General features: G+C 36.4%; 2 protein-coding genes across 2 annotated transcripts; both read left to right on the forward strand.

Moving 5' to 3' along the window:
• Positions 1 to 10,776: 10,776 nt before the first annotated feature.
• On the forward strand, positions 10,777 to 41,698 carry LOC140162393 (hematopoietically-expressed homeobox protein HHEX homolog). The gene is made up of 4 exons (XM_072185599.1): positions 10,777 to 11,497; positions 29,696 to 29,877; positions 33,712 to 33,762; positions 36,732 to 41,698. Exons 1-4 carry the CDS (start codon positions 11,032 to 11,034, stop codon positions 36,912 to 36,914), a joined length of 882 nt encoding a protein of 293 aa, XP_072041700.1. The 5' UTR covers positions 10,777 to 11,031; the 3' UTR covers positions 36,915 to 41,698.
• Positions 41,699 to 53,589: 11,891 nt separating this feature from the next.
• LOC140163307 (uncharacterized) lies at positions 53,590 to 54,744 on the forward strand. Its single transcript, XM_072186706.1, has one exon. The coding sequence runs from the start codon at positions 53,590 to 53,592 to the stop codon at positions 54,742 to 54,744; it is 1,155 nt and encodes a 384-aa protein (XP_072042807.1).
• Positions 54,745 to 72,089: the final 17,345 nt, after the last annotated feature.

Below are 72,089 nucleotides of genomic sequence, written 5' to 3' on the forward strand. Positions count from 1 at the left end.
GGAATTCTTTATGCAATAATTCTTTATGCAACAATTATATCAACATCAACGAACAAATACATTTTACAAGTACCGAGCATCATCTTACATGCAAGCTTTCATTTTCAATATCGTGCAGGTTTTCAAATTAAAACAAAACCTAATGAAATATTTTGCAAGAAACAGATTGTTTAAAAAGAACGAAAAGGATTTCACATAACAAAACATGAAGCCCATTGACAGTTAACCACTAGTGTGCATTGTGTTGAATAATCTTTCTTTCAAACTTGGAATGAAGTGAATTGACGCTTGTGTTATGTTATCGCTCATTTCTTCGCGATCGGTCAACCGATTCCAGTAAAATTAGCGTATAAGATGCAAAATAAGATGGGCTACACGCTGATGTTTAGATGTTTGGATTCTGATGTCTATTTCTCGACTTACGTCCAAATTCATTCGCCCGGTAATTTTTTCTGGGACACCCTGTATATGTCTTTAAAGATAAAATGATGGAAAATATGTTAAGTTTGGTTTCGTTGATACCGTGTGAACCCTCTACCTCCAAAGGGAGGGGGGAGCTGGTTGAAGGTACGGGGATGTGCCAAGGTTTAGGGGTAACTTTTCTAAGCGATTTTGGTATTTCGATGGGCAAAAGTGCTCTTAAAAGCACCAGATTTGGGCAAATTTGGGTGCTTTTTGGGTGTTTTGTTTGTGAAAAATTGGTATACTGATGGGTTGCAAAAACAGCAGAAAGTAGGTCAGAGAAGGTCAGCATCTGAAAAATTTTGATTTAAATATGGAGAAACATAATTATAGGAGAAATTAACATCAAACGTAATTTGTACATGAGCAAACACATAAGAGTTTCTCATGATTGTGTTTTTAATTTAATGCCTACCATAAAAGAAAAGAGCAAGCTTTATTATAACTACTTCCAAAAATTGACCAAATATTAAAATTTTACTTTCATTGCCAGTTAGGACTAACTTAAGAATTAGGATTTAGCTATGTTGCATTTGGCAAAACAGGATAATATTTTTTTTAATCCCAAAAAATCAGTTCTGTATTTTTCTGGAATGGGGAAAAAACCACAACCCCCTCCCCCCTTCGATAGACCTAAGTTTATTTTGCCGAACCCGGACGCTGCATGCATGTGTACGACATTTGGCACGAAACCAGATAAACTCATGCAGTATTCGATCGAAATTGGATTTTCTATGACATATGAAGAAAAGAACATGTTTTTCGCCAGCCCATTCGGGGCTGGTACCTGTTTCAGGTTTGAGGTCAGTTTACTCAAGAGATTATATTTTAGTGGTATTGGAATGATTTTTTTTTTACTTTTTGTGGTTAAATTTTTTTTAAATATTTTAATTCGATTTGTTAGGAAAAGTAAGTATGTTTTGCCGTTTCAACGAACGAAAACGAGTGAGTATTACCAAAGTTATGTTTGAACTAATTAATTATGACTTTAAAAGTTTAAAGGCCTAAATGTAACAATAATAGTTAATATATATAGCATCATATGGTCAGCAGAAGTAACTCTGACATCACCTATGATGTCATATCAGTGTCCTTGCCCGGGGGTCCTTAAGCTAGCTTCAGACTCCGTGTATTGTACGTACAATATTGTATGCAACATATCTACGTTATTTAATCTATTGCCATTCTATTTCCAGTAATGTTTAAGTTCTAACGAATGTTTGATGACGAAAAATCGATAATATGTTACATGTAATATCTAGTAGAAATATATTATCGATTTTACGTCATCAAACATTCGTTAGAACTTAAACATTACTGGAAATAGAATGGCAATAGATTAAACAACGTAGATATGTTGCATACAATATTGTACGTACAATAAAAAGTCTGATTACTCCTTGACCACTGAACAGCGTGATATCATGTTGATAACAGATCTATAGAATCAAAATCTTCATCATATCCCCGGATCATATCACAGATTCTCAACAATCTGTGATCATATGGACCATATTGATGTGAAAGTAGTTATCTATCATATCCTGTGTCGTTTTATGGATAAAAATGACTCCAAATGTTATTGATGAAATGGTTGCTATCATAAACATCAGTTTTGTCTTTTCAACGGGAAAAATCCGATGCAAAATAAAGTTTTTAGGGCCTAGCTATAATATGGGCATAATTTATGCATATAGTATTGAACAATGTACCCCATTTGACATGCACTTATAGATAAATAAATTGTCTTACTTTATTAATTTAATAACTTCTTTATTATAAATAAAATGACACATAACTATTTGATTCATAAAATTACATTCAACAAAATGATTGAAGAGAAAACACACAAGGCACTAGGCAGACTGTTATAGAACGGAGTATGTAAGATGCCATGTCCATAGCTTCGCAGGAGTTTCCGACTAGCAATCAACATGATCAGCACATTCAGAAAAACACAGTTTAAGAGTGAAGATTGTAGTGAGTAACCAGTCCTTTATAAATGTGCTGGCCACTATCTATTATAATATAGTAGGCTTAAACTATACATTGCGAATTAATTAAGTTATTTTAAAATAAAATGTACATGTAAGTTAACTCAAACCGGCAGTGTATATATCGAAAGCAGTGAAATCGGACATTCCTAAGCGAAGATATTGAGTTCGTAAGTTCTGGTATTACAAAATTGGAAATTGAGATATCGTGGGTAAAAATCTGAAAAGACAAAAAACCCAACGACAACAACAACAACAACAACAACAAAACAAACAGACCAGAACAATTTGGAGTACATGTAATGAATTAAAAGAGTTGACATGAGATTAGGAATTAATGTTTTCTGCTGTTTCAGTGTGCATGTTCTTATCGTTGATGGTTTGGTGGACTGTCATGTAGATGTAAGCGTGATCCTAAAAATGCCTTTCACATTGACCAAAATTAATTACAAGACCTCTTCTACATTGAGGCTGGCTTTCCCTTTAAAGGGAATTTTTATTTATGTACAAGAAGTTTTGGTAATTGTGCAATCCACGTACCATGATGGCTCAAATATTATAGTTTTAAATTGGCCCTACGTCAATGTTGAAAGATTACTCAAAAAGTGACAAAATTATTAAATCAAATCAAAAGTTTACCATGCTTGGTTCATTTCCCTGGAAATGTTGATTTAATTATATTTTTAAAACGAAAATGGAATATGTAGACATACTTATAGATCGATGATTCCCATATTTTGTGGGGAATTCAATCAGTCATTTTACCCGACATAGGTCTGTGTCGAAAAGTTTTAATTTAGTGACTTCTTTATTTTTATTCAAATTAATAATCCATGAATAGATATGGATTCAATTTCATGATTTCAAAGTTTATTATCATGATTATTTAAATGAAAAATTAATGTATAAACTATTGAGGTTTTGTTTATAGAGGGACAACTTTTGCACAGTCTAAATTTGAAAAAATCGTTGGATAGAGGATATTTCTGTATTAATTGTCTTTGTATAAATTTTTGATCAATTCCAAATAAATTCATCCCCAGAGTACACGGCTAATATGTGTAATATCCGCCATGTTGATATAGTGGCAATATTATGCCTTTATTAATATCAACTTCATGGTCTTGATACTGATGATTCAATTTATGAAACTGATCTTACTTAATTTGATGTGAATAGGCCTGAACCAATTAATTAACCCCATGAGAACTACCTGCCGATTGGCCAAAAAGAAATTTTCGTTATCAATTGGACCAATCAGCAACATTGTTAGAATAATTTCACCGCACAAAAAAATTGGGGTGAATTATTTGCAAAGCTCCAATCTGATTGGTGATTAAAGTGAAGATATCATGTAATTGACCAATCAGGGGCAATGTTAGATCGGCAGGTTGTAGTCAGGGGGTTAACCTGTCCATCATAATTATTATTTTTTAAATTCAAACACTTTATAACCACGAGTGCTGTATAGTGTATACTGTAAATTCGTAACACTTTTTAAACACGCTGGGTGTTTAGCCAAATTTTTAGTATTATCTACATCAAAAAATGATTTCATATTTTGAAACCCATTCTCCACATCGCAAATCCAAAATAAAATCAACTCCATCCCTTTGGTTTACACGTTATCACACTTTGCATTTAATCTAAACGCATCCTAAACACGTATATACCCTCATCCTAAACACCATGTTTATATTATATATGTTTAAATATTAAACATTAACCTGTATTTAATATAAACACAAGCTAAACGCCACTGTTAAGCCTGTGTTTAGATTATATACACGTTGATGTTTAACATATCGCTTTATAGCTTAACACTATAAATCGAGGACAGTTTGGTGTTTAGCTTTGGTGCTAAACATTTAAACACTTTAATGTTTACATCTTAAACATCTAAACACATAATCATATGAAATGTGTTTAGGATCTAAACATTTAAATGTTTACATGATAGACATTTAACTTTTTAAACACCATACAATCTTTCCTCGATTTCTAAACACTGTTTTGCAGTGTGGTGTTTAGGATGGGATATAAGTGTTTTGGATGTGTATAGATACAAATTAAAAGTGTGATGACTTGAAAACCATTTATGTTTCCTGGGGTGCGGCCAATATTACATACTGCAGTTACTGTCCGTTTTCCTATACACAATACACAGTGCTCTTTCCCATTGACGCGTGACCTCTACAAATAGCCTACGTTAAAAGTATGGGGACATGCCTAGTTAACGTCGCTGTGTGAAAAATAACCGGCCAATATTAAAAGTACTCTTCTAAAGTTCTAGAAAATATAGTTTTGTAACATGTCCTAAATTTTTAGCTAATTTAGATTTTTGGAAATATGCGTACTTTGGTGTTTTAGTTAATGTTATAGGTAATAGTACATTGCCTAGTTAACGACGCTGTGTGAAAAATAACCGGCCAATATTAAAAGTACTCTTCTAAAATTCTAGACAATATAGTTTTGTAACATGTCCTAAATTTTTAGCTAATTTAGATGTTTGGAAATATGCGTACTTTGGTGTTTTAGGAAGGATATGTAAACGACAGATAACACCAAAAAATATGAAGAAAGTATTTCCAAACCGTGTTAAGTGATTAAGTCTGCAAACCACCATGTTTCTCATTTTCAAGAACGCTGTTTTCAATGAGTGTTATCTTGGTTTAATAGCTTTTAATGGGGTTTAAGTCCTGCAAAGGTCGAGTTGAATTCTACTGTAGACATGACTGCATCATGAGATGCGTGAGGCCCTTGCCCCAGCTTTATCCATATCTGTTTCGGTATAATTTGTGGTGCAAGTAGCCTTAGTAGCTGCCGCACCAGGATTTTGTTTTTGTCGGGGCACGGGGGGATAATAAAGTGTGTATGGGGGGGGGGAAGGACAAGAAACAAATTGTGTGGGTGGGGTGGGGGACGTACGTTTTTAGTGCCGCCACTAGACGCAAATTTAAGAAGCTGGGTACAAACTAACTACTTTGGCCTATATTTCAATTCTGATTTGTCTTCATTTAGAATTTGGGCATGATATCCCATTTTCGCCGCTCGATTAGGAATTCTTATCTTATGGTTTGAAGTACACTAAGTCTTAAACTAGTAATTGTATCGTAATGAATTGCTTCATATAACGGATATTTACGTCTACATATAATATCTATGACAAGTATTATATGACTATATATCAAGTGCAATCGCCATATTCATTATGAGAAATCATCCGGTAGGTTGATTGCTCGATGGCTCGACCTATAATATGACCGTGTACGCTCTAAGAAATAAAGGTTCTAAATAGAACCTTTTTAGTCCTCTCAGGAGAACCACCCCTTTTGAACCTTTCAAAAAGGTTTTTTAATTTTGGAAAACTTGAAGAACCGAAAACTGTTCTATATCACATTTTTGGGGCCATTTTCGACGGTTTTAGAACCCATTTTTGATTTGATTTTCAGTGTATTAGCATATGTATCACAGACGTTATACATTTATAAAAAAATTAACGTTTTCTTTTGATCAACATAGGCGTAGATCCCGGGTCGGGGGATAACACCCCCCCCCACAATATTTTGCCGGGGGGAACTTACTTATTTGTGTCTTCTATAGGGCCCTACTATCCATCATATAGGGCCTACCCCTGCATAACGAAATTCAACAATATTCAATATCCTCACTACAATAGGCCCCAAAAACAGAACTCCCCCACCCACATATAAATCGCAAATTGACACGAAAGCTGCATTCCCATATTTTCATCCAACACGGTCATGTCATACACCTTCCCCAATCAAACACATTTCTCTTGCAATTGATCATCTTCTACTCTATAATAATACCAAATCTAAACACCATGGAATTCACCATATCACGTCCAAGCTCACATTGGGCGCCCCATTCCTTTTTTAAAGGAATTTTTATTCATATAGTATTCATTCATCTGTCTAAATGATTTAGATACAGAATCAAAGTGTGATAACTTGTAAACCAAAGGGACGGTGTATAGATTTTATTTTGGATTTGTGATGTGTGACGTAGGAGATTAGGTCTCTAAATATGAAACCTTTTTCTGAAAAGGTACAAATGTATACATAATATAATAATGAAAATTTGGCTAAACGCCTAACGTGTTTAATAAAAAGTGTTACAGTTATAGAGATTTATTCAGTGTACATAGCGTAAGTGCCATCCGACCCCCCGGGGGGGGGTCACTCCCATTGTGGCCTGTACACCATCCGCGATAATCAACTTTTGAAAAGCACCTAAACAAGGATTTAACCCTTGGCTAAAACCATACCCTAAACAGGGATCTTATTCCTTGCATCAAATTTCATACCCTAAATTTCATTCCGCGTATTAGTAATTGCAATTTTGCTACCCTTTTTTCCAATATTTCATGTTTTTGACACCCTAAACGCGTTACGCGCGTATCGTGCCTACCCATGAAAAACTACCCTTTTTACGCGTTTGCATTATCGCGGATGGTGTACAGGCCCCAATGGGAGTGACCCCCCGGTCATCCGACGTAATAATCCACATGGAAGTTCACCCCAGACCCTTGTGTGGTTTTGAGACCCTTTTGGCACATACATCTACCCATACGCGTGGATCACCTACATGCACCTGTACAAGTATATTTAGAGATCATCTTGACTTGGATTGATTTTTTCACGCCTATTTAGTCTCTATTAGACGTGCTATTAATTACTGATCAATCCACTAATTATCGGATGTTAATGAGCTTGAAGTAGGTGTTATTACGCGGCGGTTTGGCTTTGAATATTAGAATTAGACGAGTAGGTGGGTTTGGTGCAGAGAAGATTATATGCTACAGTCTACCCACAATGCATTTTTCAACTTCAGTTTTCTGTGCTTGTAAGCTGTGGGTAACAAAAATACCCTAGCAGTATGCAGACTCCGAGTAGGCCTACTATTACTATAATTAGACGTACAATATTGTATGTAACATATCTACGTTATTTAATCTATTGCCATTCTATTTCCAGTAATGTTTAAGTTCTAACGAATGTTTGATGACGTAAAATCGATAATATGCTACGTATAATATCTGGTAGAAATATATTATCGATTTTACGTCATCAAACATTCGTTAGAACTTAAACATTACTAGAAATAGAATGGCAATAGATTAAATAACGTAGATACGTTACATACAATATTGTACGTCTAATAAAAAGTCTGCATACTGCTTTATGAACATGATGAACAGAGCACAACATAATCTTACAAATTATGGCACTTCTCTCTTAAGGGCTGGGGTATGAACGTTTGGACAGTATTTATTTTGGGACATTAGAGCACATCAGACATAACGGATTGCATTCTGAATACGAAGAATGTCATTATAATATCAAATAATTTTGATTTTTTGAAATTCGCAATTTAATACACATTTTATGGAAAATCATTAAAATTGATATTTTTGATATTTAACAGTACTTGAAGTAAACTTTATAAATCTGATGATTTATACTTAAAGTGTATGTAGGTGGGATGAAAAGCCGACGATCAATTGAAAATGTTGACCTTTCGTATTGAAGATATGGATTTTTTCCCAAAACACCAAAATAAATTAGGTCTTTTTTGGGAAAAAAATACATATCTTCAATATGAAAGGTCAAAATTTTCAATTGACCGTCGGCTTTTCCTCCCTGCTACATACAGTTTAAGAATATATCATTAGATTTATATAATTTACTTCGAGGACTGTTATATATCAAAAATTTGAAAAATATCAAATTTTTATAATTTGTCATAAAATTTGTATTATATTGTGATTAAAAAAGAAAGAAAATTATTTGATATCAGAAAGACATGCTTCGTATTCAGAATACAATTCGATAGGTCTGAGGTGCTCTCATGTCCCACAAAAAATACTGTCGAAACGCAATAAACGCTCATTTTGGATCCCTTAAATTGCCCGATTGAATATTCAATCAAAAAGATTGAATTTTCATTCTCGCCGTCCCGAATTAGGGACAAATCGTTTTCGACTGTAGGCCTATATTCAGTCGGGTGATTTGAATTCAAACTTTTTTTCAATCAAAAGGAGTGATTCTCAATCTTTTACAATCTTTTAGCGATTAAAGTTAGGGGCAAATCTTTTTTGATTGAAAGGACTGATTTGCATTGTTTTTCAATCTTTTGCCGTCCCAAATTAGGGACAAGTCCTTTCCAGTTGAAAACAGATTGAAAATGTTCACTCTATATCTAAAACAGTTTGAAATCTCATTCCAAACATATGCAACACATGTCATTTGGCAGTATACATTAGGAATATACACTTGAATCAGTCTACAAAGAGAGTCAGAGTGAAAAAAACCAAAAACATTTTAATCTATTTTTCAATCTATTTAGATTGATTCCTATCATCAATCGTTAAAAGATTGACATATTTCAATTGGTCAACTAACACCCCCATGTTTAGCCAGTATTCTTAGCATGAAGGATGCATGTTTTATAGAGACCCTGTGCAAAGAAGTATAGGAGTTTCACAGGGGGGGCCGGCCAAGATTGGCTCAATTTTGACGTTGTCATTGGTTTTACACGTAAACACAAAAATGTCTCAAATTATTCCAAAACTGTACGTATGTTATTAAGCACTATTTTATCAGTCTAAATCCGTTGAGGTTCGCCAGTGAACCTCATTGTAAGTACTGTTTTTTTTTGTTTTTTTGTATGAATAACGCACGATATGTTACGATATATACTGAAAATTTCCCCACGTGTATCAATGAGTTTATGTGGTGTAGTGGTTACGGATCTCGCCCCCACGCAAAGGGTCCCGAGATCGATTCCCATCCCCGGCGATGAACAAAATTTTTTCTTCTTCTTTTTTCTTTGAATTTAAAATTATTTATTTTGATGTGAAAATGTATATATTGCACTGGGAAATATATTTTGTGCATTTTTTTTCTGTAATGGGGCCACCCAGCCAATAGAGGTAAAAACGGATCTTGGCTCCGAGAAAAAATAATTGCGTCCATCGTGCAGGCAGCGTTGCCGTCATATTGTCTGTTTTGTTTACGCTTTTGGCTGTTGCCACATTGAATAATGTAGTCCACCATCGTCTGGAGTTTCAGGCGGTGGCGCAACATGATGCAAAGGATTCTGGGAAGGATGCGATATCTCCTCTGGGTTTGATGATAAACGTGAGAAAAAGGTTCAAACTGAAAAGGTTCTTGAGTGTCGATTGTATGTCGGTAACATAAACATGATCGTGTGAAACAGGATAGCCCGGGGGGTACTCAAGTTTGGTTTTGGTAGGGACGTGCCGCTGAGAATTTGAAAGTGGACCCATAAATATACCAATGTTTCAAGAAATTTGGACCTATTGATATACCAAAAGTCAACATTTTCGGCCGAATTTAACCAAAATTGTCTTAGTTTTTACAAATTTTCCCAAAATTGCGGCACGTCCCCGTATGGTCATTTGTACTGAGAACACCCCCCCCCCCCCCGGCAGGATAGTATACACGTGATTGTTCTACTGATTATCCTATACTTATTTTGTAAATTTTAATTTACTAAATAAGTATAGGATAATCATCAAAAGTAACTAATTATTAAACATAAATAGGCCTATAGAAGAACGCACATGCACCTGAATTGGCACATGCATGATCACGAATATGTTGAAAATGTAGAAGTTCATCATCTGTCATCTTTCAACAAAAACTTAATTACCGTGCTACATTACGTTAATTAATTTTCTCTTAATAAGATATAGGATGAGCTATATATATATTTCGTCATATAAAATTATTGCAATGACTATAGTAAAGCTGTCAGTGTCAATATCAGCATTAGCAACAAAAGTTCCCAATATTGGAATAATAATTGAATTCAATCTGAATGCGGCTAATTTCTAGTCCATATTCCTCAAATAGAGTAGTGTTTAGTTAAATATAAACAAAAAAACCTAAAATTTATAAAGAGCCTTTATATCATATTAAAAGTGAAAATACCAGCGACATTGTTGAATCATGTCTTTGACGTTTTCTCCTTAAGGGGTAGGGTACGAAACCCATGCATGCAATCATAATCGATATCGGCGAGTATCGTAAAGAAGCAAGCCTACCGCGAATCCGGGCTGCGAGTAATATCTGCAAATCACAGCAAATCATTTCCGAATTGGCCAATCAGTGAACTCCAATAGTCATAAAAAAGTCAATTCTCCGGATCCAGTCAAGTTGAGGAATTTTGAGTGCCGCGCGCTAAGTGACTAAATTGATATCGGTAGCTCATTGACACACTGTACACACGATATTTGGCATATAACCACGCCCCCTTGTTTTCCTTTGTCAAGTGGGCAGTTCGTCCCTCTACCGTTCTTCCTGGGTAAGATCACTATAAGCAAAGCCTCTGGATCAACAAGTCGTGTAACTTTTAAGCTTACCTGATGACGCCGGTATTTAAGGCTTTATTTTCAACTTGAAGATCTAATTTGGATCTTTTTATGAATAGTGATTTAGCCGGTGTGGAACTATACTGTGATTTTTATATTGAGTGGAAACGTGTGTAGCGCAGTAAGCGCTCAAATCAAGCAGAAATATCAACCATGTCTATGTCATTGCAGTACCCAGCGGTAACCCCGCAAGCAGGACTCAATCCGTACGGTACGAACATGATGTGTCCACCGTCAACTACGGGGCCGATGCAATCCCTCCCTCCCTTCTCAGCAGCACTCACAATGGGGAGCAATATGCAAAATCACAACACACCTTTCTATATAGACAATATCCTCGGAGGAGCCAGGCAAAACATGAACATTCCCGCAAGACCGACGCCGACCCTGGCGGCACCACAATTTTCTACCGCTCCTACCGGTGGAATTGCAGGACCTACACCTCAATTGAATAACCCATACCATAATTCGTACTATGAAACATCAGTTCCCGCGGGTCTGACCAGCCCCACACAGATGACTTACGGGGCTGGTGCATTCGCAAGTCCGGGACTCTATGGGTATCCTAGAACAGATTATCCAGGTGCGTTATTGGATAGGCATGATCCATATGGAAAAGGTAAGTGAAATGATCTTCCAAAGTTTTTGAAATTTGTTTGTTTTAACGGTCGCGGTCTCGCCGTGCGGAGACACATTTGGATCCTGATGGGACCAGTTGTTATCTTGTGTCGCTTGTAAGAATTACCATTACTTAAGATTAAGAGCCCGTAATTGAATATACAGGACACTTTTTCAGGCATGCATGATGGTATAAGCAATATAACAAGCAGGAGGACCAGAAACGTTTTTTGCGACAGAAGTGTAGACATCATTGATCATGTTATGAAACGAAACATCCCCGTTTTTCGACAGAGGCTAGAGGCTAGTGCAGGCATTTTAAGAAACGTGAAAACGTCCCCCTTTTTTGACAGAAGGTGTTGCAGGCATTAAGAAACGTATATGGAATTATGCTCACATGTTTTAGTAAGTTAAGATAATGTACGCAAATCAAGGGTTTAAAACAATATCCAAACTTTATTTACTTTTGCTATATAACACGAACAGTAGAACACATTTACATAACAGGTCCATGAATAAAACATGTAAAACAGGTGTTAAACTCCGGGTTAAACTGCTTTTTCGAATCGCAAATATTCCGCAACAGTTGGTTTAAGAAACTTCTCTTTGGCGAATCTCCCTAAATCATCCCGGGCTTGATCATGTAACATAATACTTGCAAATAGCCTCGAAATATAATATCAAATAGTTCCAGCACAAGAAATGCAACTTACCTGTATAACTTATGTAATTATCAAGCTCAATTAGTCATTCAAAATACACTCGGTTGGTGTTACTTGGTATTAATACTGGTATACATAATCATGATACGGTAGCCATAAACCAACCGAGTGAAATAACTCGTGGTCGATTCGTGAACTATTGAACGCAATATTTACATTGTAACAAACTACTAGAATTTGATTTTGGTTGAGAAAAAATAATAATATTAGACCGAAGAATTTACCTCAACACATAAAAAAAAGGCGAGTACTTTTGTGATTATTCATCAGAGACACTCATTTTTACATTTTTATGATATATTGTCATTTCAAATTATGATACTTAAAAAGGTTTACATGTAGTCGAACTACACTCTAACTTAAAATAGTACACTAGATTACTCAATGTTGAGTAAAAAGGAAACAAAGCAACACATTGAGTCAAATGGAACTCAATATTGAATAACTTTTTACTTAACATGCTTAACTCTCTCCACGCGGGTGTCGACTGCAGACGACAAGTTTTTAAAATTTAAAAATTTAAAAATTTCAGAATTGTAATTTTTCATGACCATATTTGAAATCAGCATAACAAATGCATTAAAATGAGTACAAACAAGCCTAGTATTGGTTCAGCAGTTCTGAAGACTGCATGTTATATATTGAGTATTAATGTGAGTACAATTTTGTTGCTCTCTTAATGTTCCCTTTTTACTCAGCAGTTGAGTAATAATTATTTACAGTGTAGATTTTTAGTTAACTTTGACTATATTAGACAAGTTGGTCTCAATCCGTGTCCAAAAGTTTGATACTATTCGGGTAATTTTGACATGATCATTGCTGGTAAAATTTGACTAGAAAATGTATCCAAAAGTATGAGATCTTAGGAATCTAGTCAAATGCAACCATGACAACTATACCTTTTATTTATCTATTAATAATACACAAAATCACGTAATATTGTTCTTACATTCTGTTGTATAAGAACAACCCTACTTGTATTTTGTATTGTACAATGTATACATGCTATAGTCTTATACTATTGAATAATATCGAGCACTATTTCAGCTGTTTTGGATTGACTCTAAATTGCAAATTATGTGTCACTACAAAAAAAAAAATTGTCCCACATTCATGTGTTACTTCAACGCAATTTAATACAGAAACCCTATGATTAATCCAACCTTCTGTAGTGAATCAATACCTAAACATTGCAGAAGACAAAGCAGCTACAAGCCAACTTATTTAGACTGTGATTAACAGTAATTACTTTCTAAATAGTCATGACATTGTCATGAGAACTTGACATATGTTTGTCACCATTGCGAAATGTTACATGATAATCATGATAATGGGGGCATGATAATACATGCACAAGCAATATCAAGTAATGTTACAGTTTTTTAAAACATGTTTAAGTGCAAGTGTTTGTTTGATTTGTTCGGGTTGGACAACACCGGAAAACTCAAAAAAGCCTCTCTTAAGAAGATAATTTCCATTGGGGTCTATTTGAATATGTTGAACACGACTGTCATGCACACCAAAGTGCAAAATTTGATTCAACCCAGGATCTGTGATTCAACTGAAGTCCTGAAAAATATACATCGAGTGCTTACAACCAGAACCATCTATGTCCACAATTACATGTTACTCACTTTGGCAACAAATGGACGGTTAATTCTGCCCTACATGATAAATGTGGGGTATATGCATGGTCACCTAGTTAGTTAGACGCAAGTGACATGCATATACCCCAAAGACACTTACATTTATTATGGAGGACAGAATTAACCGTCCATTTGTTGCCGAAATGAGTAACATGTAATTGTGGATGGTTATGGTTTTAAGTCCTGGTTATTTCGAGATGATCAATCCAATTATGTTCTGGAAGATGCAATCTTTTATTTATACAACATCAAAAACGTACCAATTGTTTTAACTCAGATTATATAACACGACACACATTTACTTAGGAATACTCTTAGAACAACCAGGAAAGTTACATCTTCTCTGGAACAACTTAACCAGCAAGGTAATTACAATGAAATTAAAATGGCAATCGGAAGGTTATAACATTTCAAACTGTGAAGGCTACATGTCATTTAGATTTAGCACTCTTTCTAGGGTCTGTGGATTGAGCTACAACTTTTCTCCGCGTGGTCCAAGAAGAACGTTGATTTTATTGAATACATTACCCACATGAAGGTATTGGATTGGTCAAAAAGAGTAAATAATTGAATTATAATCAAACACATAACATTTTATTTAAATGTGTCAAACTCCTGCGTATAAAAATGCTTACATTAGTCGAATTTCTAGCAGGATAGAGTCTTGAAATTCAAGTTGCAATCTGCATGAACGTCACCACGGTCAATGGAACTTTTAGCGCGCAGAATTTCCCGCGTGGCAAGCATTTTGCCAGATATACAGGAAGTAGTGTATGAAGATGCAGAGCTTGCTAAGTGAATCAGGTCTTCCGTATATTGTCAAGACTATTTCCTGTATACACCAAGTATTAGCTTAAGAAAACTTTAATGTTCAACTTTAGAATGTTTGTCCTGCTATGTACAAAAGGCGGTATCTGCTTTGCTTACTATTGGGCAGATTCTGTCTTTAATATTGGAAGCAGGTACATATTTCTTAAATTGACCGTTTGAAATATTTCAATCTTTTAACTGTTGTGAGACGAATCAATCTAAATAGATTGAAAAATAGATTGAAATAGATTTTTTGATTGCGCCTTACTCTTTTTGTAGACTCATGTCACCTTTCAATCAAGTGTTATAGCCCTCATGTACTTCCAAATGGCATGTGATTGGTTAAAAAGGTTGAAAATTCAAATAATTCGACTGAATATTCAGTCAAAAAGATTTAAGTTAAGACATTTTATATTTTGCGTATACATTGTATACTATAATTGCTCGCCAGTACTAATTTAACAAACCAACATTTTAACTATGAATATTGTAAAACAGAACAGAAATAATATTATTTAACAGCTATTATGCTATAAATATTGCTGTAGGATAGTTTATGTAAAAGGCTATAAGTATTGCTCTCTATCACTTGAAACTGTAAGCGATGTCCGGTTTTCAACAGGAAGAAGGAAGCTATATAGCCTATCATTATAGCCCACTAGTTGAGGTAAAGAATACCGTGAGAATTAGCAAAGATTGCTTTCAAATCTTTAGCCATTTTTGCGTGAATTTTACTTTTAATGAAAGCCAGCATTTTGCCTGACACTTAGAAGTGTCTTTTAACCATATCATAATATTGTATAACATAACCATGGCATTTTTCGTTTTAGTATATGTTGACAATTTTCAAGATGGCGTCTTTTATACTTTCATTAGTTTTTGTGTGAAAAATTAAACCAAGCTCGTGGTTTGCACGCTTAAATATATATAGTTATAATAACAACAGGATCTTGAAAGTTTCTTAAGTATTTCCGACCACAAGTCGTTGAAGACTTGCAATAGCTCTTATTAAAAGCATGTTAAAAGTCATTAACAACAGTAATAGCCATTGCAATGAACGCTTTACTATTTATTTTTGGTGCTTTATGATTATGATAAGCATGATAAGATTGACTGAAGTTAAGAGGTCGCTGCTGTATGAGTACCTTTGGTGTTATAAGTTAAGGGTGTAAACAATAGGCATGTAATTGACGGGTGTTTGTAGTGTTATTGTAGCTTTGTTGCAGATTGCATGTTTGGCACCTTTGTTAATAATGGTTAAGTACCGTGTTTATTGTGCTTCAAGTTAGAGTTCAAACAACACATTTTACCAAGCTATTATGTTCACTTCACAGTTGTTTCAGCTGAGTATTTGTGGCTTTTATAGCCTATAAAAGTAAACCACGTGCCTATTTTGGCCTGTAAAGGTTAGCAACTATTTTAAACTGTTGTGATTTGGTAGTTCACAGCATCTTGCGAATGGTAGTGAGCTTTGGCAAAAATTGCATTGATCATTTCATAGCGAGTGTATAGAAAAATTCAAATATCACAGATCATACTTTTGTAGGTCCCGTGGTTCTTGAGTTATGTTGTAAAAGAGGGCTGAAACAACAATACTTTTGTAAAGCGTACATAACTCATTAACAGCAATAAATCAAACAAGTTTTCAAAGTATTTGATTTGTAGAATGAACTTTTGCGAAGCATTTAAGTGTTATTTTTCAATAATATATTGATTTACACAATGAAAAGTTGCTTTTATGCACCGTTTTGATTCGGTAATCAGTCACATTTATTTTTATTAATGGAATAATTATAAGAATAATATTTTATGTCTCAAATCATACAGATAGGCATATAATTCGCATCTTCTCTGATTTTATCACATTCTTTTTTTCGTCAGTTTCGTAATTTGTTGCAGGTTGCATTATGCATGGCAAACTATCTTAGGAATAATATATCACTTACAAATAAATCATTATGCCAATGTTTATCCTTGTTATCTTATACGATATTAAAGGCAACATGAAACAACTATACGTGGAACAAAATACCCGTTTCCAAAACAAAGGTTTGTTCCCATTGTAAAACATTCGCACTTGCGCATGGTGCCAGTAAAAATGTTAAAATCCCGCCGCACAAATTTATATTATTTGTCACAATATTCACCAAGTATAGCATTATAATTATACTTCAGGTATTGAATGTTTATCCTTTAACGAGCTTAATATGAAAAAATCTTATCTTAATGCACGTTACACTTTTTTGGCGGGAACATTTATAAGAATATCCGGCAATCACTAAAATTAATACTTTGTTATGATCGTCTGTCAACAACTATTACCGTGATTGTACCTTAACTCAATTATTATTGCTGTCTATTGTTACTGTTTTGCATACGCCATATCTTTATTTGAATTTGAAGATACACTTTTAGAAAAAGGGTTCTACATGTTCTAAGGATATATATAACATGTATGATTATGGTTCTACGGGTTAGGGAACTGAGAACACAACAAATAATGTTTTTTTTCTGGCCTTTGCATAAACCTTTTTAGTTCTTTGTATAACATTTAAGGGGGTACTACACCCCTGCGAAATTTTGTGCCTATTTTTGCATTTTTCTCAAAAATTATACGGCATTGGTGACAAGTAAGATATGTATATTATAGGGGCAAGGACTACAACTACTGCACTGGAAATTTTATTTCAGCACAGACAACAGTTGTGGAGTTACAGTCAAAAATGAGGGAAAACCAATATTTGATCAATAACTACTTGCCTTGAGTTGATGAATTTTCGGTGCAGTAGTTGTGGTCCTTGCCCCTATAATATACATATCTTACTTGTCACCAATATGCTATAATTTTTGAGAAAAATGCAAAAATAGGCACAAAATTGGCCAGGGGTGTACATACAGGACAGCTAATGAACCTTTCATGGACATTTTTTTCGAAGAGTGTATTTTTATTTTGTAAAAACATTTTCATGCATACTCGTGTAACACCAGTTTCATAATTGACGCTATTCCAAAAGTTTACGCAACTTCGTCGTTTTTAAAATTACCCCAATCATGCCAATGACTCCCCTATCGATCTCGCATTCCATAGGCTACACTTTTTCAAAACTTTACTCGCCTTATTTTGCAAATTATTGGGCAAAATAATTATTAAAAGGTTTATAAAATTGTCAATCTTCTTCACTCACTACCTACTTAACTGCGCCTGCGTAACGTAAGTTTCCTAAACGGCTGTCGGAAATATTTGGTACATATGGGTTATATAATATTCTGCTTTTAATAGTAAAGGCTGTGTTGCCAATTTTCTCCTTATTTTGACGAATTGACATGTTGTTGAAAATCAATCGCTTTTCATGGCAATTTTGCTAAAATTTATCGTTTCTGGTGATAATTGACAAGTACTCATTCTTTGAGTATAAAACCGTTACAAATTGTCCTCACTCCGTGCTAATTAAGTCAATTGGCTTTCCTTGTACAAATTGTCCTCACTCCGTGCTAATTAAGTAAATTGGCTTTCCTTGTACATGATTTAAGTTACAATGCACTGTATGTGATTATGAGAAATGGGTTTTAACACTGATCTCCACCCATCACAAAAGGTTTTACAGAAATTTTAATAGCATTCATAAAACATTTTGAAAACTTGATGTAAAGCATTCTAACATCATGTTAGCGGTGGCCAAAATACTTTAGTACTTTGCAAACATGTTTTCCCCAAAACATATTTTGCAATAACATTTTGACAACATTTTCAAAATATTGTTGAAGTGTTTTTTCATACAAAACGTCAGGATTTGAATCTGGGACCTGATACGATGTTTCGGCTTCTTTTCGCATCTTCAGCATAGACATATTACACTTTTTCAATCATGTGCATGCCATCCTGCCCTGGTTCAAGAAGACTCTGAGCATTTGAACTAAACGCCAAATTTCACAAAATCGTGTGAACGAGGCTTACACAGCTCACGGAAGTCCTTTAAACATAAAGTTGGGTTACCAACTCGATACATGATACAGCTTTGATTTCCCCATAACATGACCCTCACTTGTTTTCTTTATCATTTAGTTAACACTGTCTCTTTTTGTCAACAAGAACACAAACAAAAAGTGATATTATGTTCAAAAATATGAAGCAAAACAGCCGTTCATGTTTTAATCAGCCTCGGTACGCTATCCAGACCATTCTGGCAACACGCAAGTTTCAGTCGTAAAATTTCGGTTTGAGATTTCATTACTATATACTTGCACTTTAACTTGAGATCCACTGGCCCAAAAACTTTTTGTTATTATTTTTATAAGCCGTTTTTATGTTCTTTAGAAACTTTTTGATCAATTAATATTTTTGCGATTTTGAATAATAAAATTTGTATCCACGTATATCGTCTGCTACAAGAAATCAGCGTCCTCGTCCAGGTATAAAGGGTTAATTCTTATACAGCTATAGGGTATTATAGCAGAAAAAGGCGGGAAGTACTACTCACGGATTGTCAAATTTAAACAATTTCCCCTGTTTTCCTCTAGTTTATTAGCTCGCTACTTTACCCGGTTATTGGCTATAGCCCTATCAGGTGTGTGTTGCCGCTTATTTTAAATAAGCAAGATATTTAGCCGGATTATGCGCGTCCTTTAGCTTCCTTTGTTTTAGGAAATTGTACCTGCGGTATCTTGATGTTCGCAATCTTTGACACCTGTGTTGATTGCTTATTTGACACATTTGTTAATGGACTATTTCATAAGGTGAGAATATTGAAGTTTGAGGGAGCATGTTGTTGTTGCCTTTGTTTTGATTTTTGCAAGTTTTTAATATGTCACATAATTTATTGCCCAAACTTAAGTTCAGCAAACTAATTAATTACACTTCCGAAGACATGCAATTGCAATGTACACGTGTGCCCGAATAAGTCTATGATATTGTGTTCTTAACTGAGTAAAATGTATTTTTTTAATACTATTCCATCATGTCCATGAAAACGTACAGGTACCATTCTACTCCCACCCAGAGAAGATGAGAATCTCTGATATTCCTCGTAATTATTGCGAGCCTAATGCGCAAAATCAAGACGAGAAATTATTGCGTCAACAATGTCAACCTGTTCGGGTATAATAATTATTATAGTCCTGCATATTCTTAGGGCCTACATTTTGGATATATTGAACGATAAACGTTCTATCGAAATGGCACATATGAAAAATGCAATTTAAAGTTCTTGTTTATCATTTTCATGTGTTAAATATCTCCATCCAGAGCCCAAGAATAAGTCAAGATAAATGGAAATATGAAAAATTGCAATGTGTTCATGAAACTGGCGAGAAACTCTACCAATTGAGTCCGTGAGTATTGTAAGAAATACTTCACAGACTATAAATTATAATAAAGATTTATATACACTCAATGCGAGAAACCATACCAGTGGGAGTATTGTCAGAAATGCCTCACAATAAATTCTAGTTTATAATCACACTGGCGAGAAACCCTACCAGTGTAACAATTTTTTTAAACATATTTTGTTGTCCTTCTCTTAAAGCAAACTTTTTAAAAGTAAATTCAAGTTCATATATAATGCAATGATATGCATTTTTAGGCGCTCACAATGTAATACCACTAAAGTCATCATGTATTAGTAGTAGTACACAGTAATGAGTAATACTAAATAAATTGTACAACTTTTGACATTCGAGCAAGCAATCTATTAAGTTAATAGGGCAAATAACCGCTTCATACTTAATACTGTTAAAGCATATTAAGCCATTTAAGGCCTATAGCACACATAAAGTGTTACTAGTGTGGTCTGTATCAAGGTTAATACAGCATCCGTTCCGAGTTGGTATAACGCGGGTTTACTGGGGCTGGATCAGTAAGATAAAAACTTAGAAAGGAAGTCAAACTTTGAGGGAGCGGAAATGATATCATTGAATACAACAACACAGTAGGCCTAGAATTTAGAAAGGGTCTTTATTGGTATGATTAGTGCTTGGTAGTATTATCCATATTAAAAAAAAATTAAAGTTTCTTTGATTTTGAGCATTTTACTCTGAGAAAACAATAGATAAAGAGAGATTTTAACCCCCTGAGCACTACCTACCGATCTAACATTGACTCTGATTGGTCAATTACATAATATCTTAATTTTAATCACCAATCAGATTTGAATTTTACAAATAATTCACCCCATTTTTTTGCGTGGTGAAATTATTCTAATATGTTGCTGATTGGTCCAAATGATAATGAAAAGTCCTTTTTGACCAATAGGCAGGTAGTTCTCATGGAGCCGGAGTTAAGCAATTTTGAAGAAAAAAATCGTTTGTTGTACATAGACATGTCACAAACTTTCAAGTTCAGCACTCAATGATTATAATGATTTCATACAAAATATATAAAATAATTAGTGGCTATTAACTGCTCATTTCAAAATGCCAAATGACGCTGGTTTTAGCCGATAACGTTAATGTAGTTTGTCAAGTTTAATCAAACTCAATAATACAGTATTTGAATGACTTCCGCCATTGAAGTACATGGCGCTATCAATAGAACCGTTTAATATGTTATTATTACATGGAGTATGGCTTACTAAAGAGGACAATGAGGCTATAAATGATTTTTGATCATGTTGATTGTGCAAATCATATTATGTGTAGGCCTAAATTTAGAATAGGCCTATACCAGTACTACAAATCTGCATTAACGAGCGTGTAAATCAAAGATACTTTCACCATGACATCTAGTTTTCCCAATGTCTATTAGACACCCATACAAACTTTTAAAGATAGGCTTGTAACAATACTATATTATTCACTAGATATGTTCACTCTGGTACTGCGTACGTAATTCATATAGTACCAGAGTGAACATATCTTTGCTGTCTATAGAGTATTGTTACAAGACTATATATCTGTAAAGGTTTTTTATGCCGGGTGTCTATTTTAAGTTAAGTTGTACTTGACCATCGGCTCATTGCCATTCTTAAGACACATTCACATATCTGTTTCTTATACTTTCAACAAGCACTAGACCTAGTTTTTGCTACAAATTTCACTTTTCCATGTATCATGCAAGATATGCGATATTTACATAGTACAGCTTAAAATTGGTTGTACCGATACTTCGGCGCGGCATGCTAGAAAGGGAATCATGCCTGTGGAAGACATGTCCTTCCCTTAATTTCACACAAAGGGAGTGTGAATTTCAAATGGGGTTATCTGCATCATAGATATATCTTAGCTTATCTTCCAGGGTCTATGTCTAAATGGGTGACTCCGTTTGAAATCTACACTCCCTTTGTAGGAGGTCGTGTTTTCCATAGAGGGTGGACGGATTTCAATAGCATATTTGGAAACATATATGACATCTGGTTATCTGCCATTTTCAAAATAAAGACAATTTTGATTCGACAAGAGAAAGGGAAAGTATTATTAGTAACTTAGTAGTGTCATTGTTATGATATCTGCATGGCGATATTGTTATTAATATAATAAGACCATCGAAAGCAAAACAATGATTTTGCTCGCTCGGGGAGCATCCTATAGATAATAATGAACAAAAGCAATTTGCATTGTTTTTGGCGCACAAGTCTATTCAGCACTTTATTAAAACGGTAATTAGTATGATCTTGTTAATTGCTCATCACAATAATTAACAAAATTCATTGTGAATTGATCAGCAAGACTGTGTCGTCGTCAGGCTATCATAGCTATGGCGACATCAAATTATCTCATCATATAAAATGTATCTATCAATCAAAGAATTGTATCAAACTTTTCATTTGCAAACAAATCTTGAATGCGAGTAATTGCGCGTGTAATAATGCATTGTGAATTGCAATGGACACTTCTTAATGAGTTTGCCCGCCTCTTTTACAACTTCATAATTATGGCTCAATTGAAGATATATACCTTTAATTGATTGCCGGTCAAGATTCAAACGCCTTCCATTGTTGTTTTGTTGTTGTAGCAAATTTCCTTTTAAATTGGAGAACAGCTAAAGCTGAAAATGGACATTTTGTGGTTTGAACTGACAGAAGAACGGGACTATTAAATTCGCTCGAGCATTGGTAGCAGTATACAAGGCTCAATATTTTTTTCCAAAAAGTTATAGGCAAATCGGGTGTTTAACAATCAAATGTTGCGGTTATCACTGACATGTTGTTTCTTGTAATGGTTCCCTAAAAACTTGAGGAAACAATAGTGATTGGGTTTTACGTCTTTTGTATTACGACATGTTGTTGTCCCGACCTATTGTCTCGATGCCGCAGGCTTGATTTAACGGGAACAAAAGGCGGGTAATGCAGCGACTTGTTATGGGGCAATTATCGTTCAAGCAATTATCCAATTTGTCTTCTCAATAGTATCAATACAACCAAATTGATCACCAATATCAATATTTTTAGTTTTGCTTTATGATTTGTAAATATAACTTGCGTGTGGTCAGAATACGTGCTGATCTGAAAGATGAGAACCGGAGGAGGGAACAACGCACATCCTACGCATTGATAACAATGGCGCCGTGACCCAATTCGGCGACGTTTTTGTTTTTTGTATTGTTCTATGAAATTATAACCAAGAAATAATTAGATAATATGCCGCTTTGAAGTATTTAAATTGTTGTCAGTTTTGGTGTAAAGATCGAAGATAAAATGTATTGTAATATAAATTTTAATCTTTAGAAAGCTTCAAGCTGCGGTGAAACACCATCGCCCAAACGGTATGGGCCTAGGGTAAAAATACACTATTTAATTTCTGCAGTCCTCTGTACATTCCCCCATATAAATATTGGGATATGTTAAAGATGATCACCTCACTGGAGTTGATTTCAAACGATATTTTACTCCAGGCCTTGCAGGGTGTTATTAATCATTATTCGGAACTGTACTTAAATGAAGCATTAATGCCTACAAAAGTTGTTATAAATGGGCTTTATACCTCTCATTATTTTATTTTAGAGTCACGAAAATGGCGATAAAGAGGGCATGATGAATGAATGAATCTAAAAAGTGGTAATTAAAATGTAAAAGTTTCGACTTTTAATGAAATTTACATTTCCAGATATCCCTCGCCAGTGCTATAGCCATGGTTAAGACTATTATTTACATTGTTCTGTCCTATTTAACTCTACCATTATATTTGTGCACCCAATCTTTAAACTGTACATCACCATATATTAGTACTAATAACGACAATTGACAACTATTGAAATTAGTATGTAAATAAAAACAAAGGATTGTTGGTTAACAGATAGGTGACTACAATAGTATGCCTGAATGGTAATCAATGTGGTCATCTAAAATAGGCTCGTATATACGGGCGCAGTTCTTTAACCCCCATATATTTGTACAGACATAGAATGACCTTTGGATATGTTGAGTACCAAAACTCATACACCAAACCTTGAGGTCAAATTGATTAGTATTATAGTTATATTGTGTTATTGAACTTGGCCATTGGGTATTGGGTTATTTTGTATTGATAGCGTTACCTTGTTGGACGTGCTGGATGATGCTATCTGACGCCGATAAACGGAAGCGTATTTACCTGATAGGTAGACCGGCAGACGGGACGGTTTCCACTTGTTATTTTGTGTGTTCTTGTCATGCTTTTCATATTTTGGTGTTTCATAATGTTTTAAATGGTCAAACTACCGCCGTTCCACAAGTTTTACGTTGGAATGACCAACATTACCATGATTACAGGCACGTTTTTGAAATGAACTCAATTATTCGCTTTTCAAATTCAATTGGTACGAAAAAAAAGCAACAGCTATAGCAGCAAATTTTATTTGAATGACACACAGGCCTGAAACTGGACCCCCCCGGGGGTACTCAGTACAAATGACCATACGGGGACGTGCCGCAAACATGGGTAGCATTTTCGGCATTCTGGTATATCAATGACCCCTTTTTCAAAGCCTATTTTGGTATATGAATGGGTCCTTTTTTCAAATTTTCTCTATTTTTCGGAAAACAGCCCAATTTTTCCTTAATCTAGCCAAAATTTTCAAAATTGTCCCAAAATTTTGGGGAAATTTGTAAAAACTAAGACAATTTTGGTTAAATTCGGCCGAAAATTTTGACTTTTGGTATATCAATGGGTCCAAATTTCTTGAAAATTGGTATATGGGTCCACTTCCAAAATCTCAGCGGCACGTCCCTACCAAAACCAAACTTGAGTACCCCCCCGGGCTGGACACAAAATGAAACTGGACGAAATGCACTTTACAAATTTCAACTGGTATACAGTAACACATTTAATCGCAGAACATTTTTGTTTGTATGAATGACAAATCCGGCTGTCAGCAAATTAAAGGCTTCCGTTCATAACGAATCAGTTTCTGCAAAACAAGAAATTGTATGGCAATTGGAGTTGTTACTGTGTACTATGGGCCACAATGGCCTCATCCCAATGGCAAAGTTCAATAACCTCAATTAAACAATAATAGGGCAAAAATTGACCTGAAGTTATAGAGTATGAGTTTGTGTACCAACATTTTCAAAGGTCATTCAATTAATATACAAATGTATTTGGGGTTAAGGAAATGCACCCTGATGGATGAGCATGTTATGGCTCCTAGTGCGGGATGTTCTCGTTCGTACTATATAGTTTTACAATTGTCATGTCCTTCGACAGATAATTTAATTGCGACATTAATAACTTTGTTGGCCTTATTATAGATCACATATCATGTTCTGTTTCCCTACATTAACTATTCGCGCCAAAATTAATACTCTCATTGCCAACGGCGTAGTTCAATAAACCCCGTTCAATGTTGGCAACACAATCTTGACCTCAAATTGTGGAGTATGATTTTTTGGTACCCGTCCCATGAAAAGTTCATCCTTTTGTGTTGAATGAAGCCTATATAGAAAACGATGCACTGAGAGATGGTGTCATTCTGCAACTTACCGAAGCATGCCATACGGGCATGCCATACTTTATGCCAAATTTATTCATCATGTCACTTACGGCAATCTATTATTAATCGACTATTTTGTTGTTACATACATTCAGATAAAGTTATTTTTTTAAATTTATTATTTATTGTTCTTCCTTCATAAGCACTTTCAGTCTTTATCCTGATCAATTTATCGCTATATATACGGCTCCTCTCCTTTATTCTTCTCAATCGTCTCATCGTTTTCGTTTTCTGCTCGTTTGTTTTTGTTTCATAGGCATTTATCTATGCCAGTGTAGCAGGGCATAGATATTCTCCTTATGCTCTTTAGTCTTCTCCTTTTCCTTCTTCTCCTTCTTCTGTCTCTTCTTTATTTGCCTCTATTCTTTTTCCTCCCGTTCAAATAGGCCATCTGACTAACATATCAAGTAAGCTTACTGGACATCTTCACCCGGGATCTTCACTCGGCAAAGTATAATCACCTTACCCGACAACCGGAAAGATTGCTTAAACTATTACATAAACCTAAATGCTAAAAAATGACACAGATTTGAGCAGCCTCAATCCACTTTACTCTTTATCTTCACATTTAATAAACCGAATCAAAAATTATTGAAAAATGAAAATACGATTGAAGTTAAAACGTTTGATCCCAACCTATAAACACAAAATGTATCTATTTAACAAATTGATCAACCATTGAAAAGAAATATCCATTGCTATGCACACATATTTCTTCATTCTTTTCCTATCCCTTAAAGCCACACATGTCATTCAATAGGCTCATATAGGAAAAACTACAAGTAATATAGGAAGACGCCACTTAATTACGACCGACTTCCTTATTTTGCCATGATGGCCTGTAGACCGCGGGTCATTTGGCAAGCCAGTCTTCTTCACTCATGTTCCACATGCAGCTGTACTGAGAGTGCAGTCAGGTCCCCAGTCGGCCAGGGGCCAAAGTAACTCATCATTACCAATCGAGGGTACATTGGGTTTGAACCGTTAACTACGCAATACCAGTGGGAATAGATTAGACAGGGGACATGGTTGTTGGTTATAGTTTTAAAGGGTGATCTGATGCTGAACATTTATCATGTTTATGCGTGACATGAGATTGTAAGAGGGGTCTTTTAACCAGATCGGTACTTGAAACAGTATCTACGTTAGCTTCTTTAGGAAATCAAAACTTCGACCAGCGGTCGATCACCGGTTCTGGGCGGTTTTGTCCGGTTGGAGCCGGATCTATTGTTCTAAACAATGGAACGCGATTCAACCGCCGGTAGCTGGCGGTCGAATTTCATCCCTTAATTAGGCCTATATAATAAGCCCTGATTTTGAGTGCTCGTTTGGACAGGTTGCTATAAATCATCAAATGCCATTTGGTAGTTTTACCACTTTTCCTTTATTACATTGCCTAGGTGTGGTGTGCGGTTTGTAAATGAAGTACTTTTAAGTTCTTCTTTTACATATCTAAAAATGATTATGCAAAACAAATAAACAAGTTACTATAATTATTTTTGTTTTGAGGAATACAAAAACCCGGGACAAAAATAAATTAGGCAAATGTATCCATCTCTTCGAAGCGATTTATTCCAGACTCCTCCGTGAATAATGTTGCTGTGCACAGAGTCTTCGGGACTCCTCCCGCATAATGAGTCCGTTTTCCTTATTAGCATGAACTGGTACCAAACGGGATTAAGTAGGCCTACATGTAGTGTCTTGTATGCCCATGGATACAACATGTTAGCCTCGATGCGACTTGAACCCATGATCATAACCCATTAACCCGGGATCATAGGGGTTCAATAATCATGCCCCCACTGAAGAATACGGAAACGAGAGGCACGTCTGTTCCACGCTTATTGGAACAGGGGCGGTCATTTACTCATAACCAGCATGACCAGAGGATTAGTTCCACCTTAGCATTTCATAGTCGGTATCATTTAAATTGGGATCTTCATAGAAAATTATAGGTTAAAATTACCTTGCCAAAGGCCGTTATTAACTTCAAGTCCCAGTCCATTTCTTAGTCAGTGTGCTCCTAAACAAGTTGCCAGCCCATCACTTCCTGACCTAGCAGCAATGTCACTGACCGACCGTTTGTCACAATCGAGATCCAATAGCTACGCATAGTAGATTACATGCATTAGGCATAATTGATAAAAATAGGTTGGTTTGTAGATCATGCTGAAAAGATGTTCTAAAATTGGAGCCAAAAATAGCTTTATTTATGCGCTTGAGCAAAACTCATGAAGTAATACGTGTAAGAATATTTTGCTTTGATAGTTTGATAAAAATGGGTTTCCTTTTTTGTTCATATGGAAGCATTAATGTCCCAGACATACTGTCATGCCGTTGCGGCAAATGGCAGGCAGCCAATGACAAGCATTGATTGTGTCCGTTTGTCTGCAACGCGCGTGCGTCACGCCGCTCAGCGACAAGCTGCGTGACAGTATGAAACCAATATTTGAAGGTAATTAATGAGTCGTATTGCATTTTAAGACGAAGCTGTTTGTACGGTTTATAGCGAGATGGAAATACTGATCCAGCGATGGCAGAGCGGCATGCATATTTGGAAAGGCATACACGTGGGCGCTGCAGATATATGAGAATATTTTTCACCAAATCAAGATTGCTCTCAGCTGATTAAAATGATTATGTATAGTTTGTTCTAATATTCATTTTAATCAGTACAAATGATATGTTAATGTTGACATGATCGATAGTACCCTCTTTTGACATAAAGTATTTAATATCGTCATTTATAATAATTAACAACGACAATAACCAGAATAAAAATATATCAAAAAGCAACAGTATTATTCGCGGCCTGTTTTCCCCCTAAAATTTTCATCGACACATAACACGCGTGTACCAAGTAAGATTCATGTACACAAACCCATAATAACCTAAGACAATGCAATGACAGTATTAGAGGTTTTGGATAGTATTACATTAATTGTTACACGTACTGCATGTGTCAGTGAAAGTAACGGCGGTATTAAAGGGCACGAATTCTCCTGACCATGCTGACTGTTGATGAACGCTGTTGAAGTTTCGGATTCCTTGCCATGTTTATGGATGCATGCATGTTATACATCTAGCATGATAGAATCGCTGCCGCCAGAAGCCAAGGCTTTGCGACACGGGCTTGTGGCGGGGGCGATCTTCCCTGTTCTCAGCTTTCGACTGCAGAGTAGTATAGTAGTGAAATCGTTGGTTGGACTGTGCGGGAACAAATTTCACAATCTTTGAAATGGTTTATGTTCGTATTACAAACGCAAGGATATGCTTTGTGATTTCCGATCTAATGTATTATTAGTCAAGCTAGTATTAGAACAATTGATGAATCAAATAACAAAAACAAAAAACAATCCTTGAAAAAGAACACGTACCCAGCAAACACAAAAACGTTTTTAAAACGTTGTAAATAAGTTATATTTTGGCTTTTGGTTTAGGTAAAAACGTTTTAATAACATTAAAATGTCGGGTTATATAAAGGTCATGATAACGTTTTAAAACGTTTTGTATGAAAAAACACACTACAACAATATTTTTAAATGTTTTCAAAAATGTTATTGTAAACTATTTTTGCCAACAGTTTTGCCAAATATTGTGTCAATACTTAAATAACATTATGTTAAAATATTTGAACCCAGCAAACACAGAAATGTTCTTAAAATGTTTTTTTTTTCAAAACCTTTTAATAACATTTAAATGTCGGGTTATATAAAGGTCATGAAAACGTTTTTAAAACGTTATTGAAAATATTTTGGGCAAACATTTTCACAAAATATTTTTTCAACTCCCCAAAATAACATTCTGATTAGAATGTTTTGTATCAAGTTTTCAAGAATGTTTTTGGAATGTTATTAAAACGTTTTTATACCCTTTATATAACCCGACATTTAAACGTTTTTTGTAAAACATTTTTGTTTGCTGAGCAGTAGATTATCACAAAATGTTTTTTAAGGTTATGAAAACGTTTTATACTCTTAATATACCCTTTCTATAACCCGACATTTAAACGTTTTCTGACAACCTTTTATAACCTTTTGCGAATGATGTCGAAAACGTTTTGTGTTTGCTGGGTATACATCATTTTTAAATGTTTTTAAATATTATTTTCTTTTTTGCAGTTCCTGGTAAATTTCTATGGAATCCCTTCATACAGAGGCCGCTACACAAGCGAAAAGGTGGTCAGGTCCGGTTCTCAAACGACCAAACCTTAGAACTTGAAAAGAAATTTGAAAATCAGAAGTACTTGTCTCCACCAGAAAGGAAGAAATTGGCAAAGTTACTGCAACTCAGCGAAAGACAGGTAAGAAATGGTTCCATGTATATATCTTGTCACTATTAGAAAGAAAGAAATGGGAAAGATACTGCAACTCAGCGAAAGACAGGTAAGAATTGGTTCCATGTAGTGTATCTTGTCACCACTAGAAAGGAAGAAATTGGCAAAGTTACTGCAACTAAGCGAAATACAGCTATGAAATGGTTCCATATAGTTTATCTTGTCATCACTAGAAAGGAAGAAATTTAAGAACCATAGCGATTTTCTTTGTTTCAGCTCATTAATTCTCACTTGGCTTAAAATTTTACCGGACATATCTGACAGTGAAAACTGACATTTTGTCAAAAAAAATAAAACCCATTTTGATGAAAATGTTACAATATTCCTATAAGTGCGCAGTTTCACAACATGAAAGACATCATGCATTTACCAAAGGTGTACACTTTGGCTTAAGCCAAAATAGCCTGCTTCCTTAAAATGGCTGAATAACAACATTATCCGGATTAAAGATCATGCTATATATTAACTTGTGGTGATATATGTACGGAATAGTCTTCGTAAATATTATTTCCACAATAAAGTGTTTCCAAATGCACTAATCCACAAGATAACATAAGGCAGATTACCTATTAATAAGTTACTTACACCAGCACGCAACAGTTGCTCAGTGTCAACATTCAACTTATCAAATGTCATATCAATTAATTGAACGCAATCGATGATATTACCTAAAATACCTACTTAAATCTACACACAGCCAAAAAGCAGGTGCGTGCGTAGGTGTGGTTGTGGTTTTATCACGTGATTCATGTATATCACGTGACAAATCGTATCGTCAAACGCCTAAAAATAGTCGTTGGATAAAGAAATGAATGAAGAACTCGTCAGAGTTTAGATGCACTTGATAGCGACAGGTGATTGTCAGATGTGATCGATATTTATCGGTTTAAATTCATCATAGTTGTCAACAGTTATTATGGTGATACTCATGGAAGGGGTATAGTTATATAATTTTGAATCAAGATTTAATCCATGTAAGCATACATTTTCAAATTATGGGATAGGCTTTTACGACGGGATTTCATAACAATTAGTGGGTTTTTAGCGGGTTCGCTGTCGGACAAGTTTAGAACTGTCAAACTTTCGTCAGCAGTTATAGCTAGCTGTGACTACTTCAGGACAAAGTACGGTACCTAAGAATGAGACATATAGACTGCCCCTTGCCTACTAATGGCTCTGAAAAGAGCCGCTCACTGTTTTCAAACTTTCCTAATACTATAATGAACATCATCAATATATAGTCGGACAGGCAGGATTCTGTTTTTCTTTATTTCCGCTTTAATTCGACATAGCCCTATTGCCACACTTCGTTCCATGGAGCGCGTTTCTGTATATATCTGTTCAGTGGTTCTACTTCTTTCGTATTTTATTGTGGAGTATTGGACACATTGAAATATGTTCTATCTGGTAGGACTACCACTATGATACCAAGATGATAGATAGAAAGAATGATGAGCATGCTGAGTGGTGCTGATCCCCGCGGGTGCTGATCAAACAGGCGGGATTTCCTAACAACTGCAGAATTACTCTTAACAGGTGATTGGCTAAAAGCGTAATCACGTGACTCATAGGTTGTCTTACAAGTGTATTTCAGCACCAAGTGCAACCTGCTAAATTCCTAACTGGAGAGCCCTATTTTTTGGGTCCTTTTTTCTCCAAAATGAGTCAAGTCGTGGAAAATACGCGGAGTCAAGTATAGTGGAAAATGCGCAGAATACGCACATTTATCTTACTCCATTTTAGCTGACCGTCCGTACCAGTTTGTTGACTGGCACCAGTAGCAGTTTAACTAAGGATTAATGTTTTAATATCTACCCTTAATACCACACTTATACAAGAATTTCAGGCCATCATCGCCCCTTAACGTCTACAATTCCATGCCCAAGTCTGCGTCGCTGGGATACGGGTCGCGTTCGCCCATTTTCCCAGAGTAATACCAGTGATTTAAACTTTCAAGTGCCCCTTAATCGTTGTATAACAAACATAGTATGAAAAGGGGAGTTTTAAACGGTTGTTTTATACGGTCAAATAGTGGATTGTTGTATGTTTTTATAAAGTCATTTAAGTCTCGAGTGTCTTGTCTGCCTGATTAAACATTGTTAAATAACATGAATAGTAAGTCTGGCTAAATAAAACAAGCGAACAAGAATATGGCAATATATCTGAGATTCGATTACTCGGGATTTTTTTATAACTTTGTATGTGTGAACTGACAGGCAATGACGTCACAAAGGTAATGAACAAAAATGAATGAGATTACACCATACTCTTGTGACGTCACACGTTCACTTTGGAAACATAGGAACGTGTAAAACTCTCTAATGAATAAGTGCATGATCGTCTTAATTATAACACGAATAGTCTTTAAAAAGACAATCATCGCTAAGGCAGCTGTAATGTGAAACGATGAAAAAGTTACAAAGTATTTTAAAAGCATGTTCTACGGGGTACTGGAATTCCAGACTTGACGAATCTAGGACTGGAATTCCAGTCAGACTTTTGGTTCATTACATTTTCTAAAACAGGGTGCTGGAATCTCATAAATTTCTCGTTTGCGAAAAGGATTTGGATTTCCATTTTTATTTTTATTAAGCAAAATATGTGTCATCAGCTCTACGTTGAGGTCGTTTAATTTACTGAATAGCTCAATTATAATATGATCATAAATTAATTATGATATTAATGATAATATAGGCTACTTACGATGAAGAGAATAGACAAGGATTTATAATGATCATTATCATGAGTATATAGTTTAGATATGAATAGGTCCATACTCCCTGTATAAACCTGAGTATATAGGACCGTTGCAGATTTGTTTGATTTGAACTAACTTGAGAACAAACTTCGTCAGACGTCCTTAGATCACTGAGAAGTCAATCAAAAATCAAAGCAACGCTGAAATACTCATTGGCGTCGTGCGACCACATTCCTATACACAAGTGTTGACTAAATAACCAAAATAAAACATCATAATTAGTTTAATCCAAAGACATCAAAACATTAGCAAGAATGGGTAATCTTTGGATAACTCAATGATCAATATCAATAAATACAAAAAAATGAGACTTTAGATCTGAAGTGGTTTACATATGAAATATCATATTGATGTAATCCACGTGATCCAGACCCAAGTATGAATTGTACGAAGATTCCTTGCTCGTTTGCGTATGCTTTTCTATATTTTCCCATTATACCAGGATTGCAAAACCGAAGTAAAGAGTATATAGTGATTGAAGTCTGGTGCCAAATTCGGCTAAGCAAAGTTTGCTCAAAAGTTTTGGCATGTATGATTTGCAATCAAGCGGTAATTCAAGCACTTAAGTGCTGCATTATATGAGTGTAGGCCTACTGTAAGAAAAGACGGCGTCATACCATGTTTTATTGGGAATAGCGAAAAAGACGAAAAAAGAAAAACAACGAAAAAAGAAAGAAGACGAAGAAAGAGAGGGAAAGAAAGAAAGAAAGAAAGAAAGAAAGAAAGAAAGAAAGAAAGAAAGAAAGAAAGAAAGAAAGAAAGAAAGAAAGAAAGAAAGAAAGAAAGAAAGAAAGAAAGAAAGAAAGAAAGAAAGAAAGAAAGAAAGAAAGAAAAAAAGAAAGAAAGAAAAAAGAAAGAAAGAAAAAAAAAGAAAGAAAGAAAGAAAGAAAGAAAGACGACGACGAAAAAGAAAGAGAGAGAAACAAAGAAACGAAGTTTTCAAAATATTAATTTAGCAACATACAAGTTTTCAGGTTAAGTAATAAGTATGAATTTGAAAATATCTTATTATGTTTTCTATTTTATTTCTTCTTTTATTACAGGTCAAAACGTGGTTTCAGAACAGAAGAGCGAAATGGAGGAGGTTAAAACAGGTATGTAGGCCTATAGGGCCCAAATTAAGCGTGCGCGCGCATGTCATAATTATTATAACCGCGTAGCATTTTTAGCACATGCTTCCAAAAGTTGAAACCTTGCCCGCAACAGTTCATAGCAAAATCTATTTGAAAACAGAGCTACATTTCTTCAATTATTCATCGTAATATTCACATGAGCATGATAAATGAGTTCATCGACGCCAATTATTGCTTCATTAAGAGTATTTAAGAATCTTTATTTCAAATTCATTCATCACATTTACTCATCCAAATCTATATGATACTTATATTTTCTTATACAAGCCCCTTTTCTGATCGCTGTTGATACGAGTATATAAATTATACGGTCTGAAATATGATAAGGAAACTTAATAAAATCTATCATACGATTCCAATTAGGTTTCTCGATGATCTTAATGAAAGTTTGCTCAGATCATATTTCCAAACTAGATTTAAGTTAATATTGTTCCAATCTTAGAGATATGGATACTTCCCGTCTAACACGAGGTTCAATTTGCTAAGTCACCGGGAAGATGCGGCGCAGGTTGTAGAAAAGCTACGCTATAATCATGAACAGGCCGGGCTTTTAATTTATAGAGAGATATTTTTTACGCATTGGATAAGGGTCAAACGTGCATGTTTTTGGGAAGATTCCGCAGTTTAAAAGGCAAATATGTAAGAAAATGGCAGTGTTGATATTCAAGTATGAAGCTCAATCATTGTGTGTATAGCTACAATCCCGGGGCTACAATACAAAGGTGCCCTTGTGGGCGAATTCCTCCAACGTTTCCTTAAAAGTGACCATTTATAGCCCACCTTTATTGTGGCGTGTTCGATCGTATCACTTGCAGCGTAGCACACCTACCTATTATACTCTTTCAAAAATGAAAAAATCTGATTTTTTTTCTGATTTTGCGAATCACATCACTGACGTAGCTGTAGCGTCTTTAACTCTGTCTAAAATTTAACATGTTTTTAATAATAAGTATACAAACTTTCCTTGTCACGTAGATCTATAGACTATGGTTTAAAAGTCTATGACCCATTATACATACATATACGCCAAAAATATCCGTTTAAATCTCTATACCGAAAGAGATCAAAACTTAAATCCGAAACATGTTCTTTTTATTATAGCATAAACTGACTCAATGCTTGGCATCTCTTTAAAGATCTGACTTCAACAATAGCGCACACATTTTATAGTTGTATTACACATACTAGTCATATCGAATGTATCATGCATACGATACGGAAGAACAATTGAAAAATGATATGTCGCCGCACGTGCTTATGATTTTGACCGATTTCCGAAGTCTGTTTGAGAGGAATACATGATGTTAATAAAACACGATGTATTTTGTCCGCTTAAATCATGTTAAAACTAAGATAGCATCTCCAGGGAGTTCGTTAATGGGACATCAAAGGACTAACTTAAGTATTGCACTGACATTCTCTTAATGAAAACAATGTTTACTGAGTTGGTTTAAAAAGTGCGTCACGCAAAATTTAGTTATTAAAATCATGTCGAAAATGTCAATATTTTATGACAGAGTATGGCTTCATCGCAATTAGCTGCAATTAATATGTGAATTGTATACTTTTTAATTATCACCGTTATCCAATGTTTGGGTTATTAATTGATTTGGTAATTAGTTATATCGATAAGTTAATCGATAGTTGAAAGCGTCGTAAGTGCCTTTGTTTGGTATTATGCAGATACGACTTTTTTGCATTCAACATACCTATTGTCTTTACATAGTGGGATACAATTTTTGAGACAAGCTCATATCGTGTTAATTGCTAGCAATTTGGTTGTCGATAAACATATTTGCAGACTGAGAAAGTGTTATTGTTATAGCGTAAAATGTTATTGCAATTTTTCATAATCAAATATCTATGGCAAATTGTCGATACACAATGCATTGATGAACAAACACGTGTGGTATTGCACAGACTATTACTGTTGGACTCAACACGAAGTTAAGAGTAATGTTAACCCTTTTGGTTCTAAAAATCATTTTCTTCGCGCTAACAACCTTTTCTCTGTTCTACTGAAAAACCTTTTTAGGGTTCTTTATTAAGGGTCCTAAATGTTCTACATAGCTCCCCATGGAGAATCGACAGCCTTAGCTAAGCTAAGAGCTTTACTCAACCCAACGTTGAAATCCTATTATGCACTCTCTATGGAAGACATGCCTTTAATATCTCATGACAGGGAGTGTGAATTTCAAAATGGGATATACCTGCATGGGTTGCTCAATTTGAAATCTACACATGGAGCATGATGTGAATTTAAGGGTAGACGAGGTATTGTTGGTCGAAGCAACCTAAAAATCGATTTTCATTATCTAGTTCAATATATTATTAAAAATTAACACCTTGATGTTTTGCAAAAGTCCATTCTACAAATCGTATACTTTGCAAACTTGCTTAATTTATTGTTGTTAATGAGTTATGTACGTTTTACAAAAGTGTTGTTGTTTCAGCCCTCTTTACAACGTAACTCAAGAACCGCAGCACCTATAAAAGTATATCTGTGATATTTTAATTCTTTTACACGCTCGTTATGAATTGAGCAATGCAGTTTTGCCAAAGCTCACTACCATTCGTAAGATGCTCTGAACTACCAAATCACAACAGTTTAAAATTATTAATAACCTTAAAGTCATGTCTTCCATAGGGGTGTGTGGATTTCAACAGGAATAGCCCTAAAGTGACGTGAACGAAACTCCTTCGATTTGAAAATAAGCCAGAAATGGATATTCTTGATCTGTTTCAATGAGTTTCACATCAAAAGATTGAATCAAATTTCAATTGTTGCAAATTTTAGAATAAAAATCACACTTTCACTCTTTGTTCTCGATACTCTTTGTTTGTAGATTATGAATAAAGAATGTTTACAGCTTAAATTTCCCGTCTAATTTCCTCTTCCTTTTCTTTTCCTATTTCCTTGTATATAACAGGAAGTCCCGACAGGAAAAGGTGACGGAGATGATAAGGAAACCGACGGTGAAGATCACAGGGACACTAACCCCGCTGTATCCAGGATAGAAAACGGCCTTCTTACTGATCTCGATAGAACATCTTGCACAGATCATGCTGCTATCACTAGAGACATGAACAGTCCTATGATTAAGGAAACATAGCAGGAACAGAGATGATGGACAGTATTGACTGAGTTCAATCGGAGAGTATAATGTTATACTGAGTAGTCCGATGTGGTTTAATCCCAGTGCTGTTGTGCCAAAGATGATACATTTTGATACGTAGTTTTGGATATTGGCCTCTAAGAACTATTTTGATTGGCTACAAAGAGGGATATATCATGTATTGAGCCAATCAGAGTTGTGGTAAGAAGGGCTGAAGGGGATTAAGCTTAAAATTGCTGAAATCTAAAAGCTCTATTTTGATTGGTTACTCATATAATTATATCGTGAAATTAACCAATCAGGAGCACTGTAAGACAGGTAGTATTTCCCACAGGGTAAGGATGGCGGCATGCACTTTCAAACACTAGAAAAAGGGTAGACTTATATCATGCTATTTGTTTATGAAAGCTAAATATATTGCAGAATTTGCAGTACCTAAACTATAATTTGTAAAGGATCTGTTATAGGACCGAATTAAAAAGACTAGTTTGCGTATGACGTCAACCAGACCAAATATGCTGTACTGCGCAGTCAGCAACCAATCACGTCGCGCCTTTGCCCTGACGTCAGACGCAAACTAGTCTTTTTATAAAGTAGCCTTCACTCTTAGAAAAAAAGATTCCAAGTTGAACCTAAAGGTTCTTAATCAGTCTGTCCTGTATGTAGAATATTAAATAGTCCTACAAAGAAAGGACCATTTAGACTTTGAAAACCAATGGGGTTCTTTGTAGAACCAAGAAAGTTCTGTGCCCAAGAAAATGGTTCTTTATAGAACCTTAAGCTCGAAGAACCTTTAAGGAACCATTAAGAAAGAACCCTCAAACTGTTCTACTATAGAACAGAAAAAGTTCTTTATCCAAAAAAATGATTTTTAGGGCAAAAAGGGTTTACTCGATATACTTTTTACTTTTCTTAACTTTGTGATGATTCCCTGAATTAATGAATTAGAACGTCCCTATGCCTATTTAAATCTTAAAGGTTCTTAAGAGAACTTTTAAGGTTCTTTATAGAACCTTATCACTGCTTAGGGTTCTGCATACAGGACAAAGAAAGTTCCAAGTTGCACTTTTTTCCAAGAATGTATTGTCATGCACATTATACACATACAAAAAAAACTGCTCTTTGTGACTCCGCACAATAACCGAAACTCGTAAATACGTAACGTCGGGCCCACAAACTTTAGCCTTGCATATTCTTGTTTAAAACAATACAATTTTGAACATGAATATTCAGTTTTAATCATTGCAAATGAACACGCATGGTAAACATGGTAAAAATAATATCATGTTTTATATATGTGTAATTGAGCATTAATTTTAGACTATCATGACTATCATGTTATACTGATGGCGTCAATTGGCATACAAAACCTAAATTAAACAACAATGTTTCAAAGATAAACATATTCAATATTGATTAATTCATTATGTTATTTGCGGGTCACAGTTTTATCACAAAATAATGGGTAAAAGATTATCTAAGTTCATCATCCAGGTGCCGAGATCGTGTGTGTTTGACACGAAGGCAATTGAAGACCTCAGCGCAAGAAGACCGTAAGTCCACTTGGCCCCTCAACATGTATACACTAAAGTTGCGTATAGTTTCGTATAGTTTGGTCATGTTTTATACATGTTCAGAGGCCAAAACAAATCTTTCACAACCTTTCATGATGTTTTCACCCTGGAACATGTATTAAACATTATAAAACCCTAAAAACTATACGTAACTTTAGTGTATACATGTTGAGGGGCCAAGTGGACTTACGGTCTTCTTGCGCTCAGGCATGTCAGGTCTTCAATTCATAGAGCAGTTGAAATAAAACAAATTGTCGATCCATAAAGATCATAATCATATATATTCAAATTAAAGGCACTATATCGTGATTCTCTAAATAAGAACTAGAATTTGTTTCCCAAAAGTTTAAACTGATTTTCAGCACAATAAATTCAACTAACCTTGAATTTTCGATGTGTGACACACATCTTCATCAGAAGTCCATGATGTCATACTAGAAACACACATATCATAAAACATCTTCTGATGAAGATGTGTGTTACACATCGAAAATTCATGGTTCGTTGAATTTATTGTGCTGAAGCTCAGTTTAATCTTTTGGAAATTGTTTTTCAGCCATATTGAACACGATATTAGTATTGAAATGAAAGTGCATCGGTTTAAAACCTGGTTTACACGGTTTAACATGTTTTACTCTAAGCAAAGAAATCCGTACACTGCAAAAACAGCAGAGTAACACTTAATACACACTTGAACACACTTGTTTGTACAGTGAAGGTATATAGGGGTGTTAACTTATAAACACTAAAATAACACTAAAACATGTAAAAATATGAAGATGTTTAATGGTTTTTGTTCATATTTTTTACATGTTTTATTAAGTGTTCAAGTGTATATTAAGTGTTACTCTGCTGTTTTTGCAGTGTACTATAATGTAAAATTTACATAAAACATGTGTAAAATTTAAAAACATGTATAAAAGGTACACAAAATAGTTGTGTTAAATTTACTAAAATCTTCTGTAAAGAATATGTGTTCTATATATTTAGGCTACGTAATTTTTACATAAATTTTCAATTATAGTTGTCTGAACTATAGCCATGTTAAGTTATAGTATTCAAATGTGTTTAAATATTAAACTTGGAACTTCCGAATAGCATCAACTAGGCAATAGACATGATAGGTCTTTAATATTAATCATATTTCTCACCAAGTTGACTGTCAGTGGCTGTTATGACTTATGAGGGCAAATATTTTTAACACCTTATTACAAATAGACTAGTTTCCGTTCTACGCACTTCATCAATGTTCATAGCGCCATTTACAACCACAACTGATATATAGTTGGCGACATGCTTTGGTTGATTTCCCATTTTTTCAATCTATAGACAAAAACAAATAAAGTACCGGGAATAGCAAAGTGCATAAAAAGTTGCGCCAAAAATAGAACTACTTTTTTCGCCTGATGAGTCCAACGGCCTTGGGTGATTCCCACCTTTGTGGTGTGTGATATTCTTAACATAAGGATATGGGATGAACCAAATTGACACAAGGGATCTAAACAGCTGATTGGTCTGTTCAAGAGAATATTGTCATCGTGGATAAGTATATAAGGCGTCAGTTAGAGGCCACATAAAAGGGGGGAAAGTTTGACCAACTTAAAATATTTCTCAAGTTTATGACAAATCACACACGTGCCTTCATGTTCAATAATTGAATCATTCATAAATAGTTAATAGGTTTTGTTTTATAGCTAAATGTTCACGATCACAAGCTGAATGAAGCTAGTGATTATCAAATCCATGCCCAGCTATAACAGATATGAAACATATTGATATAGTCTATTGATACGATACTCTCCCTCGTCTCCGTTCAACACCTATATCACTTTCATATACCGACTCTCGCTGCGCATGCGTTGTTCGTTTTGCAATTTTCGATGCTCCGAAAATGTTTCCCCCTCAAATTGTTATTACAAAATAATAATAGTCTTATTTGCGGGGATTAGTTCTTCTTAGAGGTTTTCCGCTGCTCTGTAGCAAAATCGAGTGACTGGATGCGCTTTTTCCCAGGTGGTGTATGACGTGCAGTCCCTAAATTCAGTAAATTTTCATCGTCAATTTTGTAATTGAATGGGATTATTTTGAAATTTTAAAACGCTTGAAATATCACAAACAAATAGGCCTATGTTGATAAATAATATAAATACAAGCTAAAACCGTTGGGGTTCGATAATGAACCCCACAAAACTAACCGAGTATATGGAAAATGCCATACGGCCGGGCGGTTTCACGAGTTGCCGGCTCGATCATGTCATCCGCCGCCTGCTTTTTCCAACGGCAAAACGCATGCGCAAAACGTTGAACTTTATACTAGCCCTACATTATATTGTGTTATGTTTCGCCACCTAAGTATAAAAGACCAACTAAATGGATCCAAAACTACCACACTATTGTCAAACCTTCCGGAAACAAACTACTCATGTTTGCTTTTCAAATAAAGTCATGGCCTCGTAACTACCGAATTTCAACCAAATCAAATATTGGGCTATTCCAGTTGAAATCCTTACGCCCCGTATGGAAGACATTACCTTAATCTTCCACACAGATGTAGATTTCAAAATGGAGTCACCCATTCAGGTAACCATGGTAACCCCATTTGAAATTCACACTCCCTGTGTAGAATATTAAGGACATGACTTCCATAGGGGGTGTATGGATTTTAACTGGAATAGCCAAACAATAACGTTAACCAGCGTGCGAAATGACTGAATAGGTTTCTAAGAATTTGTTAAATCAGTTAATAATTATGCTCCGTTATGTACATTTGTGCCTTTATAGCAAAAGTGTCCACTCTTTTTTTTAGTCAAACGTATTTAGTGTTTTGTATACCTATAGTATAAAACAAAAATCAAGATTTTTACAGCACTGGGATTTTTGTTTTTGTGGAAGATGTATTTTTAAACTTTGCAAAGAAAATGTTCATTATAATGTTGTCTTTCACTATGATATGTACAAATTCCATCGCATTCTTCGAGGGTACAGTTCAACATAATCGTACAACTCAAATTTGAAAGTAAATGGACGGAGCATTCTGGGCATCATTGCTTTCAAATCTCCTCCTCTTGACTGACTGAACTTTGCCCTCGGAAACTTGACGCGATGTCACTTGTATAATAATCAGCTTTTGTGCCAATGATGTGTTTGTATTTGTTGTACATGGATGTAAATATTAATAAAAGTCTTTTGTATTACGTGTTGAAAAAATGACAATATTATTTTGTGCTTTATTTTATGCGTTTATTTTGCATTAAACGTAGAGTGTTATCATCCACTTCGTCAATCCTTAAAATTGCCATGGGGAAGGGGAAGCTGCTTCCGCCACGTGGAACATCTCGCACCCCCCCCCTCTTTCTGGAATGCTGGCCGTGATAATATAACATGGATGTAAGCGTGATCATAACAATGTCTTTCACATTGACCAAAACTAATTACAAGACCTCTTCTACATTTCCCTTTTAAAGGGAATTTTTATTATATCAATTTTTAAAAGAAAGATTCGAGCCAGATATACCAACTTGACGTGGGGAACAAGACGCAGACAAGATAAAAACGAATGCAGTATGTAAACCATGGTGGTGACACTGACACTGCACTAGTAAACGTCCAAAACCACAGGGATTTTGTTTACTTTTGTCTACTAACCCTGTGGTTTTGGATTTTTACTAGTGCAGTGTCAGTGTACACCACCATGGTTTACATACTGCATTCGTTTTGTCTTTGTCTTGCTCCCCACATCAAGTTGGTATACCTGGCTCGGATCTTCCTTTTGTTTATATTCTAAGTATCCTCCTTAGTGTGTTTTATACCTCGTCCGTTGCGTTGAAGACACCATTCCCGGGACACCATTACCCACTTTACCAGTCTTCGCCACGGTTCCCTTAATGATATGATATGACTTTATTAACCTGCACAAGAGACAATACGAGAATGGCAAAAACGTACGCCAATGAATGACAGAACTGATCAAGCACTTAATCAATGTCATCATATTTCTTATCAATTATTATTAGTTATGATTGCCCCTCCAATGACCAATATTATCTACTATGATATTGATATTTGATATACAATGATAAACTAAAGAGCTGGATAAAATAGGGCATATTGGTGCGGTGTAAGGTTCATGTTGTATGTAAATTTATATTGTCTATCTTTTACTTCATATGGATTTACAGTTATTAAAAGGTTTATACCGAACGACCTATACCCAATGTATGTCTGCAAAGAACGGCAATTGGAGAACCCAACATCAACACCAATCTTTCTGATTGAATATTCAATCGGGCAATTTAAGAGAGTACTGATGGGTTGCCAACACAAGTAGGTATAGAGAAAGTCAGCATCCAAAACTTTGTGTGGCCTATCCCCGTACAAAATTTTCCGAAGAACCAAAACCCCTTTTTACAAAACTAACGACATTGACCGATGACATAATTTTTTATCAAATTCAGGGATTCCAGGCCCGTAACCAAGATTTATTTGGGGGGGGGGGGATTTCGAAAAAGTGGACTTCTTTTTTCAAACTTTGGGCCTTTTTTTTTTTCAAAAAGGGCTAAAAAACCCTCTATTTTTACGATCGCTACGTTCGCAAAATGGAACTTTTGGGTCAAAAAGGGGACTTTTTTGGCGATTTGGTTACGGCCCGAGGGATTCACATCCCATGGTAACATTACACACATAGACGATTTCTTAACCTTTCACAAGCTGTTTTTAATATTTTCTAACAGACTTAGTTAATCCCGATGTATGATTCAATGCCTACTATCTGAATTAAAAGATTAGCCAGTCATCGCCTATATTGTCACAATTTGCCATCATAGTAGCCGCTAGGATTAACCTTCGATAATTACGGCTCATTAGCAGAAGTTAAATTAGTGTGTTAATATGGTGTCATTAATTAATAGTCAATCAAATAAAGGCGTACTAGAGACATAGGTCTGCGTGTGCCATAGTGTTGAATAATTATTTTATAGGTCTATTTCTGTTAGGGCTGTTGTCGACAAGGCTGTTGACGACAATAAGCATGGATTAATTGTCGGCAAAGGCTATAGTCAAAAGTATTAGAGACAAGCTTAAGATCAGACCTATTTACCATGATGTTAACTTCTAGGTATAAAAAGTAATACTAGTAATTGAGCACAAGATAGGGTAATGATCATGGCGGATTAATAAATTTCATTTTGAAATGGTAAGTTACCGATATGATTAAGTGTAGTTGACAGTAATATCTTGATGTAAATAAACGACGCATGATGTGGTCTCTGAACTTAATATTTGGACTTTATTGATGTATTGCTGTGTCGACAACTTGCCGACGTCGGATCTTATCTTGAGATTTGACGATTGTCGACAATGAAAATTCTACGCGACAACAGCCCTAATTTCTATCCTGGGGAATTCACATTTTTCGGTAATTCCATAAGCCTTTATGGGTACACCTGACATCGTTATTTGACGTCACCTCGATGTGCACATCATTAAGCGAACATCATTAATGCGCAGTTGAAAATGCGCAGTAAACGATATGCGCATCGGTGTGACGACATCAGAGGTCTACCCGCAAGGGCTTATGGGATTTATCGAAAAGATGAATTGAACCATTTGGGAATTAAACATGGGCAAAATAAAAACTGGGTCAAAATGTGAATACCACGGAAAGGATACGAAAATATAATGGGCCAAACGACAATTGTTGAACGTCGTAGTTTTTAAATGAAATGTCAAATTTGACCAAGTTTGAAATACCGTAAAACCTCGTCTACAAGCATACAAAGTGCTTTTGATGAAAGCTAAATTAATCCAGGCGCCATCCATCGACAAAATTATACCATTATGGAGTTTAAGCTAATAAGTTACCGATACAAGCATATACAAACAAGTGTTACCACTCTATTATTAGGGATAACCATCAAAATTTCATGTTGACCCTATTGCTACAAAAGATTGTTTTCTGAGTAGAACTAATCAACAGAAGTATTTTGGTGGTTAAATGGTCAAAATCGGTCAAAAACTTTTCGAATTATGAATTATCAAAGTTTCCCATTCTGACCGGTCATTGGAACGAAATAAAATGACAAGGTCCAAAAATAGCAGTTGGGAGCAAAATTGGCATAAGCATATATTTACCTTTATATATTTCTTTATTTTAACATATTTGCAAACATGAAACAAGCATATTGTGAAAGTATCAAAGGGTTTCTTATGAAATGGCACTTAACTAGTCACTGGCATAACTTATTTTTTCAAACCAAGGCATTGAAATCATGCATTTAGAGGACATTTGCCAAAAATCATCCAAGATAGCCGATAAGGCACAAAATCAAAATTGCACTAAGTAGGTGAACTTTTTTTTCACAACCAAGAATTTCAATGTTATTGGGTTTAATATGACCAATTAGTAGGTGTATGTAAACAAAATCTTAAGTTTTGAAGGTCATTGACTCATTCACAACAATAGAGATTATCCTCATCATGCTCATGTGTATTCCTGTAGTATTCCTCATTCAAACCAAAGTAGCACTCAATACATTATGAGCATCTTTGTTCAAGCCAATTCAATGCTTGACCTCGGAGTTACCTGCATGACTATCGCGGGCTATTTTGAAACAGTTATGGTTGCACATTCAGGTACTTCTTTTGAAAGTCCTAAACAAGGTATAGCCAGCAGCAAGTTGTAGATGTTATAGGCCTAAATATAAGAAAACGTTTAGGGTTAAGATCAGGTGAACAATACATCGAATGAGCACGAAACTTCACATTTATGTTCAGAAAGGTGTCTTCTTAACATGATTTGAAAGGAATATAAAAATTCCAAAGGGAAGCTGGTGATTTAATTTGTAACTCGAGATCTACTTGTTCAATTTTTTAACCTTTTTACAGAGGGTATGATAGAGGTATTACTGGCAACTCTGCCAAATTACAGCTCAGTAGGCCACGTTTTTCACCTGATCTTACTGATTTGAATATTTTGTGCCATTCTTGAGCAGTGCTAAACTCAGCCACTGGCAATTAAGCGCACTGTGGCGATGGACCAATTTTGACTCGCACTTACAGAAAAACAAAATAAGTTATGCTGCTGTAATTTGCAAGATAGTTACAAAATATAATTGGCAGTAACTTCCCCAAATTTTACAGAAAAATATTGAAAAATAAAAGAATGAGATCAATTTAGAAATGTATGTGCAAGCAGTGCACAGTTGAGCTCCCTGCATGTCTATGGGAGTGTTCTAATCAAGTTGATGGTTCATTGGTCATCCCTACTATTATGCTTGTAGACGAGGTTTTACGGTATAAGAAGAGGACCAATACTGCAACTGGATCAATTCACAGATGGGCAAATTGTGAGTTGAACTAAAATGGCAATCAAACCCGGGAGTCGAACCTAGTGGTTGTGGACTATCTGGGTTTGTAAGAAATGGTTGTGGACTCATGGCAAATTCAACACTTTATTTTCTGACATCCTCGCCACCATATAAAGCATGGTAATATTTAGACCAAGACGTTCGGATTTCGCTCATAAGGTTTTTATTTTATAATTTGCTTGCCCTTGACTTCTGAACAGATTTAAGGATCAAGTTCAAAAGAAAAATTAGTTCCTTTATTGATAAATATAAAGCTATTCCCAATCTAACATAAAAATATGTTTCTAATAATAATATATATATAAAACAAGAAAGTAATATAAATCAAGTAATCACTAGACTTTTCAGGTTAATTATTTATGCCTCCGCACATCATCACCTCATTAATAAATCGCCATATCATTATATCAAATCTGGAGTCATATTTGCGTCATTTAAGTCTTAAATTAAATCACTTTTGTCTTTCAAACTACTTGTAAAATAATAAGTTTTAGATAAACATTACATAAATCTAAATGTACAAGGTTAAATAGGTAACTATCATCACTCTATTAGTCAATCAGTATATCAACAGAAAATAATCTAGTGCCAAATTCGTCAGGCTTAACCGATCAGACTAAACTCTGGCGATTTCTTTTGAAAGAGAACAATTTCTTTTAACCCTAAGCAGACGACATTTACATTTTTCTGAAAAGTTGTTAAAAATGTGCAAAACTGATAATCAAATGATCATAGTGATAATAAACAAGAAAAATACAATCAAAATATAGTACGAATATGCCTGTAGTTCAGCGGTACATGTAATTATTGATGTAGAATTTTGAGGATAACTTTTGAATTTTTGGTTACATGTACTTTCTATTAGCTTGAGCTTGAAACCCGTATGTAAATTATTAAGTATATGAGGTCAATGAAAGCCAGCGGTATGGGAATATTGCACAAAGGAAACAGTTAGTCACTTAGTCAAGTTATCAAAAGTCGCTTTTAATTTAAGGGGGAAATCAAGTATGGGCCTTTTAATACACTCATATTTCACTGCATACACTCCTGTTTTATGCATGTTTATAGAGAAATTGGAAACAATGTTCTAAAAATGACCCCGATTAGTTTCCACTTATTTATTTGCTTTGTTTATTTGACATTATGGGCATGAAACAGATTTTTAAAATATTTTTTAATACTGAAGGCAAAACGAATTATGTTTAACAGTATTTAATAAAGGTAGTATAATTGTCGTTCGCATAATGATGAATAACATACTGTTATAAACCATCCGCATCTCTTTGTATTGTTACGACTACAGAGGGCGGTGTTACCGTCAGCATTTCAACTACACCGGCCATAGCACATGCAAATATCTTTTGATTTTACCTGGGTGAGGGCAAAGCCCATACGCATTGTGGGACATTTTGCCGATCGTGTCCTCCCTCCCCCGACGATTCCAGTCGTTTCCAGAAAGCAAACTTGGAAATCCAGACATTTCTTTTAGTGAAAAGTTACTCTTTTATTGAAAACTTACTCCTCTATATAGGGGGTGTGTACTTATTTTCTGGTAAGCCCATTCCAACGTGCAAGTGTCAAATGTGAGCCATGAAATGTTCATTTCGAAGTTTTTTGATTGGTGGTGCGTGGGAGTGACTGTATACTTAGTGACTTTGATTTGAGTCTTTTGAGTGAAAGATAGAACCATCAATATTCTTCGATGTTATAGATAAGATATCTTCAATTACATTCAATGCATAATATGTCAGATTTGACCCAATTCGATCACGGTTCATTTGGGAAATTCCATGCCGGTTCTGGTCATTGATTGACCCAGATGAAGTCACTATTAGCTCATTCCCTCTTATCATCTCTGCCTACAGCATCTTCACAATGTCTCAGTACCGGAGGCGCAGGGCACTGAACTTCAAAATTGCAATGACGGGTATGTGCTTACCAGAATTGGGAATTAGGGTCCTATCGGTAATAAATGTTGTTTAAAAAACAGGGGTCATGAGTATAAAAATTTGAAAAGGGGTCTTGTATGGGTAGAACGTTTTGAAAGAGGGGGCAACGGGAAGAAAAATTTTGAAAAGATGTAGCAAAAGTCTATTCTTTCCAAAATATGTGCAGAATTGACAAAATACAATTGTGCTGAAATAAGATAATTATTTTGGAAGTTTCTGCATTATGTTATGACGTTCTAAAGATAAAATTCTAGAAATAAAAGAGTGGTCGAACATCAAACAATTGGGTCATCGGGTATGTTCGACCAATCAAAAAAAGACATCTAACTTGGTCGATCAGCCACAAGAGGCCATTTCTCCCCCTTTGTCTGCCGGTGGAATGCCTTCCTGAGCATATCGATCTAACCAGAGCTTCAAGCGGGAGGTAAATCGCTATCTTGGCGCCAACCCATCAGCACTAGTAATAGTTCTACTACTAAGATAACTGCTGCATACCTCCTGGAATATGCTCGACACGGTCTATATTATTTGACAGTGTTTATTATTTTCGACACGATAACGTTTACCAGACCCCTTAAGGGGTGGGGTATGAACGTTTGGACAGTATTTATTGTGGGACATTAGAGCACATTAGACATATCGAATTGCATTCTGAATACGAAGAATGTCATTCTGATATCAAATAATTTTGATTTTTTGAAATTCGCAATTTAATACACATTTTATGGCAAATGATTAAAATTGATATTTTGATATTTAACAGTACTCGAAGTAAACTTTATAAATCTGATGATTTATACTTAAAGTGTATGTAGGTGGGATGAAAAGCCGACGATCAATTGAAAATTTTGACCTTTCGTATTGAAGATATGGATTTTCCCCAAAACACCCAAAAAAATTAGGTCTTTTTTGGAAAAAAACCCATATCTTCAATATGAAAGGTCAAAATTTTCAATTGATCGTCGGCTTTTCCTCCCAGCTACATACACTTTAAGAATATGTCATTAGATTTATAAAATTTACTTCGAGGACTGTTATATATAAAAAATGTGAAAAATATCAAATTTTAATAATTTGTCATAAAATTTGTATTATATCGTGAATTTCAAAAAATGAAAAATATTTGATATCAGAAAGACATTCTTCGTATTCAGAATGCAATTCGATATTTCTGATGTGCTCTCATGTCCCACAATAAATACTGTCCAAACGCTCAAAACGCTCATTCCAGATCCCTTAAATAAAGTATAAGTGACTCCAATATCAGGTTAGATGAGGAAAATATGTACTGTAAAAATAAGATAAAATTAAGTTTTTTACGTCAACGCACCCAGTAAATTGTCCAAAAATATATTTTCCCGTTTCACTTTATTTGTATTCTTATCATTTACCATTAATCCAGGCATAGAATTTCGACTTACCCCTGAGAAATTAATTGTGTATAGTGGTGGATTTGAAACTTTGTAAAAGTGTCCTTAGCTAAACTATTTGAAATATCTGGGCAAATTTAAGCTTTCAAAATGGTCACGAAGATGTCAAATTCTGATTGTTTCTAGATCGCTGCAATAGACACGGACTAAGGTTCGGGACTATAGTTTTGAAAAAATGCATCATCCAAATATTAATAACCCTAAACCTCAACGTTAACTCCAGTGGCGTACCGTGGCCGTCCAATTTTGCCGCCCCTTCCTCAACAGCCCGAAAAGGTTGACCCAATTTTTTCTCGGTGGTTTGAAAAAGTGAAGAGCAAAAAAAAAAAATGCCTGAATGATTCGCTCTACAGTAGTATCAGCCCATCCAGCCCAAGATCGGCACTGCCGATACCCGATCACAAAATTGATATCGGCCGATCCTGATTCAGATCTAATATCATTAATTATAGCTCTTATCGTAACTCTAACTTTTCTTTTAATCCACATACTCCTACAATCCAGGGAAAAAATAGTTGGCAGACTTGCATGCACACTTGCGTGCCCTATCAAAATTGGAGAGGCGAGTGAAACATGCATGCAATTATGTAAAGTACAGACTTCCCCTATATCTCACCCTTCCCCACCCCCCATGTTTCAATGTTGGAGGGTCTCACGGACCTGTTGACAACATGGTCCAACATTGAATTGGGGGAGCGGGGGCAGAGATATACCAAAAGACAGGCAAAGTGTGCCAACCTTTTTCCTGGATTGTAGACTCCTACGAAGTGGCGTTCTTTTGATGAGGTCCGAGTTGTTTGCGCTCTCTAACTGAATTGGGCGTATTCACTGGGTCATTCCTCTGGGGGGAAATTCCCTAATATATACACAGATTGATTGCAGGTTTCAGAGTTCATCGTTTTGCGGCCAAGTTTGTTATGCGTGATCACCAAGATAATAGATATAGTCTAGACAATTTATTTACGCCAATAAGAACAAATTTAGCTAAATTTGATAATTTTATTTTATGAGTTAACGCACATCATTTGTATTTAAACCAGTGGGGATTGGTGACAGGTTTGGTAAAAGTGCACGAAAGGTGAAGAAGGTTAATGTCTCTTGGTTCTATAGACTCTCGCACTGATCAGTCTGATACTCAAAAGTGGCACGAAACACCTGAATTCATAGGCATTCTGATTTGTGTATTTTAGAAGAGGCATACGAGTACAATACGTTCACTTAAAGGATGTCTCCGGGAATCACAACATTGTGCCTTTATGTTGTAAAAATAATTATCAAGCGCGCATCACATAATTTATTTAAAACAAACTCATATTGACCAATGACCATAAAATAGAATACAAACAGCCGGCTCTCAAAACGCGATATTCAAAATTCCCGCGCCGAAATGGTCTAGTGCAATGACGTCATGGTTAGTTGTGGTCAATTGTTGTTATGCGGCCCATACACGATCTTCTATGGATCAAATATGAAAGGCGCAGAAAATCGAGATGTGTGCCTTTAAAACACACATAATTATAGAATTAAAGACGCTTTTGGTAAACTTCGTGGAACCCGTATTGACTCTTGGTCATACATTATACTGACTGGCGCGATAGCGATAGCTACATTCATGATTATAATATTATGCTTGAGAACTTGCCAAATGATCTTAAAATAATAAAAGTCATGATTCAACCGGAACAATAAAAAATTGTTTTATGGTTTTTATTTAAAATATGAACCTGAGCAATTTTATGGTCTTATTACGTGTAAAAAGAGGCAAATGAGTGGACTTGAAGAATCATTCATCAAGAATTGAAGAGAAATATTGAGTGTGTATTCTTTATTATCAGCTGATACAATTGGCCTAAAATAAATATCAGTTCAGATTATGAATGCTGTACAAGTCCAGAATTTTACGCACATAAACGTTTCATTTTCCGTGCGGAAGATTCAGCAGTAATGCGCCGATCCAGCCGCTGCACCACCTCTGGTCCTCCTACTCTCATCCTCAAGGTGTGCAGTTGTTTGCAGTAGCCTGGGGATGAGAGTAGGACAATGCACAATTATTGTGGCAGTACGATAAGGCTGACTACTGGGGAATGAGAGGTTTTCTGGCATCTGCAGACTGGTCTCTTGCACTCGAATCTGATATCCCTCACTATGATGCAATGGAGATACTAGACTATGCCATAGTCTATTTTTGATGTTAATCATGATGAAAGCATTCAGTTGAACTCGAAATTATACTGATATTAATTACATCAAAATACTAGTATAAAATTGTTATGAAAAAGTTCATATAGGCCTAATTATATTAGTGACAGTAAAAGTAAAGTGTACGTAGGCTTTATTGAATGCACAACATATCATAATGTCATAATTGTATTGGCACTTCAATACTGAACAATTCTGATTTTAGAATCTGCCAGTTTATTAATCGCGAAATTCCAGGTTAAAAATAGACTATGGACTTTTGATTTTAAACGGGATTTTGAACGGGCAAAGTCCCTAACACTCACACTGTCAATCATACTTGTTTATCAATCACATTTAACCGCAAGCAAATACAAGACGCGTTCATGCACTATTGACGCGTTCATGCAATTACACAACACAAAGCGGGGTACGGCCACATACTTGTGTACCATGTAGTTATTAATGGTAATGACAGGTACCCGGAGGATTTAAACCATAACGAGATCAGGGCGACCAATCACAAGCCAGATCCATTTAAAGATGCATTACATCATGGCCAATTTTAGTAGGCCAGATTTCCGACAATCTCATCCATAGAAGCTCATAGACAGCCGTGTTAAGCATGAAAACCGCAATCCAATGTCAGTAGTCCACTTGGGAAGCTAACAAACAGAGGGAGTAGGGTGACTGAAAAGAACAGATGTGAAAATCTATCAATTGTGCACACATTAATTAAATTAGAGTTTTAAGCTTAAATACAATATCCAGAGTATGCACAATGGGCAAGTGGACTACGGGGTAGTCTATGGAGATACCAGCAAAACTTGTTTTCAAGAAGACTGGTGACAAGGTACGAGCGTATGATTTGATAATCACTACAAACGAGCAGCAACCAAGAAGCGCCGTTTATTCAGGAAGCTAAAAAAGAAAAATACCAAGGAAAACAAAGATATAGTTTACCAAAGCTAGATATAACCGTGCAGAGTAGGTAACCAACTCAGAAGGAGCTATAATAACAAATTGAGGAAAGAACTCTCAAATGGCAGCCTCAGCAGTAAGCAGTAATGGTGAAACAATGTTAACTCCCTGTATGAAAAGTCCACCAGAGTCGATTATACCAGTGCTGAAGGATGTGCGTCAAATCTACACTACATCAAAAGACTATAAATTTTGCCAGACATTTGCCAGTGCTGGATTAGGAGCTAGCTGACAGATCTTATCCGGCCAGTCATCACGTACTTCCGCCATCAATGCATCAGTTCCCCAGGGGTCAATATTGGGTCCACTTTTGTTCTGTATCTTCGTTGATGACCTGGGTGACGAACGAGTGTGAAAACCAACCCTACCTGTACGCAGATGATTTGTGAGATTGCATCTAGAGACAACCCTGAAACCGTTACTGCTAGCCTGAACAGAAAGGAAGATCTGGGCAGACAGATGGAAGGTGATGTATAAAGGCAATGACAATATCAAGAAAGAGGAATACAACCAAGCTAGATCTTTTGTTTTTGGCACCACCAAACTGGCTGAGAAGGAGGAGCTGGAGATCCCAGGAGTCACAGTCGACAGCAAGCTGACCTGGACAAAGCACATTTCTAACGTCTCATCCAGAGCAGGACAGAAGCTGGGCGCTCTGAGGAGAGTTGCAAATAAACTTGATGTCAGAGGTAGAGCAACCGTTTACAAGGCTCAAGTTCGCGGTGTGATGGAATACGCCTAACTGTCTTGGATGAGTGCCATCGCTACCACTCTAGGAGTACTAGGCTCTATCTAGAGGAAGGTCCTTCGAATCATAGGCGTGAGCGAAGTAAAGGCAAGTACAGGGCTGAACATCACTTCTCTCTATTAAAGACGTCAAGTGGCAGCAGCAACAGTCCTCTACAAAATACACACTAGCTTCATGAGCTTGTGCCAGCAAAATCTGAAGGCACTGCTAGCAAAGCTACCCGCTCCAGCTTGTCCATGCCTTGCCATGCTGTCACATTACCAATTTCTAGTACCATATCTACTGACAGGACCTTCATCCACACTGCAGTTCACCAGTGTTCACGTTTGGAATAGCCTACAAGAAGGAGATTCCGCGCGACTCACCAAATCAAGAACTTCTCAGACTTCATTTACTTGAATCAATTGACTTACTTCATACCAAGTATCCTGATGTAGGCTTTGTAATCATGGGTGACTTTAATAGAATGCAAATCAACAACATTCTTTATAACTGTAATTTGAAACAATTGATCAAGTTTCCCACCCGTGGTCAAGCCACTCTGGACCTTGTACTAACCAACATTGGCGCTCATTATAATGAGCCCATTCCCTTATCTGCTCTTGGGAAGAGTGACCATATAAGTATCATGTGGAAACCTTTAGAGTATGTTGCCAAACATTCCAATGTCAAAAGGACATATCGCTCCATGAAAGAGCACCAAATCAGAGAATTTGGTAACTGGATCCAGCACAAAGACTGGACCAATGTCCTTAACGCCAGCAACACTCAGCAAAAAGCTGATGCTCTCTATGAGTCTCTCCATGGTGCTGTAGAGTCATTCTTCCCTCTTACCACAGTAAAGGTTCATAATAATAATAAGCCCTGGATGTCTGATAAAATCAAAAAACTTGTCAAAAAAAGACAGCTTGCCTTTTCAACAGGTAACAATGAGGTGTACAAGAAGCTGCGTAACAAGGTACAACGTGAAATTAAGAGGGCTAAGCAATTCTATTATGCTAACAGGGTTCGTAATCTTCAGGCTACCAATCCACGGAAGTGGCATCAGCAAATCAAGACCATGACGGGAAATACAAAATCTGAAGTCAGCATACCTGTCCCAGGGGTGGACAATGATGATCATGTTGCCATTGCGAATAAAATCAATGATCAGTTTGTGCAGGTCTCCTCCCATATGACACCTTTGGATCTTTGCAATCTTGAGACCTACTTACCGGCCATTGATTCCCCTCCATTACTCTACCCATGGGATGTGTATGCTGAACTCAGTAAAGTTAAAGCCAGTAAAGCATGTGGCCCAGATGGGGTTTCCCCAAGGTTGATCAAGGAATTCGCATACGAATTAAGTATCCCTGTAACTGACATTTTGAATTGTTCTTATCATGAGGGAGTGGTCCCCACACAGTGGAAAAAAGCCATCGTTGTCCCGATCCCCAAAACAAAACCTCCCAAGGTCGATAAACTTAGACCTGTCTCCTTGACCGATGTTTTGTCAAAAATAGGTGAAGAATTTGTTGTGAAGTGGATTTTGGAAGACATTGAAGACAAAATTGACCCCAACAGTTTGGTAACATCAAGGGTATCTCGACTTCCCACTACTTGATCAATCTCCTCCACACTCTTCATCAAGGTGCTGACAGGGTCAACAACGTGGGAACGGTGGTTCTGACGGACTTCTCCAAAGCGTTCGATATGATAGACCATAACATCCTCATTGAGAAATTTATCCACTTGGGAGTCCGCAGATCCATCGTTCCCTGGTTGTGTGACTTTGTCAGCAACCGTATGCAATGTGTTCGCTACAATCAGTCACTCTCTGAGTTCAAAGTTCTTAATGGTGCCCTCCCACAGGGGACTAAACTCGGCCCAATTGGCTTCCAAGTTATCATTAATGATGCAGTCCAGTCCAAAGATGCAAGCATCAACTGTTGGAAGTACGTGGATGACCTGACACTTGCTGAAAATCGTCCGTATTCCCAACCAAGCAAGCTTCAAGATACACTGGACGAGTTCACTGAGTGGACAAACAAAAACAAGCTTAGCTTGAACCCTAGCAAGTGTCAGGCCATCCAGGTCTGTTTCAAAAATGAACCACCGCCCCCTATTGAGCTTAAGATAGCTGGCAAGCCCTTGAACTATGTAACTGAGGCTAAGATACTAGGGGTTCACCTTCAAAATGACTTGAAATGGGACAAAAATGTTAATGAAATAACAAAGAAGTCCAACCAGAAGTTGTATATGCTTAAACTGCTAAAAAAATTTGGTTTCAATGACGAAGAACTAATTGCTGTGTACAAAGGTTATGTGCGCCCTATTCTTGAGTACGCAGATGTCACCTGACACTCCTCGTTAACAACAAATCAGACAAAGTCACTTGAACAACTCCAAAGACGTGCATGCAGGATCATTTTAGGCCAGAGATTTACCTCATATGCTGAGGCGGTGCAAGCTTGCGACCTTGAGCGCTTGTCAGATAGAAGAGAAGATCATTGTCGAAGGTTAGCCGAAGGGCTTGCCGACTCAGACCGTACCAAAGATCTTCTTCTTCCATCTAGACAAAGTGCTCATGGTCGCAACCTTCGCAATGCGCATAAATTCACCCAACTGCGGTTCAGAACCTCTCGCTTCCAAAATAGTCCCATACCATACTTTGTGGACCTGCTAAACAAGTAATGTGTAATTTTTCTCTTTTTTATTCATGTGCTCATTGTATCCTGCATGCACAGTGGCCGTGCAATCCCCCCCCCCCCCTTTTCTGAAGTTTATTTTACAATGTGTTTCTTTTCTTTTCTTTTTATTTATTAATATTTAATGATACTATTTTAAAAGTGCAATATTAGTTTCTGTAAATGAAATTTTATACCATTTTATGTGTTTTATAGATGTTATTCTTTAAAAAATATTTTTGAATGTTTGTTGTTTTTATCTTTGTAAATTTATCATGTAATTTGACTTTCGGGTCACCTTTTGATAATAAAATATGAATATGAATATGAATATGAATATGAATATCTGACAACGGCGCACCATCCTTCAAGAGCAAAGTGCATAGGCCTGAGCATCTTATTTCACGCGTCTGATGCTTTACTGTACCCCTTCACTCTTGTTGTTCCTAAGCTGGTCATGGTTTCGAGTCCCGGCCGCGCCGCTGTGTATCAAATTTGTGAGATCACCTATTAATAAGTTCATTGATCGGAAAACGCAGGATATCTTTTGAGTTTAAATCGCACCTGCGCTTCGTTTAAAAACACCTGACACGAGAACAAATTGGATCATTCCGTAAGCATGATAGGATGACAACTCGCCAAAATCCGCGCAAATTGAAGTGACTTCCCTGCTACAAATCCCCTGTTAGTTTTGGTAATGGATATTAAGCTAAAGTTTGTATCTTAAGCTATAGAGGATAATATACAGAGGTATAAGTGTGTGATAATTGCAGGGGAAAATAATGAATTGGGCACGGGATTGGGCAAAGAAGACAACATGGTGATTGGTGATGGTGGTGGTGGTGTATTTGTTTTTACTGTGGTAGTGATGGTGGTGTCATGGTGGCACATGTTACTGATCACTGCTGATATGATGTTGGTGTGTGTTGGTCAGATCACAGGCCCTCTCTATATGATTCATATAGGGTATATGTGGTCAGAGCATGAAGGTAGAAGTAGGTCTAGGTATTTATGTTAGTGTTGGAGTTGGAGTTCATCAGTCATGTCAGTGTTAGCTGGTTGTCGGTGTTGGTCAGTGTTTAGTGTTGGAACACAGCCGATTAGTTACTTTTAACATCCCATTGGTGTTGTTCTTGTGGTTATGTTGTGTTGGTGTTGTTGGTATTGAAGTTGATGGTGTTGGTGTTACTGTTGGTGTTGAGTTGAAACGTTGGCGTTTTCGTTGTTGGTCAGTGTCGGTGTTGGAACAAAACCTAGTAGTTACTTTTGACAGCCCAGGTTGTATGTTGTGTTGGTGTTGTTTGTATTGAATTAAGTTGTTGGTGTTGGTGTTGGTGTTAACGCTGGTATTGGCATTTGTATCCTGTGTTGATGTTGTGTTGTTGTTGGGTTTGGGTTTGTGGTGGTAGTGGCGGTGGCGGTGGCGGTGGCGGTGGCAGTTGCGGTGGTGGTGGTGGTGATTTTGGGTTATTCCTTCATGTAATTTTACACGAAATTAGGGTTAGGGTTAGGGTTAGAGTTAGGGTTAGTTTAGGGTTAGGGTTAGGATTAGGGTTAGGGTTAGGATTAGGGTTATGATTAGGATTAGGCTTAGGGTTAGGGTTAGGATTAGGGTTAGAGTTAGGATTAGATTACACGAAATAATTACATGAAGGATCGACCTGATTTTGGCACAGCGCAGCGGCTGCAACGGCGGTGGTTGTACCTTGTAAATTGTAAGTTTATATAATTACTTAACAAAAAAGATATCGATCTTTGGTGCTTTAGTTCGGTCGCTTTATTGAAATTTTGTTTAAAAACAAAATGCTATATCGGTTGTTGAGATTGCATGATAACAAGCTTAATCACCGGTATTTGTAATGATGAGCCGTGTTATGAGCCTTCACGTTGTCCTTGGATCACACAACAGCTGACCGTGTCATTACGGTGGCATTACGTGTCCCAGGGACCGGTAGCGACACAGGTGACGAACACAATCAAATTATCAATCTGTGCAAATGACGCATCCATATACTATAATACGCATCTAGCTATATTATATTTTATTTGGGCTATTCCAGTTGAATTCCATATACCCTGTCATGCCTGTGGAAGACAAGACCTTAATCGCTCACCTTAATCGACCAACAGCCCAGCCAACAGCGACAACGCCGCAACTCAAAACCGATTATATTGGTCTCAACCAACACTGCCTCAAGTTCAACTCCAACACGTATAACGTTAATACCTACTCTGACCAACATACCCCCACACCACCACACACCCAGCCCTACAACCCCACCCGTCATCACTAATTCTAAAATTGCAGCACCATAAAAAGAAACATAGCAGCACCATGTGCCACCAACACCATCATCGCTATACCAACAGGAACAATAAGGGATACACTACCACCAATCACAATGTTGTCTTCTTTGCTCAATTTATTTTCCCCTGTAATTATCACGCACTTATACCTCTGTATATTATCCTCTAGCTTAAGATACAAACTTTAGCTTAATATCCATTACCAAAATAACAGGGGATTTGTTGCAGGGAAGTCACTTCAATTTGCACGGATTTTGGCGAGTTGTCATCTTAAGGAATTGATCCAATTTATTCGCGTGTCAGGTGTTTCAAACGAAAAGACAGGTGCGATTATTGGTAAACTCAAAATACCCTGCTGTTTCCGATTAACGAAATTATTAATTAAGGCGATCATGATGCATAATAGTGCATATAAAACCCTCGGTATTGAAAGCGCAGGTTTATCATCGCAAGCCGATACTGTCATAACGCTACGCGTGATCCTGTGATCCATGTTATCATGGTTATGGCAGTGTTGGCTTGCAATGTATGTTTGCATGAGGCTACGGTGAAGCATTGAACTAACGCAGGAGCTTTCGGACTATACATCCCAAAAGTGTTAAAATAGTAACCACTGATATTTTGCGAAATAGGGTAAAGTTTCGCAAGCTTTCGACAATTATTCGTCCCTACTAGTAGCCACATACAAAAAGAAGTACCCACTAGTTGGAGTGGCCATAACATTTATTTTTATCAATACGATTGGTATGAACGTCTGGAGAATTTTGTTAGTTGTAGTATGAGAACGTCACACGTATTAATTGACCTCTTCGGTTAATCCTATAAGCCTTTGTGAGTACACCTGAGAACTCGTCATTTGACGTTACGCCGACTTGCAATGCGCAGTAACAATGTTCGATAAACGATGTTGGCATCGGCGCAGATCGGCGTGACGTCAAATGACGACATCTCAGGTGTACTCGCAAAGGCTTATGGGACTTACCGAAAAAGTCAATCGCAAAGATCGATAAATTGATGAATACATGTACTTTAGTGCACGTTGGGAATTCAAACATATTGCGCGGTGTGAGCCTAACATGTTCCACACACCTGAAGCGAGCGGCAGTCAGCGTGTGTCAGCGATGAGGACCGCCTACCTTGACCGCGGTCTTTTCAATTTGAAGAGCATTATGCGTGGTTGAAACACATTCAAACGTATTCTTTCCAACAGTAATTACGCCGTAACTTATCAAATCGCACTAAGCTTCACTTATAATTTCGTTTTACACAAGTCGACTGCTTAGTGCCAGAAGTGGGTAAGTGCAATAGCTGCCCTGTGAACATTTGGCAATTTACACACAGTATTGTATTCATTGATTTACACATGGCAGCTACACATGGAAGCTATTGTACTTTCCCACTTCTGGCAATGAGCAGCACTTAGGTAAATCCTTTGTTTCCTATTGTTTATTGTTAAGTTCAATGGAGCATATCTCAATGGTGGCACTGGCGACATCCGGGCTCAGTTGTGGTGGATGGTCACATATATACTTAATGTAATGTATTTTAAAATGTATTGTTTATTTTTTGATGTTTTAAGTTTGACCCCTGGGCCAAACTGAAAAACAGTGTTTACACTGAGTTTTGTTACCCAGGCAAAAGAAGTTTTAATAAATAAATAAATAAATATCAACAAAAACAAAATTCTCCAAACATCAATGTTATTGCTTTCAGTAATGGCCCCTCAAACTATCGGATTTTTTTTTCTTCATTTTTTTTGATGAGTTTATATAATAGCAGACATGCCTGGTATAGTATGCAAGGATTGTTTTCTAGTTTCAACCTGACGTTTCCTGGACATAATAAACCGAATGGGACCTGTGACTCATATATAGCATTTGCCATTAAAACATCATGAATGTATAAGGGTACAATAATAGAATGGTTGTTATAGGCCTACAAATTTTCCCAGGGGGTGCTACTCACGTTGTCGATTTCCGCAAGTTAGAGTCAAAATTGTAATTGGATATAACATTATATTCAGATAATTGAAAACTGATATTGTAATATATTATTTGTGAAAATCACCAAGCTTTGTGTTACATTGCTAGAGCTTTGGGAGATGAATTTACGTAGTATTTTACGCAATATGTTAACGGTTGATACTTGCACAAAGAAAAATGCTGTTTCAAATTTAAACGGTTGTTTAAACTTTTAAACAACGCTGATACTTGAACAACTGTTCCAGCATCAGCGTAGAAGAAGAAGTAAACCACTTTTTTTTTAATATGTGGAGGCGCTTTCATAATTTAATTCCATGCCCTTATCTCCATTATTGTTAAATCGCCTGATGAAGATAATGTTTCCTAATTTTGCAAAGTGCTTTACTGGTAAGCAAACTGCATTACTGGTAATCTAGTTTAATTGTAATTTTCGCTGCTCGATCACATCCCCCAATTTCATGATAATTCAATTATCTATATTAAGTTGACCTCAGATGACCTTGAACATTTTAGTTGCTCCATGGTGATCACATCCGTTGACATCAGGTAGGCGACATTGGTACGACCTTGAACATTTTGTCATCACATCAAATTTAAGGTCAATCCAACAATCTACAACACTGAAGAAATCAAAATTCCTTTAAAAAAGGAATGGGGCGCCCAATGTGAGCTTGGACGTGATATGGTGAATTCCATGGTGTGTAGGCCCTAGATTTGGTATTATAATGATTTTTCTAGGGAAGAGTAGAAGATGATCAAATGCAAGAGAAATGTGTTTGATTGGGGAAGGTGTTCTGACAATCCAAATATAAACTTAGTCCACCTCAGATGACCTGTAACAATTTGTGATTGACATTACTTAATTCACCTCGGATGACTTTGATCTGACATTCAACATTTTCGCGAAGAAAAAAGCCAACAGGGCCTATTAAAAATCACTGTGACACTTATATATACGCATCAGTTCAATGACCCTGTGCACTTACTTCAACTACCAAACCCCTCAATTTTGAATGATTGTGCTACATGTTTGCGCCAACTCTGGTTGGTGGAGGGGTGAGGTTGGGTCTACATCCGAGAGTCCTCAGGTGCGTTACAGTCCGAAAGACCATAAGAGTTGCTACTAAATGTCGCTAGTCGAGTAATAGAAGGTTTTCTAGTCCAAAACTAATTATAACTCAACCTTTTCTGACTAACAAAGCGTATTTTAGTTTCGGACTATGAAAAAGAATCAAACAGTTCTTCAATAATATTTTACTTATTCTTAATAGTTAACTGGTTAACCGAACTATCCTTTGGTCGATCCTTCATGTAATTATTTCATGCTAATCCTAACCCTAACCCTAATCCTAACCCTAACCCTAATCATAATCATAACTCTAATCCTAGCCTTAACCCTAATCCTAACCCTAATCCTAACCCTAAAGTAACCCTAACCCTAACCCTAATTTCGTGTAAAATTACATGAAGGAATACTAGTAACCTATCTTTTGCTATATAAAAATAGCAGGAGCCTGAATCTCGATCTATTCGGGTAAATCTTTATCACGTAATGAATATAGAACAAATCACAAATAAAGCAGGGGACTAGATCAAGAATGGGGTTATTGCATAGAAATAGGCTTACTTTATCTTGATTGTAGCAAAACAACAACTATTTATACTTTGTTCTTCTCTCATCACTTGCTGTTACCATGCATGCTAACAAACATGAATTTAAAATTAACGGTTTTCTCATGAACACATATCGTCAAATGTGGCGCAAAGGACATTTGAATATGAATGCGTAACAAATGGCTATCAAATCAAATTTCCTTCTTTAATGAGTTAAACGACATGCCAATGGGTTGCTTGCAGAGGACCTATTACGCATATCCCAGCAATCTTTGCGGCATATGGTTCTTACGGAGGACATTTAAGGGGACGGGTACGGGCGAGGAACCCTCGACAAACGATATCGCCGATATTGCAGATACGCCGATATTTCCAATATTATCGGAGACAGTGCCGTGGTTCATATGACAGGGAATTGGTATACCGGTAGGCCTAACACCCCAATTGCCATAATTAGTGAATAAAGAAATATTTTTATTGGAAAATTGCACAAACGTGGGGTCTTGAATGAAGGTTCAGTTCCTGAATTATGTTTCGGAGATGCCCAGTGTACCCGAGTAACTCGGACATACAGGGTGTATCAAAATGATTGGTACCGAAGACTTCTCATTTTTTGCCGATTTTTTACACTATTTTTTGTGCCAGTTTGGGGTTAATTGTTTAAATATTTGTAATTATAGTAGTTTTATCGTCTCTAAGAATTTTAGATCATAAAGATAGCACATTTTATTCAGAAGTTACATGATTCTAAAGGAAGGTAGGTGTTTTTACAGTTTTCATCGTAACGTTGGATCATGCAGTAGCGCACCATTTTCAAAGCTCTATTTTACTGCAAATACCTTGAAAGGATGATAATGTTGAAAATCATGGAAATAATTAACATTTTCCTTGCTTATTTCTTCATTCATAATATATATTAATGTAATAATCAATATTTATTGCTTGAGAGTAATATTATTGACTTGAATAATTTAGGTGGGGTGAAAGAAGTTTGTGTATCAACACCATTCAGGGCGCTAATTTAAATTGTATTTTTGAGAATACTAAGTAGATGGTGTGGCAGATGCAGAATGGCTATAGACTGTAGACAGTGTAGGTTAGTTTAGACCTGGTAAAGGCTATTGGAATAGCTCCACAGTATTCCACACTTCAGTGTGCATTCATAGTTAAAAATCACTGGTCGACACGAAGCTATGGAGAAGTGCAGAGAAGATTTAGGAGACAGTTTCTAAGAGCAAGGCGTATCCCATGCAAACATGCTATAACTTGCAATGCTTCAAAATTTGATATGGGCAGTTACAGAATAGACCCATCCCAGTTGTTAAGTTCTTTTAAGATATGGCTTCACCTCACACTGCCAGAGTCGTAAGGCAGGGACTTCGGGAACTATCTTTCTAAAAGCATGTGTAAAGCGATTTTATGTTATGTATACTGAGGTGAGATATTGAAGAGTATGTATATGCAATAAATGGTTCAAGCAGTGAATCTATTCATCTTGTGTTGTGTAAGTCAAACCATGATTACGTCGATCTTCGTTTAAATGACAATAGTTCCCAGATGCATCAACCTATCAACTTCAGATTAATAGATCAATAAGTTAACATATGCCCCTTTCTATTTATAGTACAAAAACTATATTAATTAGCAATTTTATATTTTTGATATATTTTTGAAAATGTCATATAGCCCGGTACCAATCATTTTGATACACCCTGTACCATTGCATTTTATTTCGAATTCATGGCGGTATCAATTGCCGTCGCGACGGCGAAACATCTTGTGTTGCAGTATACCTGGTTGAGTGATTGTTAACCCGGAGGTTCCGGGTTCGATTCCAAGGCGGATTACTTGTCCTGTATACCTCCTTTGATTGTGTTACGAACTTACGACGGCACAACTGTTGGAACCATATCGTCGCTGTTCTGTCAAAATCTCGTGTTTCGGAGATGCCCAGTGTACCCGGGTAACTCTGACATGCCATTGCATTTCATTTCGAATCCCTATCGGTATCAATTTCAAGTGACTGCTAACCCGGAGGTTCCGGTTAGATTCCAAGGCGGCATATCTCCTATTGTGTTACGACGGCACAACTGATTGAACCATATCGTCGCTCGTTCTGTCAAAATCTCGTAACTCCAATAGCTGCTATGTGCTAAATATGTGCAAATACAATATACAATATATTGGTGTGCAAAGTGTGCGCACTGCGCACAGCCGATTTTTATCGGCATTGTCGCTTTGCATGCCGGGTAGGCTTTCTACCCACCCCTAGTTAGCCATGCTCGCTATGAATACAGACATATTACGCACTCGTGGATTACTAAGTCTTTTTAATTACAGCACCTGTCAAGAACACTTCAGTAAACAGGCCTATATTGGCAAATTTAGATTATTTACCCCTCCCAGTAAAGTACAGCGTCTCTGCTTGCTGAGTTCCAAACCCGGGAAACGACAATGTGAATTATGTGTGCACATGATGATGGGATATAAAGCAAAGATCTATTTTGAAGTAATGTATTGCAACATTTAAGCTCTAGTTTAACAAAGTATATAACTTACTTATAATCGGCCTTGTTTATATATGCTATTATTGTTATTTACTGTTTATTCATCCGCTAATATATTTATTTATTTTTATTTATAGGATTTGAGTAACGTCCACCAGGTGCTTGTCGGCTCATTCATTTGCGCTGCAATGTTTATCACTTTTTTCGACACTTGTTAATTTATTGTTTGCTATGAACATGATGAACCGTATAGTACGGAGCTATAAACCATAGTATAAACAGTGATAAACCGTATGTGATCACCTGCTCCGCAGCCGAATAAAACTGATTGGTCAATGTAGCGCAGTATAGGAAATGAATGAGCGTCTGTTGTTGGTATTTTGTCATTGTAAATAAGGGTTTTTTCCGCTATTGTGATTTTTATTTGATTTTATTTTGGTATTTATTTATCTATTTTTTGTTTTGTTTTGTTTGTTTTTTGTTTGTTTCGTGGGTGCTGTTGTTGTCGCTGCTGAAAGGTAATTCAAATTATTGTTTATAAAGTCAATAGATCGTCTCCACATAATGACAAAAAAAGCGTTTCTACCAGGAAAGCCGACAGGAAAAGTTCAGCACTATATGCTATACAGGGTGTCTCAATAAAAATAGGCCCTATGGAAAGTGGTGCATAACTTAAAATATCGACAGTAAAATAATAAAATTCTTAAAGATTCACAAACCATGAAGTGCCTGCTTAACAGTGGTGCAAAAATGATCCAAATCCGTTCACGCGTCACTGAGATAATTAAGTTTGTACAAATAGACACATTTTTTGACCATTCCAATGGGGTAATCACGTTAACAAACAATAATTGTAGTTTATTATAAAAGAAATAAAAGGAAACGCCAAGTGTTGCTGAGTTGGAGTTTAAAATCAATCAATCAATCTCCCAAAGAATGTTTTCAACATGTTTCTCTTTGGGTTAAGGGCTCGGATAGCAACGTTTGCACAGTATTTACTACATAACTCGAGAACCACATGACCTACAGAAGTATATCTGTAATATCAATGCAATATTTGCCAGAGCTCACTACCATTCGCAATATGATGTGAACTAGCAAATCGCAATGATGCATTATGCCTCTTTTCTGTTATTGATGTTGTTTATCAATTTTTGTTTATTTCACCATCAATACTATTTCATTTTGAGGGAACCAAGTTCTTTTGAATCAAATATTTCAGCCACTTCAATATAAAGTTCAGCCCTACTGTTGCTTGACAAATGTATACATGAACAGCGACATTTTAATGTATTTCTGTGGGACCTGAGAGCACATCAGAAATGTTGAATTGCATTTCGAAAATGAGGAATGTCCATCTGATATCAAATATTTTTTTAATACGCGACATGATGCCGTTTTATTGCAATTGATTAAAAATAGATATTTTTGAAATTTTACAGTCCTGTAAGTGAATTGTATAAACTGAATATGTACGTACTTAAAATGTAACTGGGACGAAAAGCTGTCTATCATAAAAAGATTTTTCCCCAAAACACAAAACACACACAAAAAATGGGTCTTCAATATGAAAGGTTAAAATTTTCAACTGATGGTCGGGTTTTCATCCCAGCTATATACCCTTAGTACATATTATTAGATTGATGAAGTTTACTTCGAGGATGGTTAAACATCAAAAATACAAAAGATATCAAATTTTAATAATTTGCCATAAAATGTGTGTTATCGCGAATTTCAAAAAAGTAAAAAATATTTGACATCAGGACATTCCTCGTATTAGATATGTCTGATGTGCTCTCAGGTCCCAAAATACTGTGCAAACGTTGCTATCCGAGCCCTTAACCCAAAGAGAAACATGTGAAAAACATTCTTTGGGACAGTGGCGTGCGCAAAGGGGGGCAGGGGGGGCATGGCCCCCATTCTTGTTGGTTATTCGGGGATTCGGCGAAAAAAACGTTAAAAACGTCCAAATTTGCTCCTAATCAGACTCCATTCGGGGGAACTGAACAACCTGGTACTTTCAATGTGCTGCACACGCCACTGCTTTGGGAGATTGATTGATTGATTTTAAACTCCTACTCAGCAACACTTGGCGTTTTCTTTTATTTCTTTTATAATAAACTACAATTATTGTTAACGTGTATTACCCCATTGGAATGGTCAAAAAATGTGTCTATTTGTACAAACTTAATTATCTCAGTGACGCATGAACGGATTTGGATCATTTTTGCACCACTGTTAAGCAGACACGTCATGGTTTTTGAATCTTTAAGAAAATTTGTATTTTACTGTCGATATTTTTAGTTATGCACCACTTTCCATAGGGCCTATTTTTATTGAGACACCCTGTATATTGCGTAAAACGAAGCGAGCCAGGGTCATGCGATGCTATAAACAGTTTATTCTGCGAATAAGGTGCGTCAGGTGCCGATACGTCATGACGTACGTTTTTCAATCATTATTTTAAACGGTGAAGGTGTTTGGACCTTCATAAATTAGCTTTGACAACACGAGCCCAAGATAAAGACGTTTTTGTATCCCAATTTTGGCAGCAAACACAACAAAATATTCTTGACATTATTCGCAAAAGGTTAGAGAAGGTTGCCTAGAAACGTATTATAATGTTGAGACGGTCTAAAATATCAAGTTAAAGGGTATAATAATGGTATAAAACGTTTTTATAACATTTATTTGACAATTTCACAACTGGTGAGTTAAATAATTTTACCAAATTTTTAAAATTCAATGTTTCTAGACTTTGCAAATTACGCAAAATGTCAAATTTCGTCTTTTTGACTCCGGTTTTGACACTTGCGCGCAGTTTTTTAAGTACTTATAATCATCAGATCTTAGTCAAATTTGGCATATTTGTTTAAAATAACTCATTCCGACAAACAATAAAGAGATTTTTTGAAAACAATTTCAGATCGTTAAATATGGATACTTTCATGTCAATTTTGGCGGGAAAACATCAAATTTCAAAATTAACGAGCTCGTTAAAGTAATAAGCTACACATTTGTGCAAAATCTCTTTACTGTTTCTATTATTGCTTTGTTCTGAACAAATGTGCCAAATTTCATGAACATTGGACTTCAGAAAGTTACTTTAAAACTGCGCGCAAAAGTAATATTTGGAAAATCCAATTCACGCATGACTGATTTTACCCATTTTGTCCAATTCTGTTATCTTGTCCCACATTGTGACCGAATATGAACATAGTATTTACTAAAATCACTCTCACCTGACAAACCTTATACCTTAAGGGGGTACTACACCCCTCGATAAATTTGTGTCTATTTTTGCATTTTTCTCAAAAACTAATAACACAGTGGTAACAAAACTTATGTATATTATAGGGGCAAGGAATCCAATTATTAGACTGGAATTTCAGTGACCCAAGACAAGCGGTTCGTTATTTATGATAAGAAATAAGGTACCGCTAGGATGTACCTCATTTCCGACCATATATACTGAACCGCTTGTCTTGAGTCACTGAAATTTCGGTGTAGTAATTTGGTTCCTTGCCCCAATAATATACACAACTTTTGTTACCAGTGTGTTATTATTTTTTGAGAAAAATGCAAAAATAGTCACAAATTTACCACAGGGGTGTAGTACCCACTTAAGGGTGCCGGTGACCACATTGGCAACCTCATCCACTTCACCCAATCAACATTGAGATGTAAAAAAAAAACCTTTCCTCATAACCGCGGTAAATTTTAGGCCTGAGATAATTCTTATAGCTGGTATAATTATATTAACAAAAAAGTAGAAGCCTCATCCCCGAGCCTTATCATAATGGCTGTATCTATACCATGCTACCTGCTTGGTCTATGACCAATCACGCAGTGGCGTAACCAGTGGGGGGGCCGGGGGGGCAAGCTGCCCCCCGGACACAAAAAAACTGGGAAGAAGAGCAAAAAATTGGGAAGGGAAAAGGGGGAAGGAGAGAAAAGAGGGAAGAAAAAGGGAAGGAGAAGAGAAAAAGGGGAAAAGAGGAAGAAGAGAAAGGGAAAGAAGAAAAGAAAAAGAGGGAAGAAAAAGGGAAGGGAGAAGAGAAAAGGGAAGGAGAAGAGAAAAGGGAAAGAAAGAGGAAGAAGATCTATACTACTTTCATTGTGAAATTTTGTACTCTAAACACTGGATTTTTAGCTTCTAATATGCCAAAAACCATGAGCTTCAGGGGGCTCCGCCTCCTTGACCCCCGCCGGAGCTTTGCCCCTGGACCCCACCAGGGGCCCTAAGGCGGGCCCCTGGACCCCACCCGTTTAGCACTTCGCGGCAAGCCGCTCGCGATGCGCACATAAATAATACAACTTTGGGTCAAAAATTGGGAAATTTTTCAATCTTGCCCCCCCCCGGAAGGTCAGGTCTGGTTACGCCCCTGCAATCACGCCGTAAAAACTCGATAGTTAGCATTATGTGCTTACTATGGAGCGCTTTTGAAAACATGAAATTGTACCCAAGTCCGGCGCTTTACTAAATGGGGTTGAGACATAATTTTACATATTTACTTGTTCGTATACGAATATAATTATATGTGCATCGATGATTTGCTCAAAACCCTTTCACTTTCGTGGATGGGGCACTTCATGTTTGCGTGTTTTAAAAGCGCTCGATAGTAAGCACATATGCTAACTATCGAGTTTTTACGGTATGCCATACTGATCATGCTGATTGTGATACGCGTTTTGGCGCGTTGGAGAATTGTATAAATCAAAACTTGTTTTTGCGATCGGGGAGAGTCTGTGTAGCTCAGTGGTTAGAACATCGGACACACAATCCGTAGGTCAGGGGTTCAAGTCCCCGCACATGCAGGTATGTCCGGAGTTTTTTCTGCTTATGAATGTTGTGCTTCTATTTTAATTTCATGTTTAAATGAATCTAGTGCGAAACATGGTCTTTTTTTTCCATATCTACAAATGCACTTTAATCGAACCCGTGTTCTTGCCAAACTCATCTGAATGACTCGATGAGTGTTGTCAGTTCACATTGCCCTCAAAACTTCTCACAGTCCTGGCCTGGCAAGATGACAACATCAGGCGAGAAAATAATCTAATCCCGAAATGCATTGTACCAGAACATTACCACTGCGAGCATCGAATGCTTAATTGGAACAAAAACAGTTAACTGTTAAAGCTGCTTGGATGGAATAACTGCCAACGTTAGCGGTTAACCTTTTGATGCTCCAGCCAGCAGCCTTGGCATTTAACCTTTGAGTGCGCCACGTAGCTGTTCTTTACACCTTGCTGTATAGTTCTTTTCAAACCAATTCATTTCGATGAAACCCGAAGCATGAACTAATTTTGATCGCTCGCACATAAAACATGTAAAAAGTACCTCTTCAGCATCATCAGTGCGAAGTTCCAATGTGAAACAGGCATCATAACCACAATGAACTTTCGACGGTCAATTATGGATGAAAGAGGTACTTTTGTCAGGGATACTCAATGTGCAATCAAGCGTGTGGTGGTATATCTTGTGTAAGAGACTGACCTGTGGAAGAGGTGATGCATAAACAAAATATTCTGTAAAAATATTTAACTGACGAAAAATGACTGAAAAAGCATTTTATCATTTCTTTCCATTAGTATCTTATTGTGAAAAACCAAGTAGCTGAGGTGTTAGCTCAATATGCTAGTAAAATAGTTGAACCATGTTCACATTGGCTAATTAAGCTGTATTTTCGCGCAAAAGGGTACCGTAATTCATGACATTTCTTGTCCTCCAATTTGACCCCCTAGGTTACTAAATAAATAGCGCGGTTTTCCGAACTTTTCCGATCTTGATTTGAAATGGCTGTTGCCGTAAAGGAGTATGGGAAGACGGCATACCTGTCGGTGGATGACAAGATAGTACTGGGACGTGTACAAGAACTTTTCGGAAATTATTCAGTACTAGACAGACAAATCTATTGACGCCTATTATTATTAATTCGCTATGTCATTGCTATACCATTCATATGGCGTTTTTCAGATCCATTTCAATGTGAATCTGAATTAACTCATGATCTGGATTTAGTCCGCATTTACAGTGAGTGACGCTTTAACACTCTTCACGCGGGTGTCGACTGCAGACGACATGTTTCAAAGAAATTCAAAAATTTCAGAAATGTAAATTTTCATGACCATATTTGGAACCAGCATGAAAAATGCATTAAAATGAGTACAAACAAGCCTAGTATTAGCTCTTGATATTTTGAGAAAATATCTCAAAACTTGGGACTTCTTATGTTGAAGCCTATATGGCTAGCATGCAGAGCATTAAGTAGCACATTGTATTCCGACTGTAAGGTGTAAGCGTAGAAATATTTAGTCCGATTCAAATCGGCGTAAAACGTCCCCAACGTAAATGTGTTGCGGATGACTAAATTTCACATTACCCCACATCAATCTGAATTTAACGGCGTTATGTTGATAGTCAATTGTATCTTAAAGTTAAAGATATAGAAATGCAGGAACTAATATCACTTCATATCGGCATCATTTTTGTCACTGGGGGCTTGCGTAGCTTTCTCTTCATATCGGTGTCATTTCTGTCCCCATTTCTGTCACAAGGGGTTGCATGGCTTACTCTTCATTATGTTCATACCTTCTGAGGTGTTGATAAAAGGGCAAATATCGAACCGCCAATTATTTTTATACCTGAAATCTAACATTGTTGTTAATTTTGCTTATAACCCTAACCCTAACGGAAGAAAGAAAAAAAGAGGACACTTGAGGTCATGAAAATGTCAAAAGTGAAACTAAAACAGGGGCGGAAGCGCGTACGCTTCTCGCCCAAAAAGTATTTCTACGATACGCCGTCGGTTTATATCCCTCGGTCAGTGTGTGCAGTGTGAGTGGTTGACCCTTTTGTCAGATATGTCTCTGTCTTCAACGGTTTACCTGGTGAAGCCATGACGGTCCTGATGAAGTCAGACACATCTGACGAAAGCTCGATCACCCACGGAGGGAACGGCTGCACTGCACCGGTACTGGGATAACCGACGCCGTACTTTTTGAACACTTTTTATGCAACACTTTTTGAGCGCTTGAACACTGCGCAGAACGTGTCAGGCGTTCAAAAGTATAAGTGGTGAATGTTGATGTTTTTCTCATACGATTAAAAAACGTCAATGCCGCGCCACATTTGCTTGGTCTTTAAATTATTTGTGTGAAACGTTTAATTATCAAAATTAATAAGCGCTACCAAAAAGTGGATACTTATTTTGATGAAAAGGGGAAAATATATTGAACGCATGTGTTCAGTGTTCAGAACGCAGGGTGTCGTAGAGCGGAATTCATCTCATCAAGAAGCAAAAAATAGGGTAGGGTTAAGATTAGACTTAGGGTTAGGATCAGCTTACATGAATTACATGAAGGATCGACCTAACGGTGAACGAAAAGACGCAACGTCCGTGTTGCGACCAAGTAAATAAACTATGGAAGCCATGAAGAGACATGCATGTCACAATATCGAGATGGCGAGAAGACAACACAAATATACACAGATTGCAAAAGGTCAGTTTTTCTTTCTTTTTTTCATGACAGCGGCACCGGATTGTTTCGACCAGAGAGGTGTCCGATTCAATTTAGTGGTTTCAAATTTGATCCAAGTTCTACGAAGTACCACATACTTCCGAGCTTCGAATATAAAAAGGGACAGAAAGCATTTGGAATTAAAAAATAATTTTGATTCAGCATCAATAACTCATGATCGATTCCTTGTTACTCTTTTGGTGAGTTAACTAACAATCTGCGTGCTTTAAAATCATTCTTCATCAATTTGTTTTTCTTATTAATTAGAAGTATACATTGAAAAATACCAAGTTTGGCATTCTAAACTCAATCATACCGACCGTTTAGGGAGACAGGGTTAGCTTAGATTTA

This window comes from Amphiura filiformis, chromosome 10 (assembly GCF_039555335.1).
Source record: "Amphiura filiformis chromosome 10, Afil_fr2py, whole genome shotgun sequence".
Taxonomy (NCBI): domain Eukaryota; kingdom Metazoa; phylum Echinodermata; class Ophiuroidea; order Amphilepidida; family Amphiuridae; genus Amphiura; species Amphiura filiformis.

Coding starts and splice junctions, on each gene's coding strand:
- LOC140162393 (XM_072185599.1), top strand. CDS start 11,032: ATGTCTATGTCATTGCAGTACCCAGCGGTAACCCCGCAAGCAGGACTC. Junction 11,498..29,695: donor GCATGATCCATATGGAAAAG/GTAAGTGAAATG, acceptor TCTTTTTTGCAG/TTCCTGGTAAATTTCTATGG. Junction 33,763..36,731: donor AATGGAGGAGGTTAAAACAG/GTATGTAGGCCT, acceptor TGTATATAACAG/GAAGTCCCGACAGGAAAAGG.
- LOC140163307 (XM_072186706.1), top strand. CDS start 53,590: ATGGGTGACTTTAATAGAATGCAAATCAACAACATTCTTTATAACTGT.